Raw genomic sequence first — 72089 nt, forward strand, 5'->3', positions numbered from 1 at the left:
TACCACGATGAACTTGAGCATGAGGGTTTCTGCTCAGTCAGCAAACACAAAGAAGCATTCCATAGTAATCTTGGCTAGAGAATATTAGCAGACAACATAGACAAAAATTAAACACATTTAAGTGACTTTAAAGAACTTGAAGATGATTTCCCACCTCTGACTTATTTTAGCCATATTGCACAAATAGCATTGAAGTGAGGAAGAATTAAACAGAAAAGCAAGTTATGGATCACACACTCTAGTGTAATCCAACTTCAGTATTTGCAGCAAGAACAAAATGTCAACTCTAACTACTTTATCAAACTCCTCAAATCTATGACCCACAAGATAGCCACTTTAATTTGGTCATGCACAAACATGAATAAAATCAGTCAAGGAATAAAGGAAATCAGACAAAGGCACAATGAACTATAAGACATTCTTTCTTTTGTTGTTGTTGTCAGGTGCCATCGAGTCGGAACCGACTCATAGCAACCCCATGCACAGCAGAACGAAACAATGTCTGATCTTGGGCCAACCTCACTACCGCTGCCACACTTGAATCCATCAATGATGCCACCTGGCCTATCCATCTCGTTAGGGGTCTTCCTCTTTTTCTCTGACCCTCCACCTTACCCAGCATGGCATCCCTCTCCAGTGACTGTTCTCTCTGGACAATATGTCCAAAGTATGAGAGGTGAAGCTTAGCCATCTTGGCTTTCAAGGAGCACTCTGGCTGTACTTCTTCCAAAACAGATCTATTGGTTCTTTTGGCAGCCCATGGCACTTTTAGTATTCTCCTCCAACATCACAACTCAAAGGCATCAATTCTTCTAAGATCTTTCTTATTCACTGTCCAGCTTTCGCATCTACATGAGGTTATTGAAAATACCATGGCTTGGGTCAGGCGCACCTTAGTCCTCAAGCTGACATCTCTGCTCCTCAATACTTTAAAAAGTTCCTGTGCAGCAGATTTGCCCAGTGCAATACGTTATCTGATCTCTTACTGCTGCTTCCGTGACTGTTGATAGTTGATCCAAGAAGAATGAAGTCCTTGACAACTTCAATCTTTTCTCCATTGATAAGAATGTTGTTTATTGGTCCAGTGGTGAGTATTTTTGTTTTCTTGACTTTGAGATGCAATCCATATCGAAGGCTGTGCTCTTTGATTTTCATCAGTAAATGTTTCAAGCCTTTTCACTTTCATCAAGCAAGGTTGTATCATCGGCATATTCTTTCCTTAAGGATAGGCAAATGGACTATTGTGAACAATTTGCTATGATTTACTTGGTTATTTTCTGACTTTAGCGTTGAAAAATCTTGTGTCCTAGAAAACTCCTCAGTTCAAGGCAAACTGGAGTACTTGCTGTCCCTACTATTCAATCTGAGCTACTAATTCTGACCAGAGACTGCTGCCTTATTCACCTGAATTTATTTTTTACAGAACTATGTATAGAATAATGGTTTTAAAACTTTATAGTGCATACAAATCCTCTGGAAAACTTTATCAAATAGTTTGCTGACTTAATTCCTAGAGATTCTAATACAGTAATTTGGGGTAGAGCCTATAAATTTGCATTTATAATAATGTAACTGGTTATAAAGATGCTGCTGGTACAAGGACCACGTTTTGAGTGTACTGGCTCTTGATGTTGTCAGTTGCACTCAAGTCAACTCCCAAAACCCCATCCATTTCCCATCTCCCTTCAGTCGTCCTTCAGTTAAGGTGTCAACGTACTTACGTAAGAACAGATGGTACAGATCTCTTCAAGGTAGAATTATTTCCACTAAAACTAATGGAAAACGTATCCAACAAACTGGTTATTAATATATTACAATATGTGACTACTTCAGTTACATAAACTTGATTGGTTACTCAGATTGTAAACCTTAGTAAAATGCCAATTCACTTCGTCAGGATTAACAGAAATAATATTTAAACATAGATAAACTTTGACCACTGCCAATGTATACTTTGGAGTCCTGGTATGGCGCTATGGGTTAATGCACCAGACTGCAAAGCCATTTGAACTGCAAGGTCAGTGGTTCAAGCTCACCAGTTGTTCCTTGGAAACCCTATACAGGGTTGCTATGGGTCGGAACTCATCAGCACTTAACAACAACAATAATGTATATTTTGCAGCTTTAAAATCAGAAAAATTCCAATCTGTTTTATTTTTCATTTATTTTCATATTAAATTTATTTTCCTCAGGAGTCATGGTGCAAAAAAAACTAGCTCACCAATTGCTCCTTGGAAACCCTATACAGGGTTGCTATGAGTCAGAACCAAGTCCACGACATTTAATAAGAACAACAACAATTTCTTAATCCACACCAGGATTCCTGGTGTGGCACTGCAGGATAGTACTCTGGACCTCAAGATCAGCCATTCAAACTAACCAGCTCTTCCTCAGAAACCCTATACAAGGGCATACCTTATGAGCCAGAAGTTATGTGTCATAACTGACTGTATGGTACTTAACAACAACAACTTGGTGTCCTGGTGTGGCGCTGTAGGATCAATACTGGATCACTGACCACAAGGTCCGTGGTTCAGACTCACCAACCATTCCTTGGAAACCTTTTTCAGAACCAACTTGAAGGTGCTTAAGAACAACAATTTCCTAACCCATCAATTGAGAAAATCACTTATCCTCTCCTGGCTCCCTCAGCTGTAAAATGCAAATATCATAGGAACTGTTTGGTGACCTCAAAGCGGTTCTAACGTATAGTCAACCCATATAGGGTTTTTGGGGCAGTAAATCTATAAGAAAGCAGAAAGTCTCATCTTTCTCCCTAGGAGTGGCTGGTAGGTTTGAACAGCCAACTTTATGTTTAGCAGCCCAGTGCTTATCCTACAGTACCACCAACTCTCCTATAGTAAGAGTAGTAGCTTATTTTATGATTTGAGAAAATTAAGTGAGATGATATAATGAAGCATAGAAAGGCTGGCATATAATTTTGCCTCTGTTATGATTATTATTTGTGTAATTCAGTCCTTGAACCTACACTCCCTAATCTGTAAAATTATAGCAATTCCTATTTTGTGCCAGTATATTTCATTGTTGTAATTTGAGAATAAAAATAGATGATGGAGTTGATATACCTATAACTTTGTATCACTTGATGGTATCTCTGTCTATAAACATTTAATCAGTATTGGCTTGTTATGTGCCATCAAGTATGTTCAACTCATATCGTTGTTGTTGTTGCTAAGTGTTGTTGAGTGGTTCTGGCTCATATCAACCTTGTATAGGGCTTCCAAGGAACAGCTGGTGAATTTGAACCACTGACCTTACAGTTCAAACCGACCTTTCAGTCCAGTGCATTTATCCCACAGAGCCACACCAGGACTCACAGTGACCCTGTATTGAGCTTCCAAGGAGTGGCTGGTGGGTTTGAACCACCAACTTTGAAGCGCTTATCTTACAGCACCACACTAAGACTACTAAAATACTTAAATACTTGAAATTTCAAATTGTGTGTTCCCAGTGGTCACTAACACAATATAGAGCTTCTGTACATTTCTTTCTTTTTTCTTTTTTTTCTGTTTAATTTATCATATTTTATTACTTGTTATCAATAGGTTAAGAAAGAATTTTCCCAAGTGCTGATTTATAAAGCTTATAAGCAGTGCACAAAACATTGTTTCATATATAGTAGTATACTTCTGTACATTTCTAATGTTACTTTCTCTTAGTTCATCATTTCCAGGTCAGTGTTTTCATGGGCATTTCCTGAAACCAAATGCATCAAGTATGGACACGAAATACTGTCCTCTTCTATTCGGTTAAGAAATCCCACCACTTTGATCATGCATGATCTTAGAAACTTAACTGAAGATCATGAGACACAGACATTTATGAACACAATTTTTCCCTTCTGTTCTGTGCCATATTCTATATGGTCAGCCTTCCTAATGGTGTTTCACCACAGCCCATCACACAGAACTTGTTTGGAAGAGATCTAATATCCTTACTGCAACTGAGTTTATAATGGGCCTTTCCCTATTCCAAATAAACTTTTATTCTTTTTAAACTAAAAAAAAAAAATGAGTAATTCCAAAGTATCAGAAAATGAAAATTCTAAGAAAGCATAGATTTTCATTTCAAATCAGTTCACAATAGGTTGATAGATAGTCATCCTATACTATAGACTATGTTAGTTTCTAAGGCTATAATAATGAGTAAAGCATATTTTCTGCCTCCAAGGAACTTGCAGCCAGGTGGAGTCATGAATACAAATGGTCATATGATAGCATCTTCAGTGAGTGAAGGTTTCACTGGCAAAAATGAGACAATTTAGGCCCTAGGTGGTGTAGACAATTAACATGCTTGACTGATCACTAAGAAGTTAGGCCAGAATAAAAAAGACCTGGCAATCTATTTCTGAAAACTCAACTACTGCAAAATCCTAAGAAGCACAGTACTACTCTGATACACACAGGGTTATAAATCAGATTCAACTCTATGCCAATTGTGTTTACTGTTTGTTTTGTTCTTAATAAGAAAACAGTGTTGTCTCTGTTTACCATGATGCTACTTTTTGGTTCAGTTGTCAGGGTTTTTGTTTTCCTTATGCTGAGGTAGATTCCATTTTGAAGACTGTCACTGTTGGTCTTCATCATTATGTTTCAAGTCCACCAAATACATATGGTGAAAGTATACAACTGTGATATGCTACTTTCTTGATTTTAAATCATACTGTATCCTCCTGTTTAGAAAACAAAAATCCTTACAACTGTATCAAAAAATAATATCATGATAAATGGATAAACTGTTGAAGTTGTCAAATACTTCATTTTCCTTGGATCTATAATCAACACTCATAGAAGCAGCAATCAAGAGATGCAGTAATATTGAATTAGGAAAATCTGCTGTGAAAGTTGGATAATAGCTAAGCCTGACCATAGAAGCACTGACACATTTGAATTGTGGCATCGGGGAGAAATATTGAAAGTACCAGGAGAACAAACAAAATATTGAACTGTTGGAAGAACAAACTAATCTGTGTTGGAAGAAGTACAATCTGAATGCTCTTAAGAAGCAATGATTGTGAAACTTTGACTCTCTACTTTGCAGATATTGTCAGGAGGGACAAGTATCTGTAGAAAGACATCATATTTGGAAAAGTGGAGGGTCAGTCAAAAAAAAGAACCCCAGAAAGATGGATTGACACAGTGGCAGCAATAAAGGGTTCAAACAATTGTGAGGATGATGCAGAAGCAAGCAGAGTTTCTTACTGTTGTGCATGGAGTCACTAAGTGTGGGAACCAACTTGATGACACCTAATAACAACAACAACAATCCTCTTGTTTTGTTCCAACAAATATTTCTTAGTCTATATAGAAATTTTGCATGGACAAAATTAAGAGTTATGGAATGCCTATTCTTCTCAATGTTATCCATAATTTGTTGTGATCCACACAGTTGAATGCCTTTGCTTAGACAATAAAGCACAGGTAAGTTTCTTTCTAATATTCTCTGTTTCAGCCAACATTAATCTGACATCAACAATGGTGTCTCTCTTGAATTCTGACTTGAATCTGACAGTTCCTTATTAGTGCAACCAATTTTTAATTTATTCAGTAAAATTTTACGTGAGTGTGATATCAATGATTTTGTTTCGTAAGTTCTGCAGTCTGCTAGATGATCTAATGTGAATCTCCTCAAGTTGTTTTGCCTGATAGCTGTCTTCCAAATTTTTTGACATGTATAACTGAGGCCTTCCATCATTGCATTCATTTGTTGAAACATCTCAGTTCATATCCTACCAATTTCTGAAGCCTTGTTTTTTACCTGCACCTTTTGTGCAGCATGGACTTCTTCCTTCAATACTATCAGTCTTCATAATACTCTAGCTCCTAAAATAATTGAACGCTAACCAGTTCATCTTGGTAGAGTAACTCTGTGTATTATTTCCATCTTCTTTTGATGTTTACTTCATCATTCAATAATCTGTCCATAGAATCCTTCAATATTGCAATTCAGTGCTTGAATTTTTCTTCATTAAGTAACTACAGGAATATTTTCATATGTAAGAATACATTTCTGTAAAAAAGCTTATAGAACCTTTTTTTGTGTGTCATCCCCTGCACAATCCAAATACTGTGCTACCTGTGTAAACCATATCCACTGAATCACCTTACTGATGCCATGGATTATTTTAAGAAGGTCCATTATATTACATTTTAAATATATACTCTATCAATATGGTATTGTAATTTTCATCTTAAAAGTAATAATGTGTAGGTTTTAAAAAGTAAGTCAGCTGCCTAAGTTCATGCTGATGCTTAATAAAAGAGGAGAGATTCAAACACACTTTTCAAATAATAAAAACCATGTTAAATAAAATACACTCAAGGAAATTTTCATTTACTATTTGCAAAGTACCAGGCACTTATTGTGAGCATTTGATATAAATAGGGAGCAAAATGAACTAATATGGAGCCTAATTTGCTGTGGATCTCTAGGGTAAGCACTGGACTGTAAACTGCAAGGTCAGAAGTTCAAATCCAGCAGTCACTTTTCAGAAACCCTGTACATGGTCACTATGAGTTGGAATTGACTCATCAGTACTTAACAACACAACAACAATTTGATGTATAAACTTTAATCAAAAACACAATAAAATATAACTCCCAACCACAAAATTATACTATTTATTTGTTGTTAGGTGCTTTCCAGTTGGCTCCAATGCATGGACACGTTGTGGATAACAGAGCAAAATGACGCTCAGTCCTACAGCATTTCATCATTTTTGATATGTTTGAGTCCATTGCTTTAGCTATATGCTTTTCCAGCTCACTGAGGGTTTCTCTAATTTTTGCTGACCCTCTAGTTTACCAACCATGATGTATGTCTTTTTCTAGCAATTGGTCTTTTCTGGTGATGTTTTCGAAGTAAGTGAACAAAGACTTGCCAGCCTTGCTTCTAAGGATCATTCTGGTTTATTTCTTCTAAAACTGATTTTTTGTTCCTCTGGAAGTACACAATACATTCAATGTTCTTCATAGCACATACATCAAATGAATCAATTCTTCTTTTGCTTACCTTTTTACTGTTCAGGTTTTGCATGCATATGAAAAGAACATGATCAGGTGCAACTTAGTCATTAAAGTAATATCTGGAATCTTTGTTTTTGAAAACTTTAGTTTTTTTGTAGCAAATTTCCCCAAATGAAGTACACCATTTGATTTATTGATTTGTGCTTTCCTGGAGGTTGATTATAGTTTTCGTAACTGAATTGAATTAATGATTTATTCTCCTTCCACTCATCTATTGTCATCTTGATTCCTATTCAAAACAGATCTCATTATTAGATGACTCTTATTCAGTTTGTAGATTAACCAAATATAGGCATTAGAGCAGGGCCAAATCTTTCTGATTTACCAACTAAAGTAATAAAACTTGGGCAAAAGTTTCATAAATTAGAGACCAAATTGTTAGACCTTAGAAACTTGGAGAGGAGTTTACTTGGGGCAAAATCCTCTTTTGATGTCTATATGAAGACTTGTACTAAAATACAAGAATCTTTAATGATGCAAAACTCATTTTTCACTGTCAGCAGGCCCAATGTAACTATTTTTCCTGGCAAAAATTTACTTTGTCTTGAATGGCAGGGACAGAGATCTTGGAGATTAGCCTAAGGAAGGGCCACTGAATTGAAGCCAGAGGGAAAAAGCTGTTTGCAAAAATTTATTGGTGTTGTCTCAAGGTAGCAAGATAACTAGTCAGAGTATTACAAGTACCAATCTCTGTGATCCTTTAGTGACTAGCGTAGCATACGAAAATAGTTACAGAAAGGGGCTCAAGAGTGTCCTTTTACAAAATAGATAAAGCAGGATACATTCAGGAGCTAAGGAACAGCATAAAGCTACCTAGTACACACAGAGATGTATGATTTAACCACAACTTATTAATTGTAGCCATTGAAATAATGCCCACAGTCTGGAGAAACACAAGCTATCAGGGTAGGGTAAGGTAAGTGGCTAGAAAACTAAGCTCCTGAATCAAAACAAGGTTGTAGTCTCCATTTTCCCTTGGTTAGTGAAATCAATGAACATACTGGGCTGCTAATCAGAAGGTTGGAAGTTTGAGTCCACCAGTTTGTTTATACAGAGGCTTGCCCAGAGAAAGGCCTGGTGACCTACTTCTGCAAAATCATTCATTGAAAACCCTGTGGAGCACACTTCTACTCTGATACATAAGGTGCTGTCATGAGTCAAGTAGACTAGACTGAAACTCTTTTTTTAATGTATAATTTAAGGCAAGTTACCTTCTTAAATTCTTTGTACCTTAGTTTTCTAACTGATTAAAAAAAGAAATATTTTCAGTGCTTACCTTGGAAGATTAAAGAAAATAAAGCATATAAAACACTTATCAGAGAGCTTGGCATATTCTAGAAACAAATATTAGGTATTATTATCATGTGTGGGTGACAAATTAGGCTTTCTGCTCCCATAAAGATTGTTGTTGTTGTTGTTGTTAAGTGCCGTCGAGTCGGTTCCGACCCATAGCGACCCTGTGCAGGGTTTCCGAGGGTGTAAATCCTTATGGGAGTAGAAAGCTTCATCTTTCTCCCGCGGAGTCGCTGGTAGTTTCGAACCGCTGACCTTAAGGTTTGCAGCCCGATTCGTAACCACTACACTACCAGAGTTCCTTCCCATAAAGATTATAGCACCAGAAAACCTATACATGGGCACTACGAGTCAGAATTGTCTCCATGTCACACCACCACTGCCATTATTGTTATTATGAGTTGGTAACCTTGTAAATTTTGATTCAAATTGCATTCAAACCCCTTTCAAAATCTGAGAATTTGGAATTACTTCATAAAATATGGATTATCTGGAAGAGCTTCAAATCATATAGATTACATACATAGGTTTGGCACAGCAAAAACCCTAATTCTTCAATCATTAAATTCTTCACTTATCTATATTCCTAAACAAAGTTATTCCTTATCTTTTTTTTATTTTCCTTCATAAGTCTTTTAAAACCAAAGAAAGAAATAAAAAAGAAAATTCTTTTTCATATGAAATATTCAGGAAAAATTTAAAACTAGGAAAGTGAAGAGGACGGTTTATCAAACATTTGTGTTCTAAAAGAGAACAACGATCTTTAACACTACGTTAACATCCATGAACTATGGGACAAGGGAGGAATGTGGGTTACTAAATCAGACTCCATTGGATTGTAATAGGAAACAGATCATGAAATTAAGATATAAACTGGAAGAAAGAAAGAAATGAAAATTAACTTAGACATTCAGAAAGCACAATTGAAAAGTCAAGGAAGTGAAACCTACAGAGGAAATACAAAACCACAAAATGAAGGAATATTCTTTGGATATTAGCATGATGGTAACTGAGCTCCTAAGTGCTCTATCAGTAAGCAGAGCCATCATTAATCTTTCGTGACAAGATACTTTAGAGTAACCAAATTGTGATGGTCCTGGGTGCTGAATATCCTGTATTACCCTCATGATTGAATATGACTTCTATATACAGTTATTGTTGTATCGTATTCTCCACTGCAGTAAATTTTAACAAAAATAGATTTAAAAAGTTATCTAAATAAAAATGATTTGGTGGGGAAAAAAGCATCCCACTCCAGTTATTTCTTTTTTACTGTGCTTACTCACCTATATTTAGTTTTTAACTTCTTTTTAGCAGAGAGAAAATACTGCGTCATTTCAGACAGAAGGAAGAAATGGGAGATTTGTACTTGGTTCAGGTTTCTCTAGTACAAATTTCCTTGAGATGTGTAATTATTCTGTTTACACATATTCTATAAATTTGTATTTATAAAATTAATATTCTTTGTGAGAGATATTCAGTGAGAGATCAAGAACAGAGTTGGACAAATTTAAATCTATACTAGTACCAGTGCCCTCACTAGAGTTGGTATCACCCAGTATGTTGTCATCATTCCTCCTGTGGTCAGGGCTGGCTGGAGAATCCCTTCTATTTGGCAAAATTGGCTGGCCCCAAGCAGGGTTGACAGCCCCACCTTTCCCAGCCCCACCACTTCTCCCATTGGCTAAGGCAAACCTCTTTGCCCAATGATAGGCACAATAGTCCACCTCCTGTACCCTCACTGGTGGGTTAAGCCTGTGGTAGGGGTTAAAATTAGAATAGTGTGAAGCCAAAAGTCACTGAACTGGATTACACTATTGCATTGGTAGCCCTACTTATATGGTTCCAACCGATTGTCACTCACTGCCACCATGGATCCTAGGGTCATTTTATTGTCATTCCCTCTGGTAGTGTCAGGGGGTATAGTCCATACATTCTAGTGATTGCACGGATAATGACCTCTTAGATAAAATCCAGAATTTACTGTCTATGGGAGGACTTTCCTTAGTACATGAGAGAAAGATGGTCTTGCTATTTTTCCATAATACACAATTATAATATTTTACAGAAAGATGAAAAAAAAAAGCACACAAGAAGATAGAGAGTAGGACCTCAGAATGTGTTTGCAATGGCCAATGCAGAATTGGATTGAAGGTCTGGAACACAGGTTCTGGACATAACCTTTCTGAGTTTCACTCACACCATTTGTAAAATGAGCATAATAATAATAATAATAATAATAATAATAATAATAATAATAATGAGTATTAATTTCATGTAGGAGTCCTGGTGCAGTGCCATATGATCAATACTGGATTGCTAATAACAAGGTTGACAGTTCAAACCCACCAGCTGCTCCTCAGAAAGCCTATACAGGGTCAGTCTGAGTCAGTTTGAGAACTATGTGCCTGACTCAAGCCATGGTATTTTCAATGCATGTGAAAGTTCAACAGTGAATAAGGAAGACCACAGAAGAAGTCATGCATTTGAGTTATGCTATTGCAGGACAATATTAAAAGTACCATGGACTGCTAGAAGAACCAAAAGATCTGTGTTTGAAGAAGTAGAGCCAGAATGCTCCAAGAAGCCAGTATGGTCACACTTTGTCTCTCATACTTCAGACATATTATAAGAAGGGACCAGTCCCTGGAGAAGGATATCATGTTTGGTAAAGTGGTTGCTGCTGTTGTTATGTGGCATTGAGTTTGTACCAACTCATAGCGACCCTATGCACAACAACAAAACACTGCCCAGTCCTGGGACAATCTCACAATTATTGCCATGCTTGACCCCATTGATGCAGCTACTTTGCCAATTCATCTTGCTGGGAGTCTTCCTCTTGTTCTCTGACCTTCCACCTTACCAAACATGATATCCCTCTCCAGGGATATATAGTCCCTCCTGACAATATATCCGAAGTATGAGACACCATCTCTGGCCATCCTGGCCTCCAAGGAGCACTCTGGAAGTAATTCTTCCAACACAGATCTGTTGATTCTTTTGGAAGACCATGGTACTTTCAATATTTTCCTCCAACACCATAACTCAAATGCTTCAATACTTCTATGATCTTCCTTATTCACTATCCAAATTTCAGATGCATATGAGGTTATTGAAAATACCATGGCTTAGGTCAGGTGCACCTTAGTCCTCAACCTGACATCTTTGCTCTTCAACAATTTAAAAAGGTCTTGTATAGAAGATTTGCCTAATGCAATATGTCATTTTATTTCTTGACAGCTGCTTCCATGAGTGTTGATGGTTGATCAAGAAAAATGAAGTCTGACAATTTCAATCTTTTTTCCACTGATAAAAATGCTGTTTAAGAGGACTAGAGTGGAGAGTGAAGCTTCCAGCTGATAAGAAGACAGGGCATATGCATAAGAACATCCACACTTGCAGATAATACCCACTCGACCTGGCTTCAGTGACTGGATGATCAGAGCTCAACTAGAAGAAGAAAGAAGAAGGGGGGAAAAGAGTAATCTGATACAATTTGATGAACTTGGCCTACACCTATGTATGCAATAGCTCAAAAGAGGGAACAAATCTTTACAGAGAGGATCATTCCCACCCATCCATACACACAGTAGACAGGAATGGGCAACTTGGACATTGGTTACTCAAAATGGGGGGATTACAAAGGCAAGAAATGACTGGCTTACAAGTTTTCAAGAAGGAGCCTAGATCCAGAGGGCACAGAGGAAGGTAGAATCTCCACTGAGTAGTATCCAATCTGTCTGGGTGGGGCTAATGAAAGGAGATGGCAATAGGCCCCTTGTGGTACAATGGTGAATAATTGTTATCAGGACTGACTGCAATGGTTAGAAATGTAAAGGTGGACATTTTGTAGCAAAAGGAGGGGAGTGATTGACTATGAATTCCAGGAGCGGAGGTCTCTGGAACCATCAAGGGAGAAGAGCAGAGTGTGAGACCATACCCAGAGAAGCAGTGATGCCAGAGATGGAGGCAGAGACGATGACGTGAAGAGATGAAGCAGCTGGGGACTCTAGACCCAGAGAGGGAGAGGGACTGTGTGCTGATGACCGGAGGTCAAGCTTGCAGGGTATACCCTTTGGTTGGTTAATGATGTAACCATGGCAATGAAACAATATACGATAGGATGAATGTAAAGCTAATGTTCTTCCATGTGAACTATCACATAATTCACAATAAAACATTAAAAAAGAAAAAAGAATGCTGATTATTCATCCAGTGGTGACTTTTTTTTTCTTCTTTACATTGAGATGCAATGCATACCAAAGGCTATGGTCTTTGGTCTTCACTAATTACTTTAAGTCTTCTTCACTTTCAGCAAACAAGGTGTATTATCTGTATATCACAGGTTGTTAATGTGTTTTCCTCCAATCTTTATGCCAAGTTTTTCTTCATATAACCTAACTTTTCAGATTATTTGCTCAGCATACAGGTTGAATAAGTATGGTAAAAGAATACTTCCTGTTACACACAGTTCCTAATTTTAAACCATTCAGTGTTCCCATGTTCTGTTCAAACAACTGCCATTTGTACAGATTCCTCATGAGCACAATGAAGTGTTCGGAATACTCCTACTTCGCAAAGTTGTCCATAGCTTGTCATGATCCACACAATTGAAGACCTTTGCATAGTCAATAAAGTACAAGTAAACATCTTTCTTGTATTCTCTGCTTTTAGCCAAGATTCATCACCTCAGCAATGATATCTTTCTTCCCATGTCTTCTTCTGAATCCATCTTGAACCTCTGGAAGTTCTTTGTCAATATATAGTTGCAGCCATTTCTGGTTTACCTTTAGTAAAACTTTACTTGCATCAAAGATATTGTCGATGATCAGAGAAAAAGTGGAAAACCTCCAATCAGTTGTATTGGCACAGTGGCAGCTACAATGGGTTCAAACACAGCAAAGCTTGTTAGGTGGTGTATAAGTTCACTGCAAGTGGGTGTCAACTCAATAGCACCTAACAACAAAAACAAAAATGCATTTGAGATGAAATCTAGCCATCCTTGCTTCTAAGTAGAATTCTGGATGTACTTCTTCCAAGACATATTTGTTCCTTCTGGAAGTACACCATATGTACCATATTCATTGTCAACACCATAATTCAAGGGCATCAATTCTTCATTATTCCTTACTTGTAGTTCAGATTCCACCTGCATAAGAAGTAATTGAAAATAACATGACTTGAGCTAGGTGCATCTTAGTCCTCAAAGTGATTTCTGTGCCTTTTCACACTTTGTTGTTGTTTCTGTTAAGTGTCCTTGAGTTGATTTCAAATGATAGTAACCCTATGTACAACAGAACAAAACACAGCTCAATCCTGTGCCATTCTCACAATGACTGGTATGCTTGAGCCCACTTTACAGTCATTGCGTTAATCCATCTCATTGAGGGTCTTCCTGTTTTCAGTTGATCTTCTTTTTACCAAGAGAGATTTCCTTCTGAAGTGATTGAACCTTTCTGATAACGTGTCCAAAGTACATGAGACAAAGTCTACCATCTTTACTTCTAAGATTCATTCTTGCTGTGCTTCTTCACAAAGAGATGCATTGGTGCCTCTGGAAGTCCACGGTAGATTCTGTATTTTTTTTTTTTTTTTTACCGACACTATAATTCAAACATATATATTCTTCTGTCTTCTTTATTCATTGTATATACATGAGGCAATTGAAAGAAACATAACATCAATTCCTGGAGAAGGACACCATGTTTGGTAAAATGGAGGGTAAGTGAACAAAAGGAAAACCCTAAATAAGATGGATTGGCACAATGGCTACATCAATGGGATCAAGCTTAAAAACAATTGTGAGGATGGTATGAGACTGGGCAGTACTTTGTTCTGTTGTACATAAGGTCAATGTGCATCAGAACCAACTCAATTGCTCCTAAAAACAACAACAATAACATAACATCAGTCAGAAGGACCTTGTGACATCTTAGCATTTTAACACTTTTAAGAAGTCTTCTGCAGTAGATTTGTGCCATACAATACATCCTTTGACTTCTTGACTGCTGTTTGCATAGTAATTGATTATGGATCCAACTAAAATGAAACCCTTTAAAACTTCAATATTGTCTGTATTTATCATGATGCTGCTTATTGGTCCAGTTAGGTTTTTGCCAATTTTTAAAAAATTTTATTGAGGTGTAATACATACTGCAGCATATAATCTTTGATCTTCATCAGTAAATATTTCAAGTCTTCTTTGTTTTCAGCAAGGAAGTTTGTGTCATATGCATATCACAGTTTATGGATTCATCTCCTTCAATCTTGATCCTATGTTCTTCTTCATACAATCCAATTTCTTGGATTATTTGCTCAGCATACAGATTGAATAGCCATAGTGAAAAAATACGACCTTGATGCACACCTCTCTTGATTTATATCATGCAGTGTCACCTTATGTTTGAATGACTGTCTCTTAGTTTATGTACACTTTCTACATGAACACATTAAAATGTTCTGGAATTTCCATGTTTTGCAATGTTAGCCATAATTTGCTATGATCCATACATAACAAATTTATTGACTATGATTTTGCGTAATCAATAAAACACAGGTAAGTATCTTTCTGGTATTCTCTGTTTTCACCCAAGATCCATCAGGCATCAACAGTGATGTCTCAATCCATGTCTTCGGAATCTAGCTTGAATTTCAGGTGGTTCCCTGTCAATGTACTGCTGCAACCATATTTGAATTATCTTCAGCAAAATTTTATTTCTGGGTCATATTAATTCTATTGTTTCATATTTCCTTCATTTTGTTGAATGGCATTTCTTTGAAGTGGGTACAGATATGAATCTCTGTCACTTGGTTGGCCAAATTTCTTGGCATGAGTGAGTGCTTCCAGTGCTGCATCATTTCTTGTAATATCTCAATTGTTATTCTGTAAATGCCTGGAATCTTGTTTTTCATCTGTGCCTTTAATGCTACTTGGACTTCTTCCTTTAATGCCACTAATTCTTGATCATATGCTACTGCCTGAAACAGTTGAAAATTGACCCATTCTTTTGGGTAAAATGCCTCAGTCATATTCTAGCCATATTCTTTAGAAGCTTGATTTTTGTCATTCAGTATTTTGCCCATTTTGTTAAGTGTTCTTTTTCCCCTCTTGTTTTTCTATCTCCAGATTTTTGCAGACTTGAGTACAATATTTTCATTGTCTTCTCATTTTTCTTCAAAATCTATTCCATTTTTATGTTTTAATTTTTCCCATTCACTTTTGCTTCTTTATGTTCAAGAGTAACTTTCAGAATCTTTTCTGACATACATTTTGGGTTTTTTCTTTCCTTTTTTTTTTTAAATGACCTTTTACTTCCTTCATGTATGATATCCTTGATCTCATCCAACAACATGTCTGATCTTTACTCATTAGTATTCAATGTGTCAAATATATTTTTGGTATGGTCTCTAAAATTAGGTGGGATATACTCAAGGAAGGAGTTGTGGTTATGGTACTGCAGTATAATGCACTAGACAGCAAGGTCACTTTGAACCACAGGGTGGGTATTTTCAATCCACCAGACACTCCTGGGAAACCCCATACAGGGTCATTTTGGATTGGAAGCAATTTGATGGCACTAAACAACAACAGTAACAACATACTCAAGGTTGTACTTTGGTTTCTGAGGACTTGATTTAATTTTCTTCAGCTTCACCTTCAATTTGCATATAAACAATTGATAGTCTGTTTATACTTAGCTTCTGATCTTGTTCTGACTTAATCTGAAATCATATATATAAGGGAAATATGAAAAAATTAAAGGCAAAATTCAAAGTATGAAAGCAGAACAAATGATGTTGTGGCAGAAAGTGAGGTTAGCAATAGTCAGTCTATATTTATGGTCTTTAACTCTTTTCTCTAAGATAATGGGGAGCAAGTGTACAGTTTTAAATAATTAAAAATCTTAATTACATTTCCCAACTACATCCCCTTGTGCTTTCCAAAAATAGTTGTTGAGTGCTTATTTGGTATCAAGTATTTTGCTAACACTCAGGCTACACACAGTCCAATGAAGGGTCATATGTGTAAACATGCAATCTGTGTGACACATGCAGGTTGTCTCAGAGTGGATCCTAAGATCCCAATCAGCCACAAGACTACTATTATGGGACCCAGCACAAGCCCCTCAATGGTTAACCAAGCTGCAGACACAAAACACTTGCAATGTGTTGTTAAGTGAAAATTGTTTAATTACTTGCAGAAAGCACAGCAGTCATCAGGAATAGTTCTATGGTGAGCATCACTAAATTATAGCTTTGCTATGGTTAAGTGCATGGTGTTGGTTCCAATTCATAGTGTAAAGGATTTCTGATGAGCACCTGGAGGGTTTAAACTGCCAACCTTGTGATTTGCAGTCCAGTGCTGATCCTACAACACCACACTAGGAGTCCAATAATAACTATTCTGCTTTTACTGTTGTCAAGGTCTATTGAGTCAGTTCTGACATACTACAACCTTGTATAGGATATCCAAGACCCACATAATTGACGGTCAAGAAAATATCAAGACTAAGGCAAGGAAATCAGTGAGCAACCTGATGTAACTGTACAAAGGACAGGAAATGAAAGGGCAAATTCACGTGTAGTTTATATGAAGCTTCTATAAATTGGACTGATAATGATAATTTAGTATGTATATGTAAGACTTGCATATTGTTGTTGTTGTTGTTGTTGTTAAATGCCATCAATTGGGTTCCAACTCATAGTGAACCTATGGGGTTTCCAAGGTGCAGCTGGTGAACTTGAAGAACTGACCTTGCGGACCAAACAGACCTTTCAGTCCAGTGCATGAACCCACAGTGCCACACCAGGATTGGTATAGGATGTATAAATTTCTTATTCTTTTAAAGCATGACACATTTCATTTGTACTTTTTATAAGGAATATTTTTCAAGTCACAATCTAAATGTATCTGCTTGTATATTATGCTTAGGATTCACAATGTAAGAGGCATGCATAAAAATATAGTAATACAAACTTTTAACTCATTAATGAGTTTTAGGTGCACTGAGCAGTCATTAAAACACACACTTGGGGTGTGAAGCAGCAGCTTTTTGGTTCATTTCAAAATCTTTTCTTTTTTTTTTAAGAAATAAAAATTTACCAACCTTTCACTAAACACAAAATAATGATGACTCCCTAGTTCATTTGTATTCAGCTAGCGTAACATATTTATTCAGGTGCCAGATGTAGAGTGTTAATGGATTAAAGTATATGGACAAAGTGAGCAATTGTACTGTAAATGTTACTTAAGTGAATTTGGCCTGCAAGGGTATTATTGATTTATTTTATCTAATTTGGTTTGTATTGCAATTCAAGCTCAAGAATAAGGGTTGAAGTCATCTGTCTTCTATAGGTGAAATGACTTCAGGTCACAAGGGAACTAAACTAAGTGAATAGGAAGTCTCTTCTTCTGAGGAAGCCAAGAGAGTGGATATATTTTCAAGAGAAGTAGGGGGTGGGGGAGGGGTGGCGGGGATGGAGAGGAAAACGTTTTTTCTTTCCAAGGACACTGGGAATCAAATTCACCAAGAACAAAATACCCAGCACCACTCAGTGAAACATTTTAGTTTTCTTGTTTATATTAAAACAATATCCTTCTAATTGCTGAAGAGTGGTACTCCAAAGGTACATATGGAGCTTAGAGGTATTGTTTATCATCAATCACTTTGTAAATTAGTAGACTAGATTTTTGCTTGTTTGTTTGTTTTTTACTTTACTTTTAAAAAAAAATCAATTTTGTTTTAGTAGCTGTTTCAGATTTAAAGAAAAAATTCACAGAAAATACTGCATGTACTTCCCTGCATAAAGTTTCCTCTATTACTAACTTGTTACATTAATGTGGCATATTAATTACAGTTGATGAACAAATATTGACACATAACTGTTAGCTAAGTTCATAGTTTACATTAGGTTTACTCTTTCTATTATACAATTATATGGGTTTTGACAAATACATAATACATCCAGAATTACAGTATCACTATCCTCGAAATAGTCTCTGCTCTACTTATTCATCCTCACTCCATTCAAACCCCTGGGGAACACTGATCACTTCAGTTTCTCTAGAGTTTTACATTTTCCATAATGTCATATAGTTGGAAGCATAAAGCATACAATCTAGAAAGGTTGGGGCTTTTTGGCTCATGGGAAAAGCACCCCATTTTGTATTTCATTTACATTCCCTCAGTTCATCAAGTGCCCAGGTTTATGAAGAAAAGAGAAAAATTTAGGCTCCTGTTGTGGCATTGTAAGATAAGCACGGGGATGCTTAACAACAGGTTTGTGGTTCAAACCCACCAGCCGCTCCTCGGAAAACCTATACAGGAGTCAGAACTGACACCATGGCACTTAACAAAACAACATTGAGCACAGAGAGGAAAAATTCTCAACACTGAAATTTAGCATTAAGCAATTTCACAACAGTTTCTAGAAATTTTATTTCTGTTTTCCTTGAAGCTATTATGAGATTGCTTAATACTAAGTTTTGACATTAAGTGATGTCAAAAAGTAAACTGTTTAGTCTCATTGACCTATTGTGAAACTATTAAATCATCAGACTCAAATTCCAGAATTATTATAACCTGAATTCATGAAGACTACAAAGAACAAAAAGTATAGCCAGAATTTTAAAGTAAGACTTTTGGAAAGCAAACAACTTTGATACACCTAGTTACTATAAATCCTATGGAATATTCCTGTAAAACAAGAAAGAATTCACAGTCTGTCCAATTAAAGATGGGGAAACTGAGGTGATGGAGTCCTGGTGACCAGTTCCTGATCACCTGGGCATCTATAAAGTTTTCCATGTGGAAGAGAAATTGGCACAGCACACCAGTATTAGTCCCCTAGCTCTGTTGCTTCCAGAATTGCTAAGAGATCTATTAATTAAACAAAACAGTCAGACAGCTCCCCAGAAGCCTTTGGATATGGAGTCTCTAATGACTCCACGCAAAATGTCCCAGACCTGAAACATCTGTTCTGGAGAAACAGTCAAGTTTCACTCCACAGTCCCAAGTTGACAACTTATTTCTTTCCGTTCTATTTTTTCTAAGTACAAAGCAGCTGTCCACATATTTCAGAGGACAGACCTTGGCTTTAAAACTTAGCCAGAGAACGTTATATAGAAATCTCTCCACACTTCACTGTATGTGCTAATTAGAAGCTTCCTACATAAGCACATAAATTCATTTATACACTGATGAATTTTCAGTTGCCAAATAGCTCCTGTGAAAAGCCAGAAAAGTAAAAATAGTCAGTCTAATGAATTTAACATTTATTTTTATGCAAGCCTGGGTAGTTTTTAGAATTGTTTTGTTTGGGGAACAATAATTTGCATGTGCAATGCATTGATATTTGAGACTTTTGAAATATTATTTTCCTGGAGTTAGACCCATAAAACTAGAAGTGAAAGGAAGCAAGATAATCCCTAGAACAGCATTCACAAGGCCTGAGGGAAAGAATGAAGAGCATCAGGGAAAAGATAAAGGTGTCTTATGACTTCACTTTAGCAGGGGGTAAATCTATCTCCAGTGTTAGCCCTGCAGCTAACAACGAACAGTCATGCATTGCCTTTTTGTTGCATCCTTCCAAAAAGGGACAGCAAGTAAATGCTACAGTTTCATATCTCCCACAAAATCCAATCTCATGTGCTACGCCATTTAAATCTTTCTTGTCCTATACCGTCATTACCACCACACACTCTCTCTGTCACACACACAGAGTTTCTCCATCTAATCATTCATTCACTATACAGCCATTCATCCAACAAATATGCACTGAGTACCTACTTTTGGTCTGTCACTCTTTTAAACTCTGGAGCAAGACAACGAAAATCCCTGTTCTCCTGCATTACACAATCTAGTTGAACCACGTAATTAAAAACTAAAGCTAAGTACATTCAGAAGAAAAACATTGATTAGAAGTAATTGTCAGGAAGATACCAATAGGTAACATGATTTAAAAAAAAAAAAAAAAAAAAAGGAAGAATTAGGAGTCCTTGAAATATAAGATGGATGATGAAAAAGTCTTTCCAATGAGATGAGATGAATTATCTGAAGGATGAGAAGGAGGAAACCATACAACTCTTTGAGGAAAATGTCTTCCAGATAGAAAAGAGCAAACAATTTTAAGTCCATAGAATTTCAAACAAGCAAGTAAATAAAATGAAATAGAAAGAAGGCTATAGAATTTAGAGTACAGACTCAATGGAGTGTGGTAAAAATTTAAGCTCAGGAGGTAAACTGGGATTAAATAATAGAACTCTTGTTATTGTACTTAAATTCCATGGAGTCAGTTCTGACCCATCGCGACCCTGTATAGTGTTTCCAAGGAGCAGCTGGTGAGCTTGAACCTTTGAGCTTGCAAATCAAATGACTTTGCAGTCTGGCACATTAACCCACAGCGCTACACATTTGTATTTTATTACTTATTTAAAATTTAAATACAATTTTATATGTAATATTTCTGTGTTGGATATCATATTCAGTACTTTACAGATATAATTTCACATACTTTCACAATAATCTATGAACAATATAATGATATTACCATTCTGTAGATGCAAAAACAAAGTCTCTGAGAGGTTAAATGAATTCCTCAAGGTTATTCAACTAAAGAGTATGGAAGCAAGATTTCAGATCAGATATAACCCTGAGCACTTGACTATTCTCCTCTTTACTTCATTATTTTATTTCCAAAAGCTAGCAGGCATATTGTGCCTTTAATGTAGATGAAGCATGTAAAACTGGAAATAACTTTGAAATAGAAAGGTGAGATCTTGTTGACAAGAAGGAACATTTTATTCTGTTGTTAATAAGAAGAAAAGCAGCAATTAAGAACAGCAGTCCCTGGATAGTACTAGTGATTAAGCACTTGACTACTAGTCTAAAAGCAGGCTATTTGATCCCACTCAATGGCACCTCCTGGTGTGGCGCTGTGGGTTAATGCACCAGAGTGCAAAGCCCTTTTAACTGCAAGGTCTACAGTTCAAGTTCACCAGTTGCTCCTCAGAAACCCTATACAGGATCACTATAGATTAGAACTGACTCCACAGCACTTAGGAACTTAATAACCACAACAAATGGCACCTCAGAAGTCAGGTCTAGAAATCTACTTGAAAACCCTATGGAGAAGTTCTACTCTACAAACATGGAGGAACCTTGAGTCAGAATTGACTCCATGTCACCTAACAACAACAAAAGGAATCTGAACAGTCTCTTCTAAATTATCAGCCTTATAGAGGTTTCTCCAACACAGCTAGATTGATCATTTTTATGTTAAAAAGTCATCATTTCCTAGACAGGTAGATAGTTAGATAAATGTTATTAGATTGTGACATCATAATTAGTAAAATGAATGCTGCTTAGTCCTGTGACACCTTCATAATCATTGATATGTTTGAATTCATTGTTGCAGCTATTTCTATCTCTATACATTTAAAGGAGCCCTGGTATGGTGCTGTAGGACAAGAACTGGACTGCTAACCACAAGGAAAATTATTAAAACCCAGCATTCGTTCCTTGGACACTTAACAACAACAACAAAAACTGCTTTCAAATTCATATGTTTCTGTATAGCAGTTTTACATGAGGCACAATTATTTTTTATAAAATAGGCCACAGATGTATTTGTGGACTAATATGCTCTTCCAGAACCTTGCAATTTGCCATCAAGAGATGGATTACTTCGTCTCTTCAGCCTAACAAGGTCTTTGAGATACCCTCAATACATAGGATGTGTTTGACATGCTGATAAAAAAGTTCAAAAACCAAGTCATAAAGTGCTATGCACTTTCTACAGGGTTCATTCTCATTAGAGATATTTGACCTTGGAACTCAGTCACCATTTTATGAGAAACCCTAGATCACCTAGAGAAACCTTGTAAAGTTCTTTCTAGTAACAGGCACAATAAAGGACTCACACAACATATAATCACTGGACATACACATAGGAACTAACTAGTCTTCAGAAAATTCCAGCCTCCATTGTTTGAATCACCCTAGTTGATGCTGAGTGGAACAAAACAAGCTATTCCCAATAAGGCTTAACAAAATTGCAGATATTTTAACAAAATTAAAAGTTGCCTTTGTTTTAAATCACTTCATCTTACAGAGATTTGTCACACAGCTAAACAATTTTTTTTTGTCATGTTTTTGTCATGTGCCATGGAGTCGGTTCTGACTCATAGAGACCCTGTACAGGGTTTCCGATGCTGTAAGTCTTTATGGGAGAAGAAGGCCTCATCTTTCTCCCGTGGAACAGCTGGTAGTTTCGAACTGCTGACCTTGCTGTTTGCAGCCCGATTCGTAATCACTACGCTACCAGAACTATAGTTGTTGGTAAGTGCCATCAAGTCATAACTCATAGTGACCCTGTACAGGGTTTCCAAGGAGCGCCTGGTGATCTTAAACCATTGATCTTGCAGTTCAAACTGATTTTTTGTCCAGTCAATGCCAAACCAGGACTCACAACTTCTCTATATATGGCTATTGTTAAATACTGTTAAGTCAATTCCTACACATAGTGGCTCTATATATGGTTTCTGAGGAGTGAGCTTGAACCATAGACGTTGTGGTTAAAACTGACTTTGCAGTCTATATATATATATTTATTGTTGTTGTTAAGTGCCATCAAATAGGTAACGACTCATAGCGACCCTATGTACAATAGAATGACACATTACCCAGTCTTGGGCTAACCTCACAACTGTTGCCATGCTTGAGCCCATTGATGCTGTCACTTTGACAATCCATCTCACTGGGGTTCTTCCTCTTTTTCTCTGACCCTCCACCCTACCAAACATGACATGCTTCTCCAGTGACTTCTCCCTCCTGACAATATGTCTGAAGTATGAGAGATGAAGTTTGGCCATCCTGGCCTCCAAGGAACACTCTGGCTGCACTTCTTCCAGCCAGATCTGTTGGTTCCATGGCAGCCCATGGAACTTTTAATATTCTCCTCCAACACAATAACTCAAAAGCATCAATTCTTCCACAGTCTTCCTTATTCACTGTCCGGGTTTCACATGTATATGAGGTTACTGAAAATACCATGGCTCCGGTCAGTCCCACTTTAGTCCTCAAGTTGATATCTTTGCTAGTCAACACTTTAAAAATGTCTTGTGCATCAGATTTGCCTAGTGCAATATGTCTTTTGATTTCTTGACTGCTACATCCATGAGTGTTTATGGCTGATCCAAGAAAAATGAAGTCCTTAACAACTTCAATCTTTTCTCCATTGATAAGAATATTGTTTCTTGGTCCAGTGGTGAGGATTTTTGTTTTCTTGACATTGAGATGCAATATATACTGAAGACTGTACTCTCTGATCTTCATGAGTAAGTATTTTAACTCCTTTTCACTTTCAGCATGCAAGGTTGTATCATCTGCATATCGCAGGTTGTGAATGAGTCTTCTTGCAATCCTGATGCCACATTTTTCTTCATATAACACAGCTTCTCAGATTATTTGCTCAGGATACAGGATGAATAACTGTGGTGAAAAAATACAGCCCTGTTGCATATGTTTCTAAATTTTAAACTATTCATTGTTCCCATGTTCTGTTTGAACATGTATATATATATATATGTTGTTGTTATTTGCCATTTAGTCACCACTGACTCACAATGACCCTAGGCACAGCAGAACAAAACACTGCACAATCCTGGGCTAACCTCACTACTGTTGCCATGCTTATGCCCATTGATGCTGCCACTTGGCTAATCCATCTCGTTGGGGGGTCTTCCTCTATTTTCTGATGCTCCACCTTACCAAACATGATCTCCTTCTTCAGCGACTGGTCCCTCCTGAAAATATGTCCAACTTATCAGAGACGAAGTTTGACCATTTGACTTCCAAGGGGCACTCTGGCTGCACTTCTTCCAAAACGGATCTATTGGTTCTTTTGGCAGCCCATGGAACTTCCAATATTCTCCTCCAACAGCATAACTCAAAAGCATCAATTCTTCTATGGTCTTCTTTATTCACAGTCCAGCTTTCACATCTATATGAGGTCATTGAAAATACCATTACTTGGGTCAGGCATACCTTAGTCCTCAAGCTAACATCTTTGCTCTTCAACACTTTAAAAAGATCTTGTGTAGCAGATTTGCCTAATGCAATACATCATTTGATTTCTTGACTGCTGCTTCCGTGAGTGTTGATAGTTGATCAAAGAAGAATGAAGTTCTTGACAACTTCAGTCTTTTCTCCATTGATAAGAATGTTGTTTATTGGTCTAGTGGTGACGATTTTTGCTTTCTTGACATTGAGATGCAATCCATACCGAAGGCTGTGCTCTTTGATCTTTATCAGTAAATGTTTTAAGTCTTCTTCTCTTTCAGCAAACAAGGTTGTATCCTCTGTATATTGCAGGTTTTTAATAAGGCTTCCTCTTATCCTGATGCCACATTTTTCTTCATATAACCCAGCATCTCAGATTATTCAAGCATACAGATTGAATAAGTATGGTGAAAGAATAAAACCTTGTCACATACCTTTCTTAATTTTAAACCATTCTGTATTCCCATGTGTTGTTCGAACAACTGCCTCCTGGTCCAGGTACAGATCCTTCATGAGCACAATTAAGTGTTCTGGAATATTCATACTTCAAAATGTTGTCCATAGCTTGTCATGAGCCACACAATCAAAAGTCTCTGAGTAATCTATAAAGCACTGGTAAACACCTTTCTGATATTCTCTGCTTTTAGCCAAGATCCCTAGGACATCAGCAGTGATAGCCCTCATTCCACGGCCTCTTCTGAATCCGGCTTGAACCTTTGGAAGTTTCTGTCAATGCATGCTTGAATCTGTTTCTGTATAACCTTTAGTAAATCTTTAATCACATGGTATATCAAAGAGCTTACCCAATTATTTCTACATTCCTTTGGGTCACCTTTCTTTGGAATGGGCACAAATATGGATCTCTTCCAATCAGTCGGACAGATAGTTGTCTTCCAAATTTCTTGGCAGAGATGAGTGAGTGTCTCCTGTGCCGCCTAACTTTCTTAAAAGATTTCAATTTTCATTCCATCAATTCCTGGTGCCTTGTTCTTTGCCAATTCCTTCAATGCATCTTGGACTTCCTCATTCAGTATCATTGGCTCTTTATCATATGCTAACTCTTAAAATGGTTGAACATTAACCATTTCCTTTTGGTACTGTGACTCTGTGTATCCCTTCCATCTTCTCTTGATGCTTTCTGCATCATTCAATAATTTGCCCAGAGAATCCTTCAATAATCAGTCGAGGCTTAAATTGTTCTTCAGTTCCCCCAGCTTGAAAAATGCTGAACGTGTTCTTCCTTTTTGGTTTTCTGATTCCAGATCTTTGCACATTTTCTTGTAATATTTGGCTTTATCTTCTCAAGCAGATCTGTGAAATTTTCTGTTCACCTCTTGGACCTCCTTATTTCTTCCATTTGCTTTAGCATCTCTACACTAGAGAACAAGTTTCAGTGTCTCTTCTGACATGCATTTTGACCTTTTCCTTCTTTCTTGTCTTCTTAATGACTTTTTACTTTCTTCATGTATGATGTTCTTGGTGTCATCCCACAACTCTTCTGGTCTTTGGTCTTTAGTGTTATGTATCAAATCTATTCTTCAGATGATCCCTAAATTCAGGTGGGTTGTATTCAAGGTCATATTTTGGCTCTTGTAGACTTGTTTTCATATTCTTCAGCTTCAGCTTCAGCTTCAATTTGTATATGAGTAATTGATGGTCTGTTCCACAATCTGTCCCTGACCTTTTTTCACTGATGATATGAAGCTTTTCCATCGTCTCTTTCCACAAATGTATTCAATTTGATTTATATGTATTCCATCTGGTGAAGTTTAAGTGTATAGTCATGTCTTATGCTGTCTAAAGAAGGTATTTTAAATGAACAAATTATTGATTTTGCAGAATTCTACCATACATTCTCCAGCATCGTTTCTATCACCAAGGCCATATTTTCCAATTACTGGTCCTTCCTCTTTGCTCCCAACCTTTGCATTCCAATCACCAGTAATGATCAATACATCTTGATTGCCTTGTTTATCGATTTGAGATTGAAGAAGTTGGTAGAATTCTTCTATTTCATCCTCACTGGCTTTAGTGGTTGGTGCATAAATTTAAATAATAGTGGTATTAACTGGGATTCCAGTAGGTGCATGGATATTATTCTATCACAGACAGCATTGTACCTCATGGCTAATCTGGATATGTTCTTTCTGACATTGAATGCAACACCATTCCTCTTCAATTTGTCATTCCCGGCATAATAAACCATGTGGTCATTGGATTCAACATGGCCAATACCAGTCCATTTCAGCTCACTAATTCTTAAGATATCGATGTTGATACATTCCATTTCATTTTTGACAACTTCCAATTTTCCTAGATTCATACTTCATACATTCCATGTTTTGATTTTCAATGGATGTTTACAGCTGTTTCTCTTCATTTTGAGTTGTACCCCATCAGCAAATGAAGGTCCCACGGGCTTTTCTCCTATGGGCTTTATTCCATCCGTGTCATCACAGTCAACTCTACTTTGAGGAGGCAGCTCTTCCCTAGTCTCATACTGAGTGCCTTCCAACCTGAGGGGCTCATTTTCCAGCACTATATCTGACAGTGTTTCTCTGCTATTCATAAGGTTTTCAGTGACTAAATATTAGGAAGTAGTTGTAGTTCGTCACTCCTTCTTCCTAGTCTGTCTTTGTCTGGAAGCTCATCTGAAACCTGTCCACCATGGGTGACCTACTTGTATTTAAAATACTAGTGGCATAGGTTTCAGAATCACAGCAACTTACAAGCCACCACAGTACAACAAACTGACAGACGAGTGGTGGTATGTGTGTGTATATATGTATATATATATATAGAGAGAGAGAGAGAGAGAGAGAGAGAGCATATTTAAAGAATCAGAGAACAGAAGACCTAAAGTGTGACCTTTTAGGAGACTAAGCAATCTAACTTTGTATATGTACTATAGTTTAGTGATTAGATGGGTTAATGTTGAAATTAGACACTTCTTAACTAAAATAAGAGTTCAATTCCTACTATTGTTAACATTTTGCATGCTATTTAACCTATCTAAATAGTCCTAAGAAACAATGTGACAAGACTTCGCATGTCTATTTTGAACACATAATAAAGAAAGACTAGGCCTTAGAAAAGAACATGGTATTTATTAAAGTACCTGTTGTTGCTTTCAAGTGCTGTCCAGTTGGATCTGTCTCATAGTGACCCTGTATATGAGTTTATGAGTAGCAACTGATAGATAGTGTGTTTGAATCATGGACTTCATGGTTCAAACCAAACTTGCAGTTGAGGGTCAGTGAACACAAGGAAAAGTCTTAACAAGATGAAGTGCCACAATAAACACAATACCACAATGTACTTACACAAACCAACTCTCATGAAGATGGTACAGAACTGGGAACATTTTGTTCTGTTATACATAATGTTGCCATGAGTTGGATGGAAGTTAATAATGGCAAAAAACCATTCATCTTTTAGACATATTAAGTGGAAGATTGGCAGAAAAGAAGAACCTCAGTGATATGGATTGACACAGCGGCCACAGCAATGGGCTCAAGTGTACCAACAATTGTGCAGATAACACAAGACTGGACAGTGAGGTGTTCTGTTGTTCATAGGGTTATTTTGAGTCAGAACCAACTTGACAGCATATTACCATTGAGACAATAATGGCAGTATAAAGGTATCTTGTGTAAAATAAATACGATGTTGGTTACATATCTGTTTCAAATTATATGCCTAGCATACAGTTATACTTAGTATGGTAAGAACTTGTCTCATGTACTTTAGACATGTTATTTGGTAGGACCAATCCCTGGAAAAGAGTGTCATGTTCTTTTAAACTAGAGGGTCAGCACTCAAAAGAAAAATCACTGAAGAGATGAATTGACACAATAGCTACCACAATGGTCTCAAAATAACATAACAGCAATAGTGAGGATGGCACAGGACAAGACAGTGTTTCATTCTGTTGAGCATAGGGTCACTATGAGTCAGAGCTAACATGACAGCAATAACAACAAAAATATCTCTGCAATAATCACTTTAAAAATAATTATTTTTAAACTACCTTTGAGCATGGGGTTCTGGTGTGGTTCTGGCTAACCACAAAGTTGACAGTTCAAATCCACCATCTTTTCTTTGGAGACCCTATATAGGTTAGTTATGAGTTGAAATCCACTCAACAGCACTCAACAACAACAACAAAACAATATCAGTGAGCATACACCAGTTTAGAACTTAAAAGTTTTCCCTCTGAGTTCATTTCAAAAGGTTCCAAATGTAAGTGTCACCCAAGCAGTACTATTACCTAAATAATTTCTGAAACATGTGGGAAAATCAGAAGTATTGATAATTACAGGTCAGTTGATGGCTCCCAAGAAGTCAAATTGTCAAATAACATTTTAAGGAGAAAAGAAAGCAAAAGACTTAGGAAGACTCACAGTGAAAATGTTTGTTTACATGAAATGCTAGAAATACAGAGGAAAAAAAACAGTTGTGAGGTAGGAATAAGGAAATAGGTTAGGGTTAGGTTTATGGATAGGTCTAGGCTAGGTCTAGGATTTAGTGTAGTGTTAGTGTTGTGTTTAGGATTAGGGTTAATTGGATTTGGGCTAGGAGCAGTGCTTAGTCTAATTTTTAGTTACAATTAGGTTTATTTATTTACTTATTTATTTTTCCTTGAAATCTACTTGATTTTATCTTCATTTGCTTTTTTTACTTCAAGGTTTTACTGTTGCTGTTGTTGTAAACTATTATCTCTGTTTTTCTAGTCTTGATCTCGTAGATCTGTTTTACTTTGGATACTTCTGTGTCTAGGTTGAATTCTGGGTAATATTGTCAAATATGTTAATCTAAGGTTGCTGTCTGCTGGTTTTGTTTCTCTGTCTAAATAATTTTCTTTTGAATTTTTTTTGTAAGGTTGTTCTAGTTTTACAAATTCTTTAATTTCTTTTTATCTAGAAATATCCTAATTTTGCTGTCATATTTGAAATTTAATTTTGCTGAATAGATATTTCTTGGTTGACTTTTTTTTTTTTTTAATTTCAGAGTTTTATATATGTCACCCATTGTCTTATTGGGTAGCACAATGACTCTGTAGGATAAGCACTGGAATGTGTACCACAAGGTTGTTTGTTCTAGCCCACCAGCCACTCCACAGCAGAAAGATGAGAGTGTCTGCTCCCACAAAGATATACTGTTTCAGAAACCCCATATACCTATGAGTTAGAGCTGACTTAATGGCACTTAAAAGAACAAAAGTTTTCTTCTTGCCCACATGGTTTCTACCTTGAAATCAGAGCTTAGTCTTATTGGTTCTTCTTTGTAGGTAACTTCATTTTTCCCTGAGCTGCTCTCAGGATTCTTTCCTTTTCTTTGGTTTGGAGTTTGATTATGTTTTGGTGAATTTCTTTCTGGATATATCCTGTTTGGAGTTCATTCAGTTTCTTGAATACATAGCTCCTCATCTTTCATGATATTAGGGAAATTTTCTCCCAATCACTCTTTGACAGGATTATCTGTGGTTTCATTATTTGTCTTTTTTTTCTGCTCTTGAATTTTGAACACACATAAATTTTTCTTCTTGATAGAACCAACATAATTCTTAGACCTTTGAATTTTTTGTTCTTTAATGGAGTCCTGGTGTGGCACTGTAGTATAAACACTGGACTGGTAGCCAGAAGATTGATGGTTCAAATCCACCATCAGATCTTCAGAAACTTTATACAGGGATGCTGTGAGATGCAACCAACTTAATAGCACTTAACAACAACAGCAACAACAGATAGATATTGAGAGATTTATCTTTAAGTTCACCAATCCGGCCTTATATTGATTAAATGGAAGCAGCAGTCAAGATATCAAATGACGTGTTACGTTAGCCAAACCTGCTCCACAAGACCTCTTTAAAGGGTTGAAGGGCAAAGATGTCAGTTTGGGTCATGTGTGCCTGACCCAAGTCATGGTATTTTCAATAACCTTATATGCACGTGAAAGTTGGACAGTGAATAAGGAAGACTGTAGAAGAATCAATACATTTGAGTTATGGTGTTGGAGGAGAATATTAAAAGTACCATGGTCTGCCAAAAGAGCAAAGAGATCTGTGTTGAAAGAAGTACAGTCAGAGCGCTCCTTAGAATACAAGATGGCCACCCTTCATCTCTCATACTTCGGACATATTATCAGGAGGGACCAGTCACTGGAGAAGGATACCATGTTTGGTAAAATGGAGGTTTGGAAAAAAATAATAAGACCCCCAATGAGATGAATTGGCATAGTGGCAAAAGTGAAGGCCTCGGGCTTAATAATGGTTGTGAGGCTGGCACAAAACCAGGAAATATTTTGTTCTGCTCTTCACAGGGTCATAATGAGTTGTTACTGACTGAATGGTACCTAACAACAACAACATGTAAAGCACATTACACAGGACTCAGTATGTAGCAAGTATGCACTGTATAGAACTTTCTTGATAGTAGTAGTGTATCAGTCTCATCTTCAAGCACTGGCAATGACTCCCCTTTGCCTACCTAAAGAATAAAATTTCTTAGCATCACATTCAAAAGACCCACAATTGATATCTTATTTTTCCAATTTCTTGTCACTGCACTTCCTCTTATTACTTATCAGACATCAAATTTGCCCAAATCTTCCTTCTTCAAACATGTTAGGAATGTTTAAAGAAAGATACTTAGACCTTCAAGATTTACAAAGATAAAATGAATTCACAAATGTAAATTACCTATAATAGTACGTGTCTTGAGATGAGTACTAACATGGAATATTACTTGCTATCATCATTACCATAATCATCATCTTTTTTTCTAAGATAACTCCAAAGATGTTTCCTGGTCTTTGTCAGAGTATCTGCTCTTTCCTTAGTTCTGAAAACACTTCTCTTGTATATTTATTATGTTGCTGTGGTTTTTAGGTGCCATCAAGTCAGTACCAACTCGTAGTGACCCTATGCAAAACAGAACAAAACACTGCCCAGTCCTGGGACAACCTCACAATTATTGCCATACTTGTCAAAACCCATTGATGCTGCCACTTGGCCAATTCATCTCGCTGGCGTCTTCCTCTTTTTCTCTAAACTTGCACATTACCAAACATGATATCCTTCTCCAACGACTGGTCCCTCTTGACAATATGCCCGAAATGTGATAGACTAAGTTTGGCCATCCTGGCCTCCAACGAGCACTCTGGCTGCACTTCTTCCAACACAGATCTATTGGTTCTTTTGGCAGCCCATGGCACATTAAGTATTCTCCTCCAACATAATAAATAAAATGCATCAATTCTTCTATGGTCTTCCTTATTCACTGTCCAGCTTTGCTTGCATATGAGGTTATTGAAAATACCATGGCTTGGGTCAGGTGCGGCTTAGTCCTCAAGCTTTGCTCTTCAACACTTTAAAAAGGTCTTGTGTAGCAGATTTGCCTAATGCAATACGTCATTTGATTTCTTGGCTGCTGCTTCCATGACTGTTGATGGTTGATCCAAAAAGAATGAAGTCCTAGACAACTTCAATCTTTTCTTTGTATTATCTTTAGTGAAACTTACTCATATGGGATATCAAAGCTATTGTCTGATGGTCCACATTCCATTGGGTTACCTTTCTTTATAATGTGCACAAATACGGATCTCTTCCAATCAGTTGGCCAGATAGTTTTCTTCCAAATTTCTTGGCAAAGATGAAAGAGTACCTCCAGTGCTTCCTCACTTTCTTTTTTTTTTTAATGGTTCAATAACTTGTATTACATCAAAAATATCACTGAGAGGTCTTAGGAATCACCAGGTCTTGTTTCCATAACTGTATAGCTTTATATCTTACTCATCAGCCTGTTGGGCAGTTCCTTTTTTTAGAAACATAGATACCATGCAAAAATTTTCAGATATCCTTATTGTTAACTGTTGTGGCTTGCTGAATTAAATCATCTGAATTTGATACAAGTTCAATGTCATTTCCTTCAAGAATTAATTCATCTTTCTGGGCTTGAGATACTGAACAAGGAACACGTGCACTCATCTTAACCCTGTAAATGTATTTTTCACCCAAGAAGTTTCGAGTTTCTACAAGAGAACAACTCTCTTGGATAACAACATTGATGGGGAAATGAGCATACACAGACCTAATCTTGTAATGTAAGGCCAGTGTAAAACCCTTGATCATATTTTGCACATGATTGCATATGGTTCAGACTGTAGCCAGTTCCTTTCTGTTTCCCCACCATATGTCAATGTGAAGCCTCTACTTTTTCTTCCTCAGGAGGCTGAGCTCAACACTGATGTGGTTGAAGTCCCTCGCAGGGTCCTCCTGGGGTCCTTCACGATGACTGTGCGGCCCTTCAGATTGATGTCAATGTTAACCAGAATGTCAACAGTCTGGTTGCTGAGAATGGTCTTCATCCTCGCAATAGATGAGGACAAAAAAAAAAAAAAAAAAGTCCGCCTCACTTTCTTGAAAGATTTCAATTTGTACTCCATCAATTTCTGGTGCCTTGTTCTTTGCCAATTGGAGTTCTTCCTCCAATATCATTGGCTCTTGATCATATGCTACCTCTTGAAATGGTTGAACATCAACCATTTCTTTGGTACAATGACTCTGTATATTCCTTGCATTTCCTTTTGATCCTTTCTGCATCATTCAGTAATTTGCCTGGAGAATCCTTCAATAATAAAATTCGAGGCTTGAATTTTTTCTTCAGTTGCCCAGCTTGAGAAATGCTGAGCATGTTCTCCCCTTTTGCTTTTCTGACTCCAGATTTTTGCACATTTCGTTGAAATATATGACTTTGTCTTCTCGAGCTGACCTTTGAAATTTTATTTTCAATTTTTGTACCTCCTCATATCTTCCATTTGTTTTAGCATCTCTACTCTGAAGAGCACGTTACAATGTCTCTTCTGACATTCATTTTGATCTTTTCCTTCTTTCTTGTCTTTTTAATGACTTTTTGCTTTCTTCCTGTATGATATTTTTGACGTCATCTCATAATTCTTCTGGTCTTCAGTCTTTAGTGTCTAATGTATCAAATCTGTTCTTCAGAAGATCTCCAAATTCAGGTGGGGTATATCCAAGGTCATTTGGCTCTTGTGGACTTGTTTTCATTTTTTTCAGTCTGAATTTACATATTAGCAATTGATCTGCCCCGGCCTTGTTTCGGTTGATGATATGGAGCTTTTCCACCATCTCTTTCCACAGATGTAGTCAATTGATTTCTATATATTCCATCTGATAAAGTCCATGTGTATAATGGTCTCTTATGTTTTCTAAAGAAGGTATTTGAAATGAACAAATCATTGGTTTTGCAGAATTCTATCATGCAATCTCCAGCATCATTTCTATCACCAAGGCCATATTTTCCAACTATTGATCCTTCTTCTTTGTTTCCAACCTTTGCATTCCAACCACCAGTAGTGATCAGTCTTGACTACAGAACTTTAAAAATTATGTTTTATACAATAATGAATATTTTAATACAATATTAAACAGAACAAGAGATGCTGAATGATTTAAAATCAAGAAAGGTGTGTGTCAGGGTTGTATTATTTAACCATACTTATTCAATCTGTATGCAGAGTAATGATCTGAGAAGTTAGATTATGTGAAAAAGAACAGAGCATCAGGATTGGAGGAAGAATCATTAACAAACTGTGATTATGCTACGATTCAAACTTGCTTGCTGGAAGCAAAGGATTAAAATAATCACCGAAGAAGATCAAAGACAAAGACACAGCGTTTAGTATGGAATACATCTTAAACATTAAAAAAAAAAAAAAAAAAAAAAAATCCTCATAATAGAACCAGTAAATAACATGAAAAATGGAGAAAAAACTGAAGTTGTCAGACTTCAATTTGCTAGATTATGAGTCAGGCTGCTAACCTCCAGCTCAGTAGCTTGAAACTATCAGCCATTCCACAGGAGAAAGATGAGGCTTTCTTCTTCTTTAAAGGTTTACAGTCTCAGAAACCCTACATAAGGTTGGTTTGAGTTGAAACGACTTTACAGCACATCACCACCACCATAATGCTCATGGAAGCAGCTGTCAAGAAATCAAGTGGCATGTTGCATTAGGCAAATCTGCTGCACAAGACCTTTTAAAACTGTTCAAGAGCAAAGAAGCTAGTTTAAGGATTAAGGTGTGCTTGACCCAAGCCATAGTACTTTTAGTATCAGCAACAAGGGCTCAAAGAAAACAACTGTGTGGTTGGCACTGGACCAGACAGTATTTTGTCCTGTTGTGCATAGGGTCACTATTACTTGGAAATGATTTTATGGCACCTAACAACAACAGCAACAAATGGTTTGAATCTTTAATATTCCCATGATACTTTATTGTTTTTTGGGGGGATGTTTTTTGGGGAGACAAAAGACATGATGCCCTCTTTCTTATAAACAATGCCCTTTTTCTTATTTTGTCTTCTCAAGGCCTTAGAACAATGTTTTTGTTATTGTTGTTTTAATTCACTACATAGACTATTTGTAAAGGAAAGCATGGGTGTAATTATTGTTGGCTTACTTGTTCACTGTTAGAATCTTTACATGAAAACATGAGAACCATGAGTGCACTTACCTTATCTATCACTGCTCAAATCCCAGAGCTTGAAACAGCATCTGGTACAAAACGGGCACTCAATATGCATTTGTTGAATGTAACAAGGAATGATTGTACCAATAAATTACTTAACAATAAATCAAAGTATCCATATTTGAAGTCACTTTAAAATTTTTTCTTTAATGAATTTCAAAGAGGGTGCTTTCATTCTTAGGTTCTCAGTGTATCTGTAAACACAAATACTTACGTATTTGAGCACAGACAAAGACATATGTGTATGCAGAATATAAAATTGAAATAACTTTCAGAATAAGGATGCAAATTAGACATGAGGGTAACTGCTTGACTAGGAAGCTGCAAGATAGTTGGACAAAAATATCTTGCCTAGAGAAAAGCAGGTGGAATTTGCCTTTTCAACATTTTTGTTCCAAGCCAGATAATTTACTTCTCACCTGGGAACAATTTCTTTCCCGCAGCCATAATGTGAGTTTCACCACAGCTGTGGAGCTAAAGTCAAAGTCAAAGTAGAGATTGCCGCGTCACTTGCTGGGAAATGACTTTTTAGTTTGTGTTTGTGTCCTTGTCTGGCAGCCTTCTTATTTGTGTTTAAAAACACATGGACTAGAGAGAGGTGCACATCTGTTTATGAGTCTGTAAGTTGCATATGGAAGTATTTCTCCTTTGCAGCTCTAAATTCCTATACTCTTTAACTGCCCCAATACATGCATTTAAACTTCTATTTTTCTAGTTAAAAAGCAGCAGCTGTATCTAGATGTGTGAATTTTACATTTATCTCCTGTATCCACAATTCCCAAACAACCAGGCTTATCTGTATAAGGCTGGTATCGTCTATCTCCTCTACTCCTTCTCTTATATAAAATTTCCCATTCTTAACAACACATAGTCATACTGGAGAATAAGATAAATTACATTCTGTATTGCTTTCTCATCTTGCCATTTTTTCCCCTCTTTTTGTATTGATGTTTCATATGAGAAGCACAGCTTTGTAAGTTGGTATCTTAGTGACAAAGATCAGAACAGGACTAGATTAGGAGTGGGGAGAGGAATGTGAAATTTCTTTCATGCCAAACTCATGAAAAGAATCATAAAAATTCCATAGTGCTGAGTCAGAGTCTTTAATAACAGATTTCAATTTCAGAAGGTCAATTGAATCAAAAAGTCAGCCGTTCAAATTCACCAGCCACTCCTTGGTAACACTTGTATAGGGTTACTACAAGTCAGAACTGACCTACGGCATTAACAACAACAAAAACAATTTCCAAAGGCAACAGAGACAGTGGTCTGTCAGCAAAGAACATGGATGGATTGGGAAACTGCATCAAACATTCATGGTTATATTATACCAGTTACAAAAACTCAGATGTAATACAGAAAAAAGAAGAGTAAGCTGTTTGCAGACAATGTCTGTGAGACCTACAAAGTATGATTGGATATGTATCCCCCTAAAATTTCTGACCTACAGTCTTATATGCTATAAAGAATTAACTATGCATTTCTATGTATATTAAAGACAATTCAGTCATTGAGAATCAACATTGATAAAAAATTACTTTCATTTATACTAAAACCAAATTGTTGTTGTTGTAGTGCAATCAAGTCAGTGCCACTCATATAGACCAACCTCACCATTGTTGCTTTGCCAAGCACATTGTTGCAGCCATTGTCCCAATCCATCATGTTGGGGTCCTCCTCATTTTCTCTGATGCTCCACCTTATCAAGCATGATGTCCTACTCCAAGGACTGGTCTCTCCTAATAATATGTTTGAAGTATAAAAGAAAGTTTGGCCATCCTGGATTCCAATAATATTCTGATTGTACTTCTTCGAAAACAGATTTGTTTTGTTTTCTGACAGTCAATGGTACTTTCAGTATTCTCCTCCAAAACCATGTCGCAAAAGCATCAATTATTCTACGATCATCTTTACTCATGGTTCAACTTTCACATGCATATGAGGTTATTGAAAATACCATGGCTTGGGTCAGGTGCACCTTAGTTCTCAAGCAGACACCATAGCTATTGAGCACTTAAGAGTCCTTGTGTAGAAGATTGGCCCATTGCAATTTGTCATTTGATTTCTTCAGTGCTGCTTCCATGAGCATTGCTGTTTGATCTAAGCAAAATGAAGTCTTTGACAACTTCAATCTTTTCTCCATTTACCTTGATGTCATTTATTGGTCCAGTGGTGAGATTTTTTCTTCTCTTTACATTGAGGAGCAACCCATACTAAAGACAATGGTTTTTAATCTTCATCAGTAAATATTTGAAGTCCTGTTTGCTTTCAGCAAGCAAGGTTGTATCATCTGCATATCATAGGTGGTTAATAAGTTTTCTTCCAATCTTGATGTTACATTCTTCTTCATATAATCCAATTACTCAAATTAATTGCTCAGCAAACACATTGAATAAATTTAGTGAAAGAATACAAATGAGTCATACACCTTTTGTAATTTTAAACCATTTGATGTTCCCTTAGTATGTTTAAACAACTGCTCCTTGGTCTATATACAAGTACCTTATGAGCATAAATAAGTGTTCCAGAATCCTCATTCTCTGCAGTGTTGTTCATAGCTTGTCATGATCCACACAATCAAAAGCCTTGTGTAACTAATAAAGCACAGGCAAACACCTTTCTGCTATTCTCTGCTTTCAGCCAAGATCCATCTGATGTCAGCAATTTTATCCCTTATTCCACATCCTCATCTGAATTCAGCTTGAACATCAGGCAATTCTCTATCAATTAGTGTTGCGTTCATTTTTAAATTATCTTTAACACAACATCACTAGAATGTGAAAGCAATATTATTGTCCTATGATTTCCACAGTTCATCCGGTCACCTCTCTTTGGAATGGGCACAGGTATGGATCTCTTCCAATCAGTTGGCCAGGTAGCTATCTTCCAAATGTCTTGGCATAATGAATGAGTGCCTGCAGTGATGCCTCAGTTTCTTGAAAGCTTTCAATTTGTAGTCCACATTTTTTGCCAATGCCTTCAATACACTTCGGATTTCTTCTTTCAGTATCATTTTTTTCTTGATCATATGCTACCTCTTGAAATGTTTGAACATTGACCATTCATTTTTGGTGGAGTGCCATGTGTGTTCCTTCCATCTTCTTTTGAGGCTTATTACATCATTCAATATTTTGATCATAGAATCCTTCAATAATGCAAATCGAGGCTTGAATTTTTTCTTCAGTCCCCTCAACTGAGAAATGCTGAGCGTGTTCTTTCTTTTTTGTTTTCCAACTCCAGGTCTTTCTTCATTTCCCTATATTTGACACATCCTTCTCAAGTTGTCCTTTGAACTTTTCTATTCAGCTCTTTTACCTCATCATCTTTTCCATTTGCCTTAGTATCTATAAACTGGAGAGCAGACATCAGAGTCTCTTAGGACATCCATTTTGGTCTTTACCTTCTTTTTTTGTCATCTTAATGAACTTTTGCTGTCTTTGTGTATGATGTTCTTGATCTTATCACACAACCCTTGTGGTCTTTGGTCATCAGGGTTTAATGCATCAAATTTGTTCTTGAGATGATCTCCAAAATCAGGTGTGATGTGTTCAATGTCATATATTGGCTCTCATGTACTTGTTTTAATTTTCTTGAGCTTCAGCCTGAACTTGCACATGAGCAATTGATGGTCTGTTCCACAGTCTGCTCTTGGCCTTGTTTTGGCTAATGATATGGAGGTTTTCCACCATCTCTTTGAAATGATGCAGTCAATTTGAGTTTTTGTGTATTCCATCTGGTGAGGTTCATGTGTATGGTCATCTTTTATTTTGTTTAAAAAAGGTTTATGCAATGAAGAAGTCATTGGTCTTACAAAATTTTATCATGCGATCTCTAGCATCGTTTCTATCTCCAACGTCATATTTTCAACTACTTATCTGTCCCCTTTGTTTACAACCTTTGCATTCCAATCGCTAGTAATTATTAATACATCTTGATTACATGTTTGATCAATTTCAGTCTGAATAAGTTGGTAGAATTCTTCAATTTCATCATCACTGATTTTAGTGGTTGGTGGTCTTCCTTATAGGTACATGCATATTATCCTATCACAGACAGCATCGATGCAAGACAAAATCGATATAAGATTGATTTTGGAATGCCATTTTTTATAAAGAATGTGATGTCATTCCTCTTCAATTTGTCATTTCCAGAATAATAAACCATATGATTGTCAGATTCTGGACATCCAATACCAATCCATTTCAGCTCACTGTTGTTGTTAAGTACCATAGAGTCATAACTAATTCATAGCAAGCTATGCACACCAGGACAAAACACTTCCTGGCCCTGTGCCAACCTCACAATTATTGCTATGCTTGAGCTCATTGCTGCTGCTACCAGTCTATCACATTAGGGATCTTCCTGTTTTGTACTGACCCTCCACTTTATCAAGCATGATGTCTTTTTCTCTGGACTGGCCCCTCCTGATAATATGTCTAAAGTATGAGAGACTAAGTCTGGTCATTCTACTTCCAACACAAATTTGTTTGTTCTTCTGGCAGTCTATGGTACTTTTCATATTCTCCTCCAACACTATAATTCAAATCTACCAAATTTTTTACTTCCTTGTACATATCTTACCTAATTTTACACTATTCTGTTAGAACAATTGTCTCTCCATAATATTGTTAGTAGCTTGTCATCCATACAACTGAAGGACTTTGTACAGTCAATAAAGCACATCTTTCTCGTCTTCTCTGCTTTCAACCAAGATCCATCTGACTCCAGCAATGACATCTCTCATTTTATGTCCTCATCTGAAACCTGTTTGAACCTCTGACAGTGCCCTGTCAATGTATTGCAGCAGCCAGTTTTTAAATATTTTTAGAAAAATTTTACTTGCATGCAATATTGATGATATATTGATGTTGCTGTACAATGATTTTCACATTCCATTGTGTCATTTTTCCCCCCCAATGGTCACAAATATGGATCTCTACCAATCAATTGGACAAGTAGCTTTCTTCCAAATTTCTTGTCATAGATGAGAGAGTGCTTCCAGTGCAACTACAATTAGTTGAAAGATTTCCATTTGTATTCAATCAATTCCTGGAATCATGTTCTTTGTTAATGTCTTCAGTGCAACTTGAGCTTCTTCCTTCAATTTCATTGGCTCTTGATCATATGTTAACTCTTGAAATTCGTGAACATCAACCGTTTCTTTTTGGTACAGTCACTCTGTGTATTCCTTTCACCTTTCTTTGATGTTTTCTGCATTATTCAATATTTTGCCAATAGAATCCTTCAATATTTCAAATTAAGGCTTGAATTTTCTCCTTCAGTACACTCAGCTTGAAAAATGCTGAGTGTTTTCTTCACTTTTAACTCCAGATCCTTGTACATTTCATTATAATATTGACTTAATCTATTTGATTAATCTATTAATCTAATAGTCCTTGAAATACTATTTTTTAAAATTTTTATTGTGAATTGAGTGATAGTTTACATGGGAGAAAATCAATTTTACACTCATAGTTTCATTGCAATGATTACATTCCCCTCCATGCATTATCATTCAACAGTATTGGTTTATACTCCCTCTGGTTGTTTTGTTGTTGCTGTTTTTACTGGGGGGTGGATGTACACAAAAACACTCAGGAATATATAATAATTTAATCAACCAAAGGACACATTTTGCAAGCTTGCATACTGGCCACCACCACATAGCCTTCCTCTGTCCATGAATCTAGAGTCCTCTGCAGCTCTATCTCTCCATGGCATCATATCTGCCTCCATCTCTGGTGTCACTGCTTTTCTGGATACGGTCCCACATTCTGCTCATGCTCTTCTTCCTTAATGGTCCTAGGTTCCTCTGTGCCTGGACTGTAAGATTAATTACTCCCCTCTTTTTGTTACAAAACATCTAACTTTACAGTTGTGACAGCTATAATTAGTCATGATAACAATTACTATTGAATCATAAGAATCTTCTCCTCATCTCCTTTCACCATAACCACCAAGCAAAATGAAAACTATTCCATGGGGATTCTAACTTCCTCCACACTCAGAAACTAAACTCCCTCTTGAAAACTTGTGAGTCAGTCACTTTGTGCCTTTCTTGCCCCCCCCCCCTCCATTTTAGGTAGCCAATGCTTAAGTTGCCCATGGCTATTAACCCTGTATACAGAGGGGACAAGATTGATCCTTGTTGTAAAGACTCCTTCCCACTCAGTTGGTATTCTGAGCTACTACATCCATAAATATAGGTCAACTTCATCAAATTCTAGCAATTTACACTTGTTTCCTTTATCAATTTTTTTTTTTTTTTAATCTTTCTCTAGTCAAGTTCTGATCATCAATCAATTGAAGCCAGATCAAATGGGTACTATCTGCAAGTTTGGGCATTCTTGTGCATCTCCCCTCACTTCATATCAGCTGGACGCTTCACTCTCAGCTCTAGTCCTTCGTGGCTATGTCCTTTTCTATTGGCTCAGAAGTTCCCAGGTCTCACCATACTTCAGACCAACCAGCCCTTATTCTTTTTTTCATCTCAAGGTCGACGGGAGTCTATGGAACATGGTCGAACTCAGCCCAAATCTTTTTGTTGCCTTTCTTCCTCTTCCACTCAACAGTATATCAGCAAGCATACATGCCTGCTCATGTGTTCCCTTTGAGTTTCAGTATTGGAGGGGGGTTTGTCCTGAAGGGGTTTGATTGCTTGCCCTGATGGCTCCCCAGTGAAAAATTTGCCTTGAAATATTTTATTCAGCTTTTATCTCCTCATTTATCCCATTTGTTTTGCATCTCTGTGCTAGAGAGCTAGTTTCAGAGTCTATTCTGACATCCATTTTGGTCTTTTTCTCCTGCCTTGCCTTCTTAACTACAATTTGCTTCCTTATGGTATAACATTCTGGATTTGTTGAAAGGCTTCCGTTTGTATTCCATCAATTCCTGGAGTCTTGTTCTTTGCCGATGTCTTCAGTGCACCTTGAACTTCTTTCAGTATAATTGGTTCTTGTTCTTTTGCTACATCTTGAAACGTTTGAACATTAATCATCTCTTTTTGGTATAATCATCCGTCCCACATCTTCTGGTCTTTGGTCATTAGTGTCTAATTCATCAATTTTGCTCTTGATATGATCTTTAAATTCAAATGGGATACATTTAAATTTATATTTTTTGCTCTTGTGTACTTGTTTTAATATTCTTCAGCTTCAGTCTTAACTTGAATATGAACAATTGATGGTCTAGTCCACAGCCTACCTCTGGCCGTGTTTTGGCTGATGATGTTGGAGTCAATTTGATTTCTCTGTATTCCATTTGGTGAGGCCCTTGTTTACATATTTTTATTTTATGTTGGTTTAAAAATGTATTTAAAATGAAAATTTCATTATTACTGCAAAATTTGATAATGAGATCTCCAGCATTGTTTCTATCACCAAGGTCATATTTTCCAAATACTGACCTTTCCTCTTTGTTCCCAACCTTTGCCTTACAATCACCAGTGATTACCAATGCATCTTTATTACATGTTTGATCAATTTCAGGCTGAAATAGTTGGTAGATTTCTTCACCACTGGCCTTAACAATTGGTGTGTACGTTTTAATAACAGTTGTATTAACTGGTCTTCCTTTTAGGCTCATAGATAATATCTTATCACAGACAGTGTTGTACTTCAAGATTGATCTTCAAATGTTCTTTATGATGATGTTCACTAATGCCTAGTATATAGATTTTTATGTGTTTCTTTTCAATTTTGACAACTTCTGAATTTTTAAAATTCATATTTGTGCATTTATGCTCCTACCATTAATGAATGTTAACAGTTGTTGAATGTGATGACAATCCTCTTCATTTTGTATTTCCTGACATAGTAAATCATGTGATTGTCAGTTTCAAAATGGCCAATATCAATCCATTTCAGCTCACTAGTATATTAAAGTCTATGCATTCCATTTTATTTTGGACAACTTCCAATTTTTGTGATTCATACTTCTTACATCCCATGTTAAAATTACTAACGGATGTTTATAACTCTTTCTCCTCACTTTGAATTGTGCCCTATCATCAAATGAATGACCTGAAAACTTTACTCTATTTGTGTCATTGTGATCAACTCTACTGTGAGGAGGTAGCTCTTCCCCAGTCATACTTTGAGTGCCTTCAACCTGAGGGGCTCATCTTCCAACACTATATCTGACTATATTATGTTGTTCTTCATCATGTTTCAATATTCAGTATTCTGGTGCTATCTGACAGTGTTCTACTGCTATTCATCAGATTTTCAGTGACTAAGTATTTAGTAGTAGTCCTTCTTTCCTTTGTCCTAGCATGTCTTACTCTGGAAGTTCATCTGAAACCTCTCCCCCATGGGTGATGCTGATAGTATAGATTCATAGCTTCCACTACAACATGCAAACAACCACAGTTCAACAAACCGACAGACAAATGGAGAGCTTACTAATATTTAATTTAGTAATTACTATAAATTCTGTAAATATTACTATAAGTACCTATGACATGCAGATGATACAGCCTTGCTTGCTGAAAGCAATGAATACTTAAAATACTGATTAAGATTAAAAGAGTGCAGACTTCAGTGTTTATTGCACCTCAATGTAAAGAAAACAAAAATCCTCACCATTGGAAAACAAAAACTCTTCACCATTATGATAAATGAAAAAAGACTGGAGTTTTCACAGACTTTATTTTGCTTGGATCCACCATCAACACTCATGAAAACAACAGTTAAGTAATCAAATGATATATTGCAGTAGGCAAATCTGCTGCACCAAAACTCACTAAAGTGTTCAAGAGAAAGATATCAAACTCAAGGACTAAGGTGTGCACGACCCATGCAATGGCATTTTCAACAGTCTTATATGCATTTAAACATTGGACAATGAATAAGGAAGACTTTAGGATCATTGATGCATTTGAGTTGTGATGTTAGAAAAGAAGAATGTTTAAAGTACCATGGTCTTCCAGCAGAACAAACAAATCTTTGCTGGAAGAAGTACAGCTATAATGCTCCTCAAAAGCCAATATAGTGAGACTTAGTCTTTCATAATCCAGATATGCTATTAGGAGTGACCAATTTTTGCAGAAGTACATCATGATTGATACAGTGGATGTTCAACACGATAGAAAGACTCCCAGCCTGATGAATTGGCATAGTAACAGCAGCAATTGACTCAAGTGTAACAACAATTATGCTGATAATGCAGAATCAAGCTGTGTTTAATTCTGTTGTACATAGGGTACCTATAAGTTAGAACCAACTTAATAGCACCTAACAGTAACAACAACATAAGTACTGTCGTCCTGTTGCAATGCTGTAGGATAAGCACTGAAGTACTAAGCACTAGGTTGGAAGATCAAATTTACTAGCTGCTTCTCAGAAACCCTATACATGGTCTCCATGAGTTAGAATCCACCCAACAGCACTTAACAACACAACTATAAGAAAATATAACTACTATAAGAAAATTGTAAATAACATTTTTCTAAAGAAAATACACAACCTACTGCAACAATACACTGAAAGAGCACTTCCAGAGGTTCAAGATGGATTCGAGGAAGTAGAATAAGAGATATCATTAGTGATGTTGATAGATTTTGGTTTAAAGCAGAGAATGACAGAATGATGTTTAATCATGCTTTATTCACTATGCAAAGGCTTTTGATCATGACAAGCTATGGACAACACTGAGGAGAATGGGTATTCCAGAACACTTAATTGTGCTCATGAGGAACTTGTAAATAAACTAAGAAGCAGTTGTTCAGACATAACAAGAAGACACAAAATGGTTTAAAATTAAGAAAGATATGTGCCAGGATTGTATTCTTTCATCATACTTATTCAATCTGAATGCTGAGCAAATCATTTGAGAAGCTGATTATATGAAGAAGAATGTGGTATCAGGACTGGAGGAAGACGCATTAATAAAAATCTGTGATATGCAGATGATAGAACTTTGCTTGCTTGAAGCAAAGAGGCCTTACAATACTTACTGATGAAGATCACAACCACAGTCTTCAGTATGGGTTGCTCTTCAATCTAAAGAAAACAAAAGTCATCAAGATAAATGGAGAACAAATTGAAGCTGCCAAATACTTCATTTTGCTGGGGTCAGCCATCAACACTGCTTCCATAAGCAGCAGTCAAGAAATCAAATGACATATTACATTAGGCAAATCTACTGCACAAGGCCTCTTTAAAGTGTTCAAGAGCAAAGATGTCAAATTGATGACTAAGGTGTGTCTGGCCTAAGACATGATATTGCAATAATCCCATATGCATGTGAAAGTTGGACACCGAGTTAGAAGACTGTAGAAGAATGGATGTATCTTGTGTTGGAGGAGATTAGTAAAAGTGCTATAGACTACCAAAATGGCAAACAGTTCTGTGTTGGAAGAAGTATAAGACAAAATATTCCTTGAAACCCAGGATTGCTAGCTTTGTCTTTCCCACTTCAGAATACTGTCAGCAGAGACTAGTTCCAGGACAAGGACATTATACTTGGTAAAATGGAGGGTCAGCAAAAAGAGGAAGACTCCCAATGAGATGGATTGGCACACTGCCAACAGCAATGGTTTTAAGCATAGAAATAATTGTAAGTTGGCTAAGAACCAGACATTGTTTAATTCTGTTGTGCCGAGGTTCACTATAAGTCAGTACTGACTAAACAGCACCTAACAACAACAAATAATCCCTGACTAAAAAACTGTTTAACACAATCTTTCCTTAATATTCATGCTCATCAATTCCTGTCAATTGATATTTACCTTTTGTTTTCATACATTTTTTTTTTACATAACACTTTGTGCCCTGTTAAGTTCACATTTCAAAATACAACGGCCTTTTCAATGTGCAGAGTGGCCAACTCTGTAACACACCTGTTATTAACATGTAATTAAAAAATTATTAACTGGTAGCATAGTGATTATGAGTTGGGCTGCTAACCTTAAGGTCAGCAGTTTGAAACTACCAACTGTTCCATGGGAGAAAGATGAAGTTTTCTGCTCCTATAAAGACTTACAGCCTCAAAAACCCTATACAAGCTAGCTTGAGTCAAAATGAACTCCACAGCACATAACCACCAACCACCACCAATAATCAAGGGCAAAAGTAAAAATGAGGAGAAACAACTGTAAACATCCATTAATAATCAGAACATGGAATGTACAAAGTATGAAACTAGAAAAATTGGGAATTGTCAGAAGTCATATAAAATACATAAATATGGATCTCCTAGGCATTAGTGAGCTGCAACGACTATATTGAATGTGACAATCATATGGTTTACTATGCCAGGAAAAACAAACTCAAGAGAAATTCATTATCAAAATCATCATTCATCATAAAAAACACCCTTTCATGATCCGTCTTGAAATGCAATGCTGTCTGTGATAGAACAGTGTCATTATGCCTACAAGGAACACTGGAGTACTGGTGTGGCACTGTGGTAAGTGCTCTGGACTGCAAAGTCAGCTTGAACCACAAGGTCAGTGGTTCAAGCTCAACAATCGCTCCACAGAAACCCTCACACAGGGTCGGCATGGGTCTTAACTAACAACTCAATGGTGTTTAATAACAACAAGGGACACGAGTTAGTATGCCTAATATTCAAATTTATGCACCAACTACTAAAGTCAGTGATAATGAAACTGAAGAATTCAACCAATTTCTTCAATCTGAAATAGAACAAACATGCATTCAAAAGGTATGATAATAACTGATAATTGGAATGACAAAGTTGAAAATGAAAAGGAAGGGTCAGTATTTGGAAAATATGACCTTGGATATAAATGAAGCTGGAGATGTATGGACTGAATTTTGCAAGTTCTATAACTTATTCACTGCAATTATCTTTTTAAACAACATAAAACAGAAGTATACACATGGAACTCACATTAGGAATACACAGGAATCAAACTGGCTACATCTGTGGGAAGAGACAGTAGAAAAACTCATTGTCATCATCCAAAACAAGGCCATAGACACGGCGGAGCATTTAACTGCCCATATTCAAGTTCAGGGTAAAGCTAAATAAAATAAATACAAGTCCAAGAGAACCAAAATATGGCCTTGAACATATCACACCTGAATTTAGAGACTGTGTCATGAACAGATTTGATACATGAGATGCTAATTACCAAAGGCCAGAAGAGTTGTAGTATGACATCATTAAGAACATCACACAAGATAAAAACAAAATTTCATTAAAAAGACAGGAAAGAAAGAAAAGACCAAAATAGATGTCAGAATAGACTCTGAAACTTGCTCTCCAGAACAGAGATTCTAAAGCTAATGAAAGAAATGAGGAAATAAAAGAACTGACCAAAAACTTCAAAGGGCAGGTCAAGAAAACAAAGGTCAACTATTATAATGAAATGTGCAAAGACCTGAAATTAGAATATCAAAAGGGAAGAAGACACTCAGCATTTCTCAAGCTGAAAGAACTGAAGAAAAAAGTGAAGGCTTGACTTGAAACATTGACTCTGTACTAGACTATAAGGCTAGTTTGGACCACAAGCTTGGCAGTTCAAACTTGCAATCCACTCCTCAAAAATTCTATACAGGGTCGCTATGAGTGGGAAACAACTCAACGGCCCTTAACAACAAGAACAACTATACAAAATTGAATGATACATAAGCATCATAAGAAGATAGAAGATATACACAGAGTTACTGTACCAAAATGAAAGGATCAATGTTCAACAATTTCAAGAGGTAGCATCTGATCAAGAACTGATGATAGTAAAGGAAGATATCCAAGCAGCATGGAAGGTATTGACTAAAACAAGGGTCCAGAAATTGAAATCTCTCAACAAACGGATGCAGCATTGGAGGTTCTCACTCATCTATACCAGGAAATGTGGTATACAGTCACCTGACCAACAAATTTGAAGAGATCCATATTTGTGCCTGTATCAAAGTGAGATGACTCAACAGAAATCACTGAGCAAAATCATTGCATCGCTTGCAAGTAAAATATTGTTGAAGATAATTTAAAAATGGCTGCAAGGTTACTTCAACAAAGAAATGCCAGAAACTCAAATTAGATTCAGAAGAGGTTGTGAATGTTTGCTTGGACTTTATTGACTATGCAAAGACTTTCTACTGTGTCCATCATGACAAGCTATGGACAACATTGCAGAGGATGAGTATTCCAGAACATTTAATTGTGCTCATGAGGAACCTGTGTATAGACCAAGAGGCAATAATTCAAACTGAATGAAGGGATATTGAATGATTTAAAATCAGGAAAGGTTTGCACCAGGATGTATTCATTCACCATAGTTATTCAAACTGCAGAGTAAATTATGCGAGAAGCTGATTATATGTAGAAGAGCATCACATCAGGATTGGAGGAAGACTCATTAACAACTAGCAATATACAGATGATACGAACTTACTAGCTGGGACTGAAGACCACTTAAAACATTTATTGAGGAAGATCAAAGACCACATCCTTTAGTATGAATTACACCTCAATGTAAAGAAAACAAAAACTTCACCACTTGAGAAATAAATAGCATCATGATAAATCAAGAAATTATTTTAATTGTCAAAGATTTCATTTTGCTTGGATCCACTATCAACACTTATACAAACAACTGTCAAGAAATCAAAGGACTTATTGAATTAGGCAAATTTGCCACAGAAGACCTCTTCAGTTTGAGGGCTATGGTGCACCTGACCCAGGCCATTACCTTTTCAATTGCCTCATATGTATGTGAAGGTTGGACAATGAATAAGTAAGACAATCGATTAATTGATGCATTTGAATTGTGGTTTTGGAGAAGAATTTTAAAAGTATCATGGTCTATCAGAAGAACAAACAATCCTGTGAAGTACAACCAGAATGCTCCTTAGAAGCAAGAATAGTGAGAGTTCATTTCTTATACTTCAGATATATTATTAAAAGGGACCAGACCCTGGAGAAATACTTTATGCTCAATGACGTGGGGGCCAACTAAAAAGAGGAAGATACCAAGGAGATGGATTGTCACAGTGGCAACAGCAGTTGGCTCAACAATTGTGAGGATGGCACAAGACTAGGCAGTGTTTCATTCTGCTGTGCATAGAATTGCTATGAGTCACAGCCAACTCAACAACTTTTAATAACAACATAATCAAGGTCTAGAAAAAAATGGCTCTCATTAACCCGTTGGTTGAAGATAGAAGCTATATAAGAACAAATATATTTTAATAAGCAAAGTTAGTTTGTGTCTTTGAAAGAAGATATGTGAAGAGACAATGAGAAAGGGAGTGAGAAACTCAAATTATTTATGAATTTAAGAACAGCCATGTTAAGGATTCACTTAATGCTCTAGGAATTTGAAAAAAAAACAAACAGATTTTCAAAAGCTTTGTTGAAGTTCATCTATAGGATTATCGCTTTAACATTTGTTGAGGGAATACAGATTGTACTGGTTTTTTAGGTTAAAGAGATTTTGTACGCTACATAAACCAGCTAGGCAACAAATTAGCTAAGCCTTCAGCAGGATGTCTATGCCATATAGGGCTAAGGTCTATATCTATAGATTTGCTAAGGAAACCACTTCAGATTTTGCATGCAAAAGTGGCAGGCAAACTCTTATTTTTCTTGGCAATGTCTGTGGTTATCATTCATATATTGACTATATTGTCATGGCAGACAGTCAAAAGCTTTCCAATATAACCTTGAGTTAAATTGATGTGATTGTGTCATATTTAAATCATCCCCTCATTTTAAAAAAGTAATTGATAGTGTTCTTCTGATCAACACTTTAGTCACCCACAGAGCTGGGATTTGAAAATCACAGAACTGAGTCACATAAAAGGAAAAGGACGTTTCCTGTTGTAGACATGAGCTCACAATGTCTTTTGAAAATTTAAGCTTTGAGATACATTATGTGCTTTCTTTTTGCACCTGGTCATACACCTTTTCGTAAATGCTTGCTGTTAAAATGATAAATGGATGCTATTAAAACACTTTAATGCATAGTGCACAAAAAGTGTCTACTTAAAGGCTAGTTTCCCTTCAGAATTTTGAAGAAGATGCTTTCTCAGCTTTTTTTTTTTTTTTTATTGGCATAATTCTTAAGAACATGGGAAAAAGTGTATATGCCTCTGTCCCTCTAACGGTACACAGATGCAATGCTATATTTCTGGAAAAGTTTCAATGTGAAAACTTTCATTAAGCATTCTTTGTTAGTAAATAGCTAACCCTGTCCTCTTTTTCATTTTTTTCCAAAGGGTTGTGTTTGACTGACAGTGAAGTGACCAGGATTCTTTATATCTGAAGCTCCCTATTTTGACGTAGTCCCACTCATTATAGTCAGAGAAAAGGTTCTACAGTGCATATGATTCCTTGATGAAAGATATGTTAGATACTACATAGTCTTGTTTCAAACATTAACTATGTTAGAAATAAAAACTAAATTTTATGAAAAGTTGGTCAAAAATTGCAGTGATTTGCTTACATTTTCTTGTGTTAGACTACACACAAGCCCAGCTCTCCAGAATTTTATGAGGACAAACACATTTTGATGACAGGAGTCTACTTGTGTCTTCTTGAAAGTCTCCTTTCCATTTGATACTGCATGTGCTTAAACTCAATCATAATATCAAGTTAAGATGACCCATCACATTTTCTAATTTTATCTGTAAAAGTAATCATGACAAATTTTGGTTGGACAAAGAAGTCATTTTCTCTTAAAAAACAGAGGAATTTCATTAAGGTTAATCAAATATAGTTTGATCAGTCTAGGCTGAACTGGTATTGTGAAAAATTTATACAACAAATGATTACTAATTAATAGTGTCATTATGCTTCCAAAAGTCATTTAATTAAACTATTACATAATTCACAATAAAAACTTTTTAAAAAGTCATTTAATGCTTGTGCTCAAATTCCCTCTTTCTTGAAGACTTTTCCGTAATCCATATACAACTCTAAAGCTACAGTGATAGAATAAATATTACCTTAACCTAAGTCTAATGTAATTATTCATACGCAAAGTACAGCTTTTTTTCAGAAAAATAAGTCTCTTTTTCATTTTTTTTTTCTTCCTTACTTGCAAAAGAAATTATACCAAGCATCTCCACAAAGTGGCAATGGTTAGTTTTCCTTATCAAATGTCACAATTTCAGTTTTTGCTCTTTCTTTAAATTTATGTTTTTTATTTCAGCTTTAATTTTCTAGAACAAGGGGCTTTAATTTTCTAGAACATTCTCCAGTTTTAGCAAGTCCTCCCTATGTACCTGAATAGGAATGAGTTAGTAATAACTTCTTTCCTTTCTGACAACTCCCACTGTCTAGTGTAGACAGTTTAGAAGTTGGTACAAAGTTAAAATAAATACCTAGCTTCCCACAGGCAGTCTCCTGAAATGCGTCTATCATTTGTAATTTCTCTGACATTATTTGGTAGTTATGATTTATCACCATACCGCTGTGTGAGCCAACCATGAAATCTCCATGACTCAATGGCACATAACAAAAGCAATCAGGAAAGTGACATTTGAATGAAGGGTTGGTGAATGGGTTTGAACAAGATTTCATTAACTTAAAGAACTAAGGCAGAGGACATTTCCCAACTTTTTTCAGTCTTACACAGTCAGCATTTCGGTTCTTTCTCTTCGTTAGTTAACAAATCATATCAGGGAAAGAATTTCATCCACTGGACACAAGTGACAAAGATGGATTTACAGAGGGGTGACTGCATAAATTTATTATTATTTTGCATTCAACCTTAGATTTTTTCATTATGTTCCATTGTGTTCAGAACATTTTCCTAAGCTTGCAAATGACTATTCTGCTGAATTAAAAAATTATTTTCGACAACCATATTTTGTTCAAGGTTGTAATTGATAGTACAATTAATTTATTTTTTGGTAAACATTTATTGAGTAACAATTCTACATCCGGCATTAGACAAGACACCAGAGTTAAACCAATAAAGACGTTACACATGAACTTTGCTCTTATGAAGACTGCAATCTGATGAAATAAGTAAATGAGATTTATTTACTTTTTGAGGCCATATTGAGTGGGAAAATGCTCATTTTCACATTTTAAAGAATATTTTTATCCAAGCATCTTGTCACTGCAATGTTTGAGTATTTATCTCAAGCTGTAGCCATCCTATGTATAAATATGGGGCAAAAATAGGACTGTTGATAGGAATATGACTGATCATTTGGTACTTTATCAGACCTATGTACTCTCTAGTTTGGGAGTTCATACTAGATATTACTTCTTTGTTTTGCAAATACCATTTAACCACTTTTGGACCAAGAAAACAAATAATGGATAGAATTATTAGAAAATTTCACGACTGGGACTCAGTTCCTTGGTTACATCAACCAACAGCATTAGCCAGGGATCAAAATCTACTTACAATTGCTTCCAAAGGAGATAGGAAAAGAAAGAGTTCTCAGAGTTGCAATGTAGGATAAGCACTGGACTGCTCATAGCAAGATAGGCAGTTCTAACTCATCAGCTGCTATCACAAACCCTATATAGGGCTGCATAAGTCAGCACCAATTGACAGGCACTATGAACAACAATGAAATGTGAAAGAAAAATTCACCTTCACGTGATTTATGTATAAAGGCAAAAAGAAGCTGAATTTCCAGAAGATGAGAATTGTGCATTATTTTGCATTGATAATAACAGTACTTAGGATATGCTCAAAGGATCCATGGGGACAGAGTGGTTAAGCACTTGACTGTTAATCAAAAGGTCACCAGTTTGAACCCACCAGCTTTTTCATGTGAAAAAGATGCAGCAGTATGCTTCTTTAAAGAATATGTTGTTGTTGTTGTTGTTGTTGTTGTTAAGTGCCATCTAGTCAGTTCTGACTCATAGTAACCCTGTTTAGCATTTCCGAGGAGCAGCTGGTGAGCTTGAATGACAGACCTTGTGGTTTAAACTTACCTTGCAGTCCAGTGCATTAACCCACAACACCACTCCAGGACTCCCAAAATAAAGATTATAGCCTTGGAAATTCCATGGGGCAGTTCTAGTCTATCCTATACAGCTGTTATGACTTGGAACCACCTCAGCAGTAGTGAATTTCATCCATTTAGTGGTGCAGTGTAATCAAGAGTAATGTACATATACAGGTAAAATAAATAAACAGTAATTCTGTATGTAGATACATGTGACTATGCCTTCTGTCACTGGAAAAGACTTTGGAAAACAGATGAGAATGAGGATATGAAGCATAGCATATGGCTTTTTATATTAAAGGTTAACTTGAGCCTGAACACTATAGGAACAGTCTCAGAACTGGTCAATGCTCATTTTTTCTACTGCCTTAATTAAAATCAATATTGCAACAACATTTCCAAGTTGCTTCACCCAGTCTACTCTTGGAGTGAGATCTGGAAGAAAACTTTAGAGATAAGGAAGTCAAGAAAAGAGGAGAAAGTTGACTGTTGCTTTCTTGTTGCAATAGGAAAATATTTCAAGAAAGTCAGGCACAATTTAAAATGATAAGAAACAGCTGCAAACATCCATTAATAAGCAGAAAGTGGAATGTATGAAGAATGTATTGAGGAAAACTGAAAGTCATCAAAAATGAAATGAAATGAAATGCACTAAGATCAATATTCTAGGCATTAGCAAGTTAAATGATCAGGTAGTGGCCATTTTGAATCAGACATCATGTGGTTTACTATGCCAGGAAAGAAAAATTCAAGCTAAATGATATTGCAGATATCACCAAAAAGAACATATTATGATCTATCTTGAAGCACAGTGCTATTTGTAATGGGATAATAACCATGAAACTATATGGAAGATTAGTTAATGCCACTATTGTCAAAGTTTACACATCAATCTCTAAAGCCAATGATGATGAAATTGATTAACAACTTCAGTCTGAAGTTGATCAAAGAAGCAATCAACATGCATTGATAATTACTGGTGATTGAAATGTGAAAGTTGGAAACAAAGAGGAAGGATCAGTAGTTGGAAAATATGACCTTGATGATAGAAACAGTGCTAGAGATCCTATGTTGGAATTATACATGACCAATGGCTTATTCGGAGTTCTGGTGTAGCACTGTGGGTTAATGAGCCAGACTGCAAAGCTGATTGAACTGCAAGGTTGGAGATTCAAGCTCACCAGTGGCTCCTTGGAAACCCTATACAGAGTTGCTATGGGTCGGAATCAACTCAACGGCACTTACCAACAACAACAATAACAATGGCTTATTCATTTTAAACATCGTTTTCAATAACATAAATGGTAATTGTACACCTGGACCTCACCATATGGAATACACAGAATCAAATTGATTATATCTGTGGGGAAAAAGGATGGAGAAATTTGAAATTATCAGCCAAAAAAGGCCAATGACTTACTATATAACAGACCATCAATTGCACATATAAAAATTAATGGAGAAATTGAAGAAATTTCAAACAAGTTCATGAGAGCCAAAAGGTGACACTGAATAAACCCTACCTGAATTTAGAGACCATATTAAGACCAGATTTGCTACATTAAACACCAATTACCAAGAACCAGAGGAATTCTGGGATGACATCAAGAACACAATATATGAAAAAAGCAAAAAGGTCATTAAAAAAACAGGGAAAACAAAACAAAATAAAAAGGATGTCAGAAGACACTCTAATACTTGCTCTTCAGGCTAGAGAAGCTAAATCAACCAGAAGAAATGAGGAAGAAAATGAGCTGAACAGAAAATTTCAAAAGGCAACTCAAGAAAACAAAGTCAAATATTATGAAAAAATATTCAAAGGCATAGAATTATAAAAACAAAAAGGAAGGACAGGTTCAACGCTTCTCAACCTGACAGAACTGATGAAAATTTTAAACCTTGGGTTGCAACTTCGCAAGATTTTTTTGGACAAAATAATGAAAGAGTCGGGAAGCAACAAAAGAAGATGGAAGGAATACACAGAGTCACTGTACCAATAAGAATTGATCCATTTTCAACAATTTCTAGAGGAAATACTTGTTTCCTGACCTATACTTTTAGATGTAGTAGCTCAAAATACTAACTGAGAAGGAAGAAGTCTTCACATCAAGTATCAATTCTATCCCATCTGTACCCAGGGATGATAGAGACAGGAAACTTAGCCATTGGCTATCTAAAATGGGGGGAGAAGTGGTATTATAAAGGCATGAAGTGACTGGCTTACAAGTTTTCAAGAAGGAGTTTAGTTTTAGAGTGTGGGAGAAGGTAGAATTCCCACGGAATAATTTTCATAAGACTCTTATGATTCAATAGTGGGTAATAGTTATTATGCTGAATTACAATGATCACAACTGTAAAGACAGAAGTTTTGTAACATAAAGGAGAAAGTAGTAAATCTTACATTCCAGGAACAGAGGACCGCAGGACCATCAAGGGAGAAGAGCATGAGTAGAATGTGGGACCCTATGCAGAGAAGCAGAGACACCAGAGATGGAGGCAGAAATGATGACATGGAGAGGTAGAGCAGCTAAGGACTCGAGACTCATAGCAAGAAAAAGGTTGTCTGGTGGCAGTTGGGAGGCAGGCTTGCAGAATGTGCCCTTTGGTTATTTAAATGATTATATATTCCTGAGTGTTTTTGTATACATCCAAAAAAAAAACAAAAAGAAAAAGAAATACAGAGGAAATAGAAGCAAATACTGTTGAATGATGATGCATAGAGGAGATTGTAATCATTGCACTGAAACACAGAACCAGCGGAATTGAAGGACAAAGTCCAAGCTGCACTCAAGGCATTGGGGGAAACACAGCTTTAGGAACTGACTGAATACAAATTGAAATGTTTCAACAAACTGATGTAGCATTGGAGGCTCTCACTTGCTTATGGCAAGAAATGTGGAAAACAGCTACTTGACCATCTGTTTGGAAGGGATTCTTATTTATGTCCATACCAAAGAAATTCATAAACCATTCCAGCAGTACATTGATAAGGAACTATAGCAATTCAAGTTGAATTCAGAAGATGTGGAACTAGAGATATTTCTGATGTCAGATGGATCTTGGTTAAAAGCAAAGAATACCAGAAAGACATTTACTTGTGTTTTATTGACTATTCAAAAGCATTCAACTGTGTGGATCATAACTAACTATGGATAACAATGCAAAGAAAGAATATTACAAAACATTTCATTGTTTTCATGAGGAACCTGTATATATACCAAAAGGCAGTCATTAGAACAGAACAAAGGTGTACTGAATGGTTTGAAAACAGGAAAAGTGTTCACCAGGCCTATATCATTTCACTGGATTTATCAAACCTCTATGCTGAGCAAATATTAAAATAACCTGGATTATATGAAGAGCATGACATCAGAGGAAGATTTATCAACAACCTCCAAAATGCAGATGATACAACCTCACTTGTTGAAAGCAAAAAAAACTTGAAGTACTTACTGATGAAGATCAGAGATTACAGTCTTCAGTATGGATTGGCAACTCATTGTAAATAAAGTAAAATTCCTCACAACTGAACCAATAAATAACATCATGGTAAATGGAGAAAAGTTTTAAAAGTTTTCAAATATTTATTTTGCTTGGATCCACAATTAGTACTCATGATTAAAGCAGTCAATAAATCGACATATTGCAATTGGCAACCCTGCAGGAAAAGACCTCTCTAAACTGTTAGAGAGTTAATGTCACTTTGAGGATGAGGTGTACCTGACCCCAGCCATGGTATTTTCAGCTGCTTCAAAATCATGTGAAAAAAAAGACCTTAGAAGAATTGATGCATTTGAATTATAGTGTTGGTGAAGAATGGTGAAAGTACCCATGGACTGCCAGAAAAATAAACAAGTCTCTGTGTTGGAAAAAATACAGCCAGAATGCTGCTTAGAAGTGAGGATATTGATACTTTGTCCCTCCAATTTTGGATATGGTGTCAGGAAGAAAATTGCCTGGAGAAGAAAATCATGCTTGATGACGTGGAGGATCAATGTGAAAAAGGAAGACCCCCAGCAAAAATTGACACAGTGGCCACAGCAATGGGCTCAAATATAATAACAATTGTGAGGATGGCACAGAATGGGACAGTGTTTCATTCTGTTGTGCATAGGGTCACTATGCATCAGAACCAATTTTAGGGCACCAAGCAACAACAGTAAATTTTAGAATGGTTTAACCATTCTCTCTTCCAAAGTCATCATACCAAAGGGTTAGGTATAACCATGAGAGTCATATTGATAAATGAATCAACACAAGCACTTTATATATAGTCAATTCCAACCCATAGCAACCTTGTATAGGGTTTCCAAAGAGCATCTGGTGAGCTTAAATCACTGACCTTGCAGTTCAAATGACTTTGCAGTCTGACACATTATCCCACTGTGCCACACCAGGACTCCCAGGACTCCATATTGTTGTTGTTGTTGTTGTCAGGTGCCATCGAGTCGGAACCGAATCATAGTGACCCCATGCACAGCAAAATGAAACAATGTCCGATCCTGGGCCAAACTCACTACATTGCCACACTTGATGCCATCAATGATGCCACCTGGCTGATCCATCTCGTTGGGGGTCTTCCTCTTTTTCTCTGACCCTCCGTCTTACCCAGCATGACATTCTTCTCCAGCGACTGTTCCCTCCTGACAATATATCCAAAGTATGAGAGATGAAGCTCAGCCATCCTGGCCTCCAAGGAGCACTCTGGCTGCACTTCTTCCAAAACAGATCTATAGAAAACAGATTCATAGAAAACTCTATGAATAGCATAGGTACTCCATATTGTTGTTGTTGTTGTTAAGTGCCATCGAGTCGGGTCCGACCCATAGCGACCCTGTACAGGGTTTCCAAGGGTGTAAATCTTTACGGGAGTAGAAAGCCTCATCTTTCTCCCGCGGAGCGGCTGGTAGTTTCGAACCGCTGACCTTAAGGTTCGCAGCCCGATTCGTAACCACTATGCTACCAGAGCTCCTTAGGTACTCCATATAGATGACCTTAATTAGTCCATAAACCAGTTCTATAATAAATAAAGTACTATGATACTTATTTTACACATGGAGAAAGTTAGAGAAATTAAGGCACTTTTTCAGAGTCAAAATAATAGTTACATCAGTAGTATCAGATTCATATATTTCAGAGTTCAGTTTAAAAATTAATCATAACTGTAGTGCCTGGGTTTAGAAGAGCTTGCAAGAGGCGAACCAAGGCACAGTAATCAGTCTCCATTCAACTAGAGCAAAAGAGGAAAGAGATCAGGGATATAAAGTAAAAATGGAATATGTGTTTAAATATGTCTATGAACAATTGCCACCTTTGCCATGAGACCGGAAGAACTGGATGGTTCCTGGCAACCATTGTTGAATATTTGATTAAAGATTCTATTTTTTAAATTCTGATCAAAACAGAGAACATATAGAACAGAATTTTAAATTTTCATGACCTCTAGACTTAATGGAGCCATGCAGGGTATATGAACCACTAAAACTATTGCCCTGAGGCAATCTTTAAACCTTAAACCAAAAAGATCCCCTGAAGTCTTCTTAAAATTAAATAATAATTCATTGTAACTAGTAAAACTTGTTTTTCTTGAGCATTATACTATTTTAAGAACTACAGTGAAACTTTAGAAAGACAGAGCCTGTGTAAACAGAAACTTGTCAGAGAAGGGAAATTTAAATATTTTATATCCATAGAGAGCAATAGGTGAGTGGTAACACTGTATGTACCCTGTCAAAGTTAGAAAACTTGCAAGACCCCCCAAAAAACAAGGCTGTCCCAATGAGTCCTGGCTCTCAGGTTTCACTGTATCTTTATGTGACCAAATGTTAACAGCTACTGGGAATATTAAATAGGCATCCTGGAAGAGCTGGACTAGTGAAGCGTGCAGAAGAGCAGTAGCTAGAGGTCTCGTCAGACACAGCTCCCGACGTTGAACTGACGATCTGGTCTAAGAGTATCCTAAAGGCATCCTGGTGGTGCGTTGAAAAGGGTACCCAGGCACCTGAATTGGTGGAAAACATCTGTGTTTGCCATTTGGCTACTGGGGACATGTTGAGGGTCATGGTGGGTTTCTGGTTCAGAGCTGGGAAAAAAAAAAACCTGAAAGCCACTGGTGAGTGATGAAATAGTAGTTGAGCTCATTGAGAAGAATTTGGAAACCTCTTCATGAAGAATGATTTTCTTTTAGATGACTTCTCTTGGACTGTGAGGCAGGTAGAAATGCTCAAAGACTTCATGGTGAAGAGGAAAGAAAAGCTTAGATCTTTGATTGAATTCAGTATACCAGACTCTCTGCTTATCCAGAGAATCAAAGGAAGGCTGATTCACACCATGAGTGGCAGTTCCTACTACAAGGGGTGCAGACCCCCTAAGGAAGCTTTGAAAGATGTTATCACTGGAATCCTCTGGTCCACTGATCAGATGATAAAGAGAAGAACCTGAAAATCCTCCTGGAAGTCTACTCAGACCACCCAGCTGGTGGACTACTACCTGAAACGCGGCATCCATTGTTTCATGGATGCCTCCCAAATCCCTGGTGTTATGTTTGCAAGCATCCTAACAGCCTTCGCAAAACTCACATCCTAGTAACGGAAAGCCAGATGAGATTGAACCCTTACTTATCACCCCACAGCATGATTCTTGATTTTCCATGCTGGGCAGGGGGGAGAGGTGGCCAGGGGCTCAAGAGCAGTATTGGGGAAAGCAGCATTGTTATTGCAATGAGGTGCTTTTTTTTTTTTTTTACAAAGGTGGGAGTTTTGAAAAGCATAAACAAAGGAGAAATTTATTTATGTGATTGGGAGGGTACGGATAGAAACAGAAAGTTACAATATTATAATTTCTATGGAATCAGGTTTTCAATTATTCTGCCTGGTGATGAAAGTTTTGAAGCTGGTGCCCACAAGACCTCAACTTTTATCGCAGAACCTCATGGATTGTCAGTTCAAAAATGCAAGGCAATGAACTATTGTATAGTCTTCCCTATACCTTGGAATTCCACAAAATGAATCACACATTCTCAGTCTTCGCTATTGTGTGGAATACAGGAGAATGAACTATTGCACTGTCTTCTCTATAGCTTGGAAATGGGAGACATTGAGTACTGAGAAAGATTCCCAAAAGCATGAAATCAAAAATTCATCACATTTGAAAGAGACACAGTGTAATCATGGGGATGGTGACTCTGCAAATCAAGTTTACTGGAGTCATGGGGAGGGTGGGGCACACTAGTCTCACTTTCTTTCCCTGCCTTGCCACTGATTTACCAGTCTGCTTACTCTCATGGATCAGCTCCCAGCAGCAACTCAGCACATGTCACAAACCCATGTGCTTCCTTTCTTACATCCACGGAGGGACCCTTTTTAAATAATAAGTAAGTATCATAAGCAATGCCATCCAAAGATTGTCCTTCCCAACCTCAAACACCTGTAGTGACAGCACTGTGCTGTACAATTTTCAATGAGGTGCCTTAAGTGACAAATAGATGCCTTGTTTGGTCTCTAAGTCAATAAAGTATGTTAAGAGTATGAAAAAAAAATTACCTTAAGGTACAGTGACTTTATGTTAATGGGAGAGGGACAACTCAGAAAGATGTGTAAGAATAGTTGAACAACTCAAATAATGTCATCAATGCTACTGAATTGTACATGTACAAACTGTTGAATTGATGCATATTTTGTTGTGTATATTCTCAATAACAACAGCAAAATAAAAAATTAAAAACTTTTAATTTGTTTTTATTGGAAAGTGAGTCAGTTCTGACTCAGAGCAACCCTGTATAGGGTTTCTATGGAGCAACTGGTGAACTTGAACCACTGACCTTGTAATTCAAACTGACCCAACAGTCCAAGGCATTAACCTACAGTGGCACACCAGGACTCCATAAACTAATGGGGATAAATAATTAAAAGACTTAAAAAACGATCTGGTTCCTGAAGGAGTGAAATTAATGTTCATTTCAATAGAGAAAGGGAAGGAGGAAAGATTCAAGTATAGTATCAGAAGGTTTGGTTAATAGTTTTGACTATTAACCAAAGTTAATAGTCATATTAAATATAAAATGATTTAAGACTAGTACATAGAAAAACAAGAGAAAAAGTTGTTGTTGTACCGACCCATAGCGACCTTATGCACAGCAGAATGAAACACTGTGCAATCCTGGGCCAACCCCACTACTGTTACCATACTTCAGTCCACTGATGTTGCCACTTGGCCAATCCATCGTGTTGGGGGTCTTTCTCTTTTTCTCTGACCCTCCACCTTACCAAACATGATATCCTTCTCCAGCAACTGGTCCCTCCTGACAATATGTCCAAAATAAGAGAGATGAAGTTTGGCCATCTTGGCCTCCAAGAAGCACTCTAGCTAAACTTCTTCCAACACGGATTTGTTGGTTCTTTTGGCAGCCCATGGCACTTTCAGTATTCTCCTCCAACACCATAACTCAAATGTATCAATTCTCCTACATTCTTCCTTATTCACTGTCAAGCTTTGGCATGCATATGAGGTTATTGAAAATACCATGGCTTGGGTCAGTAGCACCTTAGCCCTCAAGCTGACATCTTTGCTCTTCAACACTTTAAAAAGGTCTTGTGCAGCAGATTTGCCTAATGCAATACCTCGTTTGATTTCTTGACTGATGCTTCCTTGGGTGTTGATAGTTGATCTAAGAAGAATGAAGTCCTTGACAACTTCAATCTTTTCTCCATTGATAAGAATGTTGTTTATTGGTCCAGTGGTGAGGATTTTTGTTTTCTTTCCATTGAGGTGCAACCCCTACCGAAGGCTGTGCTCTTTGATTTTCATCAATAAATGTTTTAAGTCCTCTTCACTTTCAGCAAGCAAGCTTGTATCATCTGCGTATTGCAGATTGTTAATGAATCTTCCTCTAATCCTGATGCCACGCTTTTCTTCATAGAACCCAGTTTCTTGGATGATTTGCTCAGTATACAGGTTGAATGAGTACGGTGAAAGAATAAAGCCTTGTTGCACACCTTTTTTAAATTTTAAACCTTTCAGTGTTCCCATGTTATGTTCAAACAACTGCTTCTTGGTCCAGGTGCAGATTCCTCATGAACACAATTAAGTGTTCTGGAATACTCATACTTCGCAATGTTGTCTATAGCTTGTCATGATCCACACAATCAAAAAACCTTTGCATAGTCAATAAGGCACAGGTAAACATCTTTCTGATATTCTCTGCTTTCAGCCAAGACCCATCGGACATCAGCAATGATATCCCTCATTTCATGTCCACTTCTAAATCCGACTTGAACCTCTGGAAGTTCTCTGTCAATGTATGATTGTAGCTGTTTCTGTATTACCTTTAGCAAAACTTTACTCGCATGGGATATCAAAGAGATTGTCGGATGATTTCTGCGTTCTGTTAGGTCACATTTACCATAAAATGAACTGGTTTGGTGAAGCATTTAAAAACCTATAGTTTTTTGTTTGTTTCTTCACTACTAGATGGAGAATGAAAGAACTCATATTCATAAAATCTTTTATGTTAGCTGTGATCTCATCCAGTGCCACCAACCCTTTTTCTGTTCAAGATGTCCTGCTAATGTAAATGTAAATGAGACAGAAGAATTGGTTTCACAAATCGAGCTCCAGATGAATTAACTCTTTTTGCCTTCTACAGTACATTGTGCTCAAGCCCAAGAGTCCATTAACTGAAGTCATAAATGGAGTTTCACACCCTCAAAATCTGCTCTGCATGCTGTGCACAGATGCTCACAGAATTCTTCCCCTATGCCTATGTGGAAAATCCTCCTGGCATTTAAGATCATCTTCTCCCTCAAGCCACCCTGTCAGAAAGAGAGCAGCTCTAAGTGAAATGCTTCAGATCAGTGAATTGGTAAACCAGCTATGGAAGTAGTGTGTTAAAGCCCATCAGCCCTATGAAAATATTCTACTTTGAAGATGTAAAGAACAGAGACATACACAAGAATAAGGACATATTGAAGTGTTTTGTTGTGGGAAAGTCCAGATGACCTTTTTAAATGGCAAAGATTTTTCACTTTTGATTTTGACCTCAGCAATTGCTTTCAAACTGATTTTCAGTAGAAGGGTTATAAATTATAATAATGAAATGTAATATACCTCACAATTATTGAATACTCATTAGCACTAAACTAAGTACAAATATGCATAGTATCATGTAGTGTTTTGAATAATCTAAAAGGTTGATAGTATTTTACTCTTTCCAGACTAGGGAAGAGGTTCAGAGAGGGGACATACTTTTTCAAATTATAGAACTAGTTTTATAGCCAGTTTCAAACCCACATCCATATGACTCTAAGTCTAAGTTCTTTAAACACTAGACAAAATTGCTTCAAAATGAAGATCAGAAGCAAACACAAGAGAGAACAGAAGCAATGCTTCTTAGTACCTATTATGTGCTGAGAGCTTTCCCAAGAAACTTATTCACATTAGTAAATATATTCTATGTGTCAGTAAAGCCATTTTAGGACATGGCTCATGATGAGACTTAATTCATGAGATAGTTTAATAAACTTCTCACAGGTAAGACTGAATTTTGGAAGGCTTGATCTTATTCTGGTTGGGTAATAGAATTAAATTTGTCCAAAGACAAATCATTACCCAGGGATATGGAATGGGAGGTGTTCTGTGTAGGAAATGACAGTTGCTTAGAGAAAGAAAGGAGGGGGATTTTGTGTAATCTCCTTTGAGTTTTCTAATAAATAAATCACTGGGCTAAAAGGACACGTGAAATAGACTTGAAAGACAGAAATGTTTTAGATCTTGGAACCCACTAAAAAATAGTGGGCTATGATGATGTCAATTGGTAGACTTGCTTGTGACATTAATACTTTGAAATATTTAAATTATTGAATAGTTGTTACTGTTTTGCTTTTAAAAAAAGAATTTCAATTGACCTTTGGGAAGTTTGAATGCAGGAATGCAAGCATAAACAGATGGTTGGCCTTATCAAGTAAATATTTGAAAAGGTATAATTCATGTGAATGTTTATCCCCCCTCCTTTTTTTTTTTTTTTTTTTTTTTTTTTGCTTTGTGGCAGGGCAAAACCTGCCTAGGCTGGTATTTACTTTTCTAATTAGAAAAGCTTGAGTGATGTGAACAATTAAGATAATACAATACCTTTACAAGATAATTAATCTTTTCTTTGTGATTCATCCTACCACATCCCAAGCTGATAATGTTATTTACCTCCCAGTTAAGGCTATGTTAGAATGTAATTGGAGCCATTTGCTTTGACTATCAGAGGAGAAAAGATCATGCAATTTGCATTTCATATATCTAGAAATTAAAACTGAAGGAATGACCACTTGACACCACTGAAGTTCCTGAAATGAAGCCTGCTGAGCTCAATTTGTTGTGGCAGCTAAATGATTCCTCTCTCCAGTCTGAATACATGATGAAACTCCTACTAGAACATAGCACTATAATAATTGACAACATAATGAAACTGCCAAAGCCAAAATGCAAATACCTCTCTACTGACCCTTCAGAACTGCACTCTACACTCTACACTTAAAAAAGAAAATGCTATTTTCAGATGAGTAATGTTATCCTTTGTTTTATCTCCACTCCATCAATTAGAGACTGCTGAGACTTTGTTTGGGACACTCATCCCTTTAGAGACTTACACTTGAGAGTTAGTAGCAACAGTAGGTTGAATGAAGACTTTGTGGTATCTTGAGATGTGTAGAGATTTACTAAATAATAATATTTGAAAACAGCTATCGCCATCATTTATCACCATCACTTTATATAGAAAAGCAATACTTACCACACACACACAAATGTTATAAGGCTGACAAGACTTCAACTCAGATACTATGGACACATTGTTAGGAGGGTTCAGTTCCTGGAGAAGGACAACAGGCTTGTTAAAGTGGAGGGTTATCGAAAAAGACCCCATGTTGGATATACACAGTGGCAGTAACAATGGGCTCAAACATAACAATTGTGAGGATGGCACAGGACCATTTAGTGATTCACTCTGTTGTTCATAAAGTCACTATGAGTCAAAACTGACTCTATGGCACCTAGCAATAGCAACATCCTAGTGTAACTAATTTATAGAATAATTTAGTTTCATTAAAAATAATAATACTGTAATGTCCTCAGTTTTCTGTTTTGGTTTTATTTATTTATTTATATTTTTTATTTGAATCTATGAAAACGTGATTGAGAATTAGCATTGATCCTTGGAAATCACTAGTCTACATACAATTGCTTTATTTCTGTTTTCAATTAAATTACCAACCATTATAATTAAGGCTCAAATTAGTTTATGATGCACAAATAGTAAAATCTTTGGTTACTGACTCACTGGTCACATGTACCTTTTATCAAACAGGAGTTCTTATCAATAATAGACATGTTTGCCCATTCTTCCATTTTAGAAAAAGAAAAAAAGAAAAGTCTTCATTTGGTTTAAGCTAATACATACAATCTTGGCTCCTCCATAGCTCTATCTGCGCATTCACTTTATATACACTGTAAGAAGTAGAAGAATTCCATTATCTTTTCATTGTAATAGTCTGTGAATTTTTTGAAGCCCCCATGTGTACCATGGTTTTAATTAATCACAAATATTTATTTCTAGGTAAGACCACACTTCTGAGCATCAGGTTATATAGCCAATCACTAGAAACTTTCCCACCATTCATCTGTCATTTGATCATACTGTGGTGGCTTGTGCATTGCTGTGATTCTGGAATTTATGCCACCAGTATATTTTAAAACCAGCAGAGTACAACAATGGCCCATCATTCATCAGTCAGTTGTTGTATTGTGGTAGTTTGTGTGTTTCTAGAATGTATGCCAACAGTATTTTAAATATCAGCAGGGTCACCCATTGTGGACAGGTTTCAGTTGAGCTTCTGAGAGACTAATACAGAGTGGGAAGAAGGAGAAATGAACTTACTCACAGAAAACCTTATGGATAGCAGTGGAACACTATCTGATAGCACCAGTATATTAGATATTGAAACATGAAGAACACTGAATATTGTCCGGTATAGTACCAGAAGATGATCCCCTACAGTTGGAAGGCACTCAAAATATGAGTGAGGACAAACTTCCTCCTCCAAGAGGACTTGACCGGAACGATGCAAATGGACTAAAGCCATCAGGACCTTCATTTGCTGATATGGCACAATTTAAAATGAGAAGAAACCACTGCAAACATCCATTAGTAATCAGAACACAGAATGTACAAATTATGAATTTAGGAAAATTGGAAGTTGTCAAAAATGAAAAGAAAGGCCTAAACATCGATATTTTAGGCATTAGTGGGCTGAATTGAACTGGCATTGGCCATTATGAATCTGACAGTCACATGGTTTACTATGGTGGAAATGGCAAATTAAAGAGGAATGGCACCATATTCATGATCAAAAAGAACATTTCAAGATATCTCTTGAAGTACAATGTTGTGTGTGATAGGATAATATACATATGCCTTCAAGAAAGACTAGTCAATGTCAATATTATTCAAACATACACACCAACAACTAAAGATAGTGATGATGAAATAGAAATGATTCGTGATTGGAATGCAAAGTTGAAAACAAAGAGGAAGGATAAGTCGTTTATAATAGATGGCCTTGGTGATAGAAATTATGCTGAAGATCCCATGATAGAGTTTTGCACAGCCAGTGACTTCTTCATTGCAAATAGCTTTTTTAAGCAACATAAAAGACTCCTATACACAAGGACCTCAACAGATGGAATACACAGAAATCAACTTGACTATGTCTGAGGGAAAAGATGGTGCAAAAGCTCCATGTCATCAGTCAAAACAAGGACAGGGGCAGACTGTAGAAAAGATAATCAATTGCTCACATTCAAGTTCAGGCAATGCTGAAGGAAATTAAAATAAGTCCACAAAAGCCAAAACATGACTTTGAACATAGCCAACCTAAATTTAGTAATTATCTCATGAGCAGACTTTATGCACTGAAACTAATGACTACATACCAGAAGAGTTTGGGAATGACATCAAGACTATCATACAGGAAGAATGCAAGAGGTAGTTAAGAAGACAGGAAAGAAGTAAAAGATCAAAATGGATATCAGAAGAGACTCTGAAACTTGGTCTCTAGCATAGAGATGCTAAAGCAAATGGAAGAAATGAGATGACAAGAGATGAATAGAAAATTTCAAGGGAAGCTCGAGAAGACAAAATCAAGGCTGTAAAGGAATGGGCAAACCTGGAACTGGAAAACCAAAAGTGAAGAACATGCTCAATATTTCTCAAGCTTAGTGAATTAAAAGAAAACCTTCAAGCCTTGATTTGGGATACTAATAGACCTAATGGGAAAAATACTTAATGATGCAGAAGGCATGAAAAGAAGATGGAAGTAATACACAAAATCACTGTACCAAAAGGAAATGGTCAATGTTCAACCATTCAAAGAGGTGTCATATGATCTATATATAGCCAATGATACAGAAGGAAGACATCCAACGTGCACTGAAATCATTGACAAATAATAAGGTTCCAAGAATTGAAGAAATACAAACTGAAATATTTCAGCAAACTGATGTAGCCTGAAGGCATTCACTACTCTATGCCAAGAAATTTGGGATACAACCAACTGATTGGAAGAGATCCGTGTGCTCATTCCAAAGAGAGGTGACCCAATGGAATGCAGAAATCATTGGACAATAGCATTAATATCACATCCAAGCAAAATTTTGCTAAAGATAATTAAAAAACAACTGCAACAGGACATTGATAGAGAACTGTCAGGGTTCAAGTAGGATTCAGACAAAGATGTAGAACAAGTGATATCATAGCTTATGTCAGATGGATCTTGGTTGAAAGAAGAGAATATCAGAAAGATGTTTACCTTTGATTCACTGACTAAGCAAAGGCTTTCTATGTGTGGATCATGATAAACTGTGGACAACATTGCTGAGAATGAGTATTGTGAAACACTTAATTGTGCACATGAGTACATAGACCAAAAGGCATTCTTTCAGACAGACACAAGGGGACACCGAATGAATTAAAATTAGGAAAGGTGTTTGACAAGGTTACATCCTTTTACCCTAGTTATTCAATCTGTATGTTGAGCACATAATCTCAGAAGGTGAAGTATATGAGGAAGAATGTGCCATCAGGATTGGATGAACTCGTTAACAACTTGCAATATGCAGATGATACAACCTTGCTTGCTGAAAGCAAAGGGGACTCAAAATGCTTACTGACGAAGATCAAGAATGACAGCTTTCATTATGGATTGCACTTCCATGTAATGAAAACAAAAATCCTCACTACTGGAACAATAACTAACACCAAGATAAAAGGAGAAAAGATTGAAGTTGTCGAAGAATTAATTTTGCTCAGATCAACCATCAACACCCAAGGAAACAGCAGTGAAGAAATAAAAGGATGCAAATCTGTTGCATAATACTTCCTTAAAGTGTTAAAGAGCAAAGATGTTACTTTGAGAACTAATGTGCGCCTGACCCAATCTTGGTATTTTCAATAACCTCATATGCATGTGAAAGTTGGACAATGAATAAAGACAACTGTAGAAGAATTGATATATTTGCATTGTAATGTTGTAGAAGAATATTAAAAGTACCATGGTCTGCCTGAAAAACAAACAAATCTGTGTGGGAAGAAGTACAGCCAGATATCTCCTTAGAAGCCAGGATGGGCAGACTTCATATTTTGGACATATTATCAGGAGGGACCATTTCCTAGAGAAGGTCATCATGCTCATTAAATTGGAAGGTGAGAGAAAAAGAGGAAAACTCCCAACGATATGGATCGGCACAGTGGCAGCAGTGATCTCAAGTGTAGCAACTTCACAACAATAACAAACCTAGCCTTATCTAGCTTAGCTGATCTAGGGTATGGAACGAACAATATTAGTTCCTAGTAGGAATGTTCTCATCCCTCCCTCCTAATTGTTGATTGGAATTCTATTTACCTTCTAGTTTAGCTTAATTCAGTTTCTTTGTCCTCCATGAAGCCTTTCAGATATCTACTATTCATGTATACTTTTCCTACTCAGAATATCTATAACACTGGGTGTTTTAATGTATACAATGTCTTTGATAGTTCTTAGATTACATGCAATGTATATTAAGTACTGAATTACTTTTACAGGCCTGCCTTAACAAGTTACCATAAACTTTGTTCTTAAAACAACAGAAACATTTTCTCAACTCAGGAGACATGTTGTTAGACATCACTGAGTCATCACCAGCACATCGGAGCAGAAAAGATCAAACACTGCGCAGTTCTGTGCCATCCTCATAACTATTGCTATGAATGATCCCATGGCGGCTGCCATTGTAGCACTCCATCTCTCTGAGGGCCTTACCCTTTTTGGCTGACCCTCCACTTTACTAAGCATAATGTCCTTCTCCAGTGTCTGGTCCCTGCTGATAATTTGTCCAAAGTAAGAGAGACCAAGTCTTGTTATCCTGAGTTTTAAGTCACATTCTAGCTATACTTCTTCCAACACAAATTCATTTGCTCTCTGGCAAGCAATGGTACTTTTACTATTCTTCCCTGCACCATAACTCAAATGCAATAATTCTTCTATGATTTTCCTTATTCATTGTTCAACTTTCACGTGCATATGAGCCTACTGAAAACACCATTGCTTGGTTCAGGTGCACCTTGTTCCTCAAAACAAACAAATAAACAAACAAACTTGCTCTGGAACACTTTTAAGAAGTCTTATGCAGAAGCTTTGCATAATACAATACACCTTTGATTTCTGGACTGCTGCTTTTGAGAGTATTGATTGTAATTCCAGGCAAATTGATGTCTTCAGCAACTTCAATCCTTTCTTCATTTATCATGATGGAATTTATTGGTCCAATTGTGAGGATTTTAGGAGGCTAGTAATGTGTAATCAAGGTTTGGCAGCAGTTTTTTTCCTTCTGGAGTGTCTCAGGCTCTGGTAATTAGGTCTATCTTTGTAGTATCTTGTGTATAGCTACATTCACTTTGTTGTTGGCCCACCCATATTGTTAGGTGCCATCGAGTCAGTACTGACTCATAGCAACCCTTTGCACAAAAGAACACAACACTGTCTGGTCCTGCGTTAACTTCACAATCATTGCCATGCTTGAGCCCATTATTGCTGCCACTGTACAAATCCATCGCATTGAGGGGCTTCCTCTTTTTCTCCGACCCTCCACTTTACCAACCATGATATACATCTGCAAGGAGTGGTTCCTCCTGGTAATATGTCTGAAGCATGAGAAAGGAAGTCTGGCCATCCTGGCTTTCAAGGAGCATTCTGGTTGTACTTCTTCCCAAAAGATTGGTTTGTTCTTTTGACAGTCCATGGTACTTTTAATATTCTTTTCCAACACCATAACTCAAATTTATCAGCTCTTCTATAGTCTTCCATATTCGCTGTTCAACTTCTACATGCATATGAGATTATTGAAAATACCATGGCTTGGGTCACGAGTACCTTAGTCTTAAAACTGACATCTTTGCTCCTCACCACCTTAAAGAGATCTTGTGAAGCAGTTTTGCATAATGCAATATGTCATGTGATTTCTTGACTGCAGTATTGACCAGCAGTATTGACCAAAACTCTTTTCACTATTTATATGATTGCTGTTTAGTGGTCCAATGGTAAAGATTTTTGTTTTCTTTACACTGAGGTGCAACCCATAACAAAGACTGTGGTCTTTATCAATAAGTATTTTAAGTTTTCTTTGCTTTAACCAAGCAAGGTTGTATCATCTGCATATCTCAAGCTCTTAATGCGTCTTCCTCCAACACATATGTCACATTTTTCTTCATATAATCTAGTTTCTCAGATTATTTGTTTAGCATACAAATTGAGTAAGTATGGTCAAAGAAGAAAACCTTGGCACACAACTTTTCTAATTTTAAACCATTCGGTCATCTTGTGTTCTATTTGAACAACCGCCACTTGGTCAAGGTACAGTTTCCTCATAAACACAATTAAGTGTTTTGGAATACTCATTCTAGGATCCACACAATTGAAAACCTATGCATAGTCAATAAAGCACAGGTAAACATCTTTCTGGTATTTTCTTCTTTCAGTAAGGGTCCAACTGATATCAGCAATTGATATCCCTTGTTCCATGTCCTCTTCTGAATCCAGCTTGAATCTCGACAAGTTCTCTGTCCATGTATGGTCGCAGCATTTTTTTAATTCTCTTTATAAAAATTTATTTGGATGCCACATGAACAATATTGTCTAATAATTTCCACATTCTGTCGGATCACCTCTCTTTGGAATGGACACAATCATGGATCTCTTCTAATGTGTTGGTCAGGTAGTTATCTTCCAAATTTCTTGGCATAGGTAAGCAAGTGCTTCCAGTTCTGCATCACTATGTTGAAAGGTTTCAATTTTCATTTCATAAATTCTGAGAGTCTTGTTCTTTGCCAATGCCTCCAATGCACCTTGTACTTCTTCCTTCAGTATCATTGTTTCTTGATCACATATTCCTCTTGCAACTGTTGAACATTGATCATTTCTTTTTGGTACATTAACTCTGTGTTTTCCTTCTGTCATCTTCTTTTATTTTTTTAAAGTTTTTACTGTGATTTGAGTGATAGTTTACATGGGAGAACACCAGTTTTACACTCATCATTTCATTGTAATGCTTGCAATCTAAGTGCATCATCATTCAACAGTATTTGTTATATTCCCCCTGTTTGGGTTTTTTTTTTTTTTTTTTTGATGTACACAAAAGCACTCAGGAATATATAATCATTTAAACAGCCTAAGGGCACATTCTACAAGCCTGCCTCCTGGCTGCCAGCACTCAGTCCTTCTCTGTCCATGAGTCCAGAGTGCACATCTGCTCCCTCTCTCCATGTCCTCATCTCTGCCTCCATCTTTGGTGTTGCTGCTTCTCTGCATAGGATCCCACATTCCTCTCATGCTCTTTTCCCTTAATGGTCTAAGGGTCCTCTGTTTCTGGAATGTAAGATTAACTACTCGCCCCTTTTTGTTATAAAACTTCCACCTTTACAGTTGTGACAATCATTATTAGTCATGATAACAACTACTCACTGTTGAATCATAAAAAATCTTGTCCCCATCTCCTTTCATCAGACCCATCTAGACAAGATGAAAATGATTCAGTGGGGATTCTACCTCTCCCTGCACACTCTGAAACTAAAATCCCTCTTGTATGCCAGTCACTTTGTGTCTTTATAGGTCCCTTTTTTAGGTAGTCAGTGTCTAAGTTGCCTGTCCCTATCAACCCTGTATACAAAGAGGATAGATTTGACC

General features: G+C 36.7%; 1 pseudogene; it reads left to right on the top strand.

The window, feature by feature from the left end:
* The first annotated feature begins 19800 nt into the window (after window positions 1-19800).
* LOC102834179 lies at window positions 19801-59418 on the top strand (annotated as a pseudogene).
* Window positions 59419-72089: the final 12671 nt, after the last annotated feature.

Source organism: Chrysochloris asiatica, unplaced genomic scaffold (genome assembly GCF_000296735.1).
Source record: "Chrysochloris asiatica unplaced genomic scaffold, ChrAsi1.0 scaffold00073, whole genome shotgun sequence".
In the NCBI taxonomy this organism is placed as follows: Eukaryota; Metazoa; Chordata; class Mammalia; order Afrosoricida; family Chrysochloridae; genus Chrysochloris; species Chrysochloris asiatica.